The 63,084-nt window shown below is 33.6% G+C and overlaps 2 protein-coding genes and 1 long non-coding RNA gene across 5 annotated transcripts in view; 2 read left to right on the plus strand and 1 right to left on the minus strand.

The window, feature by feature from the left end:
• LOC130622471 (uncharacterized) overlaps nt 1–1,202 on the plus strand; it is a 3,823-nt gene extending 2,621 nt beyond the window's left edge. Inside the window, exons 1-2 of the long non-coding RNA XR_008981085.1 lie at nt 1–342; nt 985–1,202. The exon at nt 1–342 is cut by the window's left edge and continues 2,621 nt beyond it. This is a non-coding gene — a long non-coding RNA (uncharacterized LOC130622471). The remainder of the gene's footprint in view (nt 343–984) is intronic.
• A 37,200-nt stretch (nt 1,203–38,402) lies between these two features.
• LOC130622300 (PH domain-containing protein DDB_G0287875-like) lies at nt 38,403–40,439 on the minus strand. Its single transcript, XM_057437751.1, has 2 exons — nt 39,926–40,439; nt 38,403–39,814 (listed from the first exon to the last, which is right to left on the minus strand). The coding sequence occupies exons 1-2, from the start codon at nt 40,395–40,397 to the stop codon at nt 39,363–39,365; spliced, it is 924 nt and encodes a 307-aa protein (XP_057293734.1). The 5' UTR covers nt 40,398–40,439; the 3' UTR covers nt 38,403–39,362.
• Nucleotides 40,440–41,036: 597 nt separating this feature from the next.
• On the plus strand, nt 41,037–60,223 carry LOC130621795 (ATP-dependent RNA helicase DHX8-like). 3 transcript variants are annotated; one of them, XM_057437146.1, is made up of 28 exons: nt 41,037–41,226; nt 41,318–41,405; nt 45,468–45,612; nt 45,710–45,795; nt 45,886–45,952; nt 47,167–47,306; nt 48,005–48,049; nt 48,264–48,307; nt 48,448–48,501; nt 48,713–48,850; nt 49,751–49,853; nt 49,955–50,053; nt 51,219–51,329; nt 51,409–51,509; nt 52,053–52,158; nt 52,289–52,373; nt 52,508–52,605; nt 52,757–52,904; nt 53,394–53,587; nt 54,124–54,739; nt 54,841–54,998; nt 55,111–55,251; nt 55,831–56,124; nt 56,819–57,028; nt 57,371–57,567; nt 58,223–58,390; nt 59,359–59,538; nt 60,085–60,223. In XM_057437146.1, the coding sequence occupies exons 3-28, from the start codon at nt 45,519–45,521 to the stop codon at nt 60,134–60,136; spliced, it is 3,729 nt and encodes a 1,242-aa protein (XP_057293129.1). In that variant the 5' UTR covers nt 41,037–41,226; nt 41,318–41,405; nt 45,468–45,518; the 3' UTR covers nt 60,137–60,223. The 3 variants fall into 3 exon arrangements, with proteins under 3 accessions (XP_057293129.1, XP_057293128.1, XP_057293127.1); XM_057437145.1 differs by lacking the exons at nt 41,037–41,226; nt 41,318–41,405 and adding an exon at nt 42,693–42,746 and having other exon boundaries at nt 55,831–55,889; nt 55,971–56,124; XM_057437144.1 differs by lacking the exons at nt 41,037–41,226; nt 41,318–41,405 and adding an exon at nt 42,693–42,746 and having other exon boundaries at nt 47,167–47,273.
• The last annotated feature ends 2,861 nt before the right edge of the window (nt 60,224–63,084 follow it).

A 63,084-nucleotide genomic window follows, 5' to 3' on the forward strand; every position in this document is an offset into this window, starting at 1 on the left:
CAATTTAGTAGTATTGAAAATATAAATAACAATGATGTGAGGAACATGTAAAGATATGTAATAATTAAATAGAGAAATTACTCATTTTTTAAATCATATGGAGTTTGGGTTATATACAGTTAACATAAAGTGTGACCTTATTATGTAAAGAGCTATGATTTCAAACCTGTTCAAGAACTAAATATGCTTTATAATGTTTTATAGTTTTAGACTGACACAAAAATTATCAGTAGTAGGGAAGCTTTCAACAACAACATGCTGAAGGTTAGACAAAAAAGTCACAAATAGGTTGATTGTCATTGAAATTAAGTATGGGAACTGGACAAAATACAATTACTGTAGGTAAGCAAATTTTTATACAACAAACTTGGAATGTACTGTACATAAAATCATACACATTCTTTATATAAGATATCTTAATTAATATATCTTTCCTGCACTCTGCAATTCTTTTAATGAAAGATGATAATTGATTTTTTTATCATAATAATGTCATTATAACTGCCAAAAATACCTGATTTATGTTTTTTATCCTGTTTTGTTAACAATTTAGGCAACTGTCAACCTTAAAGTTTCTTGTGTTTCTAATAAAAAATGTGTCTTTATAATCCTGATCATTTGTCCAAAAAGTGACACACTTTTTTGATAGCCATTTTTGTTTCCAACTCCCTCTGGTAATCGATACATGATTTTATCTGAAAAATTAGTGATTCTTTGTTGCCTCTTTCATTGATAATCCATACATTATATTATTAAATAAATTGCGGTGATTGTGTATTTACCACTTTCGTTTCCACCCCCTCTCATAATCCATACATCAATTTATCAAAGAGATTACAGTGATTCTTTTTTGCTACTTTAGTTTTTAACTCCTTCTATGATTCTGTGATTCTCTATTTACAGTTCTGGTTTATACTTTTTATTATTAATATTTATCAAAGATATGACAGTGATTCTCCATGTAGGATGTAATTTTTTTTCTAGAAAATTGTGATACACTGGATTAGCATTGGTTCAGACTTTGGCGGCTTGTTTACGACAGCACAAAATTAACGATAGTACAGAGAAGCACACATAATTCATATATGGAGTGCTGCATTGTTACAGTAATGTGTTCAAGTTGGATGAAAATGACACTGTTGATTAGTGCTCTGTAATTAACCCTAATATTAATTGGAATAATATATATTCTTCTTTTTTTACTAATTTTCTTACTTTCCTAAACAACGGTAAACTTGAACTCGCTTTGGCCTAATGTTCAAATAAACGGGGTCTTGATGTATTAGAGTTAAGGATCTGATCTATAAGCAACCAGAGTCAAGCATTAGTAGAATATTGCTTAATTTTTAGCGCAAGTGTTAATAACCTATTCGACCCGGATTCCGCCTTATGCATGACTTTTGATAGGTTTATACAAAATAAATAAAATTTAGCACACTTTTTTTACGTCATATAAGAAAAAGAGGGCGACAAATTTTACTCTGTCAGGATTTTTACTGTGATGTCACCGGAAGCTGGAAATTTGTCCAAAATACAACTATCTGTCTAAAAATCAATTACTAAGTTTTAAGGCGAATTTTTACATTATATTTGAAGTTTCCGACAGCCAAATTAACATTTTTTTGTTTTTTACGCAAAATAGCCTGAAAATCTGTTTTAATAATAACCAATAGCAGCAACAAATTTAAGAAACTAATAAACATCCTTCGATTATGAAAAAGGCTCGCATTTAAAATAAACGCCTCTCTCAAACGTACGCTAATTAACAAAACGCATTACTACTGCCTGTCTGCGAGGTCTGGCCGGGTTCGTCAGGGATTTCTAAATCGCGCTCGAAATCTTTAAGCTACAATTAAAAAAAGTGCAATATATTTTTATCGACTTTGCTGCGACTAATAAATTCCTGTACCTCACTTGCAAGATTGCCAGGTTTTTCAATATTCAATCCTAAGCTATTACAAACTTGTTCCTAGATCCTTTTGCTAACGTAGCGTTATATCGAAATGACAAAGGGTACAGGGATCAAAGATAAAGATATCTTACAGTTTTAAATTGAATACACTGGTGACATCTTTTTGTTTTAAGTATTTAACAAAACGTAACACCTGTTATGCATTTCGCCTTAACCATTCGCACTTTCGTTCCGACAAATGAATGTAGCGTAGAGAAGAAGACGTATAACTGTGCCCTTTAATTGTTTCACTTTTATGCGATTTAATTGGGATTTATATTTGAGAGTAAAAATAACGAATTGGATCACTGATTTGGAAAACGATTTTTTGTACACAAGATTTAAAGTTAAATAGAAGAATTTTGGTTAGGATACAGCTTGATAAAGGTATTGGTAATTATGCATTTTAAAACGAAAACTGTCTTTCCTCCATATACTATACTAGTATTGAAGTCACTCTCTGATAATAAACACTCTGGACCATCATAAGAAAAAAGGCGCCAGGGACTAAAAGCTGGATTACGTATAGATAAAACATTGGATAACCGACGATGATTCTCTTTTTACCACTTTTGTTCCCATTTCTCCGGGATAATCCATACACCATTTATAAGGAAATTACGGTGATTTTTATTTTACCTCTTGTTTCCAACACTCTCTAATAATCCATATCGTAATGTTTCGAATAAACGCCCAGGGTGTTTATTAAATTTTGTGAGTGAGAGCTTAGTATTTTTTTTAATTACGGATGAAAGGAAAGACGCCAGGAATTACGACAAATATTCGATAAGCCTTTACAAAAGAGATGTTCTTATTGGACATATGTATGTTACCATTTTAAAAATAAAAGTTGGACTAGTTAGTAGTATTAACTAGTTTCTGAGGTTTTTAAAAATGAACTTGCTAAGAGGAAAAAACGTTTCCTACGGCAAAGTTAAAGTTGAGAAAAAAGTGTACATAGATAATTTCCTATTACGAATAAAGAGGCAAGAGAGTTTTCCTTTTGGTTTGAATAAATGCTCCCGCTGGATGTGCGCTATCCAGCGGGTTGTCTATTAAAGGCAGCTTTTAAATTAAAAAGATAAAAAGATGGGGGCGTTTAGACAAGAGGGGCGTTTCATGAAAACAGCGATTATTTAAACCATTAACACATTTTTTGAAAGATTACAGTGATCCTCCATTTATCAGTTTCATCTGCAACCGCCTTATATGCACTATTCTATCTAAGATAGTACAAAGATTCTCAATTTAACACTTTTATTCCAGCTTTCTCGACTGACCCCAAGATTGAACCAGAATACCGTAATGATCCAAACAAGCGCCCTGGGTGCTTATTAAATTTTTAGATATTTTGGGCGCTTAATCGAGGGAGGGCTTAAAAACGCTGGGCGCTTTCATCAGGTGGGCGCTTATTCGAGGGGGCGCTTAGTAAGTGCTGGGTGCTTATTGAACTTTGAGGAAATTACCTGGGCGCTTATTCGAGGGGCGCTTAATAAATACTGGGCGCTTATTCGGATCTTTACGGTGTTTAATTTTTATTATGTACAACTGGTTATTTTTTGCTACTTTTTTAATTTCACAATAGGTTTGAAAGTAATGGAAGGTACAACGGGCGTAAAGAATCAGACAACGGAGAGGAATACGGATATAGAGAAAAAGGTTGGTTATAATTTTAAATGGTTAGTCATTTTGAGGCTTAATACTAATATAAATGCATAAAATGTCCAACCAGTTTGTTTTTATTTACATATATGTAAATTACATGACCTTTCTGCTAGTGCTATATAGTTTTTGCCGGCGGCGTTGTCTTATGTTTAAGCATGTTTTGCCGTGTAAATACAACATGTTTTCTCAGAAAGTTTTCAATTATAATAATTATGTTTAAAAGGCGGGTAATCTCTTTCGTAGAGTGGGATGAGCAAAGATGGAACAAAGCAAAAGAACCCATCAACGGCAACGGAACTTTTAAAAAATATTTTAGCGTCAAAGAGCAAATTTAGAGAGAGCAAAGACAAATTTACCGAGCAAGAGATGACTTTGCAATTAGTTAATGTGACAAAATCAAGCGCCAAAAAAGAAGAATTGGAAAGTAAGAAGATAGTGAATGAGACCAAGCAATTGAAAAGAATGTTTAATAAAGTTGAAATACTGGACGGTAGATACATAAAATTCGAAGACAAAGACAAACAATATAAACCCGTTGTGTGTAAAGAACTTTCTCTACCTATTATTAACTACCTCGATCAGGGACCAGCTTTTGTATCTTGTAAACCTTTACCAAAGGAATTAAGAGATAATACGCAAATTCAATTGGATTCGAACTGTAAAGACGTGACTAAAAAGGAAAATGGTTATTGTGAAATATGCGCAGTACATTTCGAAGATCTCGAGATTCATCGATCAACTGAGCAACACACAGCATATATATCTGATGGAGCTAATTACGCTAGCTTGGATCGGGTGATCAGTAATGTCAATAAAAGGAATGAAAACGAAGTAACTGAAAATTGTACCATTAAAGGAATCAGCATGTTTAACGCAGAATTGATTGTAACTGTCATAAGTTGTGGCTATGTCAAAGGTACTATGAAGGGCAATGAAGACTGTTGGAGGCACTTGGCATTTGCCAATGGTGGTAGAACTCAGAAGGATCTTGATGACACAAAATTATTGGAATTGGTACCTGAAGAGATCATGTCCATGATAGAGAAGCAAATAAGGCAGATTCTTGGAGAACATTATGAAAACGGTTACATTAGAGATTACATCATAAAGGTTTTACTCCCGGACGCTATTATATGCTTGTTTTCTACAGTAATGAAATGGACAAAAGCAAAAACCGAGGAGCACTTCAAAGTATATCTTACGTACATAGATGAGAATAACAATATGACTTTTAAAGAAGACGAGACTTTCCAACAGCACATCAAACGTGGAATGGTAAATCATCAAAATTTTATTAAAGAATTGCACTCAAAAATTCAAAACAAAAGGTCACAAATAGACTTTGAAGTCACAAATGGAGCAACAGAAGCGACGAAAGTTTCTGATGCTGAAATAGAAAGTGAGAAAGAAGTTTTTCTTCAATCCACAGAAGCCAATGCGACAAATACAAAGGAACAACCTAAAAAAAGAAAATCTGGTAGCATCGTTAAAGAATGTCCAGTTTGCAATATTAGTCAAAAATATATTACGCGTCATTTACGTAGAGCGCATAAATGGAGCTGGGAAAGTGCAGCTGCAGCTTCGAGTCAATTCGGGTTGAAAAATAGCCAGAAGAAAGGTGTGTTTGTTTGTTATATCATTGAAACCTATTCGGTCCCGGGAGGGTGGGGGCAGATTCCGCCTCAGACTTTTTTCCTTTAATAACTTCCTTATGCCATGTTGTATGGCAATGAAACTTACTGAGATTCAATAATTATCTATTAGGCACGCAAATGCCAAATGTTTTGATCCCACACCTCTAGGAGGCTTAGATATTGGCTATTACTCGAAACTACTCCTAAAAATCTCTATCAAATCTAATAACTTTTTTTAGGATTATCCTTAGAGCATGAAAAACTTACATCACCACTTCGTTTCCTTAAGTACAATAATTATTCCGATTTCCAAATTTTGTCGTATTTTACCCAAAAACCAGGTTTTTTTCAATTTTCGGGTAAAATCCGACAAAATTTGGAAATCGGAATAACTTGTTAGACGAATTATTCAAAAACCGAGATATATGTTAAATAAATTTTATTTGACTTTCAGATAGTGGTATTATAAATAAATTTCCAGCTTTCGGTAATGTCACAGAAAAACTGCTGACATTTCTGTTTTCTTCGTAATATAAATGTGCCAATTTTTATTTCATTGGGACAAGCCTCTAAAATGTTAGTTTCAAAGCAGGGATAAAACGCAGTCAGACTATTCTTAGGACAAGTTGCGGCTTTCTTGGCAAATTAATTGTGCACAAAAATAAATTCCTCGTTTCTACAAGCATATGTGAATAACCGTATATATTTTCGTCTTTTCTTTCATTAAAGAGTTGGACAAGAAGAGTAGCAACTACCATTACAGTCGAATGTGTCCATTCCCGAACTGCTTTCTCGTAAGATCAAACTTACCTGATCATCTAGCAAGGTTTCACAAAATAGAGAAAGGACCCAAATTTTACGAAATGCTTAAAATAGCGCCAAAATTCGAAGAATCGTATCTGCCAGAGGACTTTTCGCAGTCTCCCAAAAAATCGTTCCAAGACATCCTCGTCAAGAAAGCAGAGGCCGCAAGTAGTAATGATAACGCCGATATATCGCAAAACAGGAAACGCAGGTTTGATTACTCATCGAGACCAAATTCATTAGAGAGCAATGTGGTACCCAAAGAGACCAAAAAAACAGTCTTTGTACACGGCGACGATCAAGAGAAGTTGGGAAATGAGGAATCCAGTTGCGTAATTGAATCAATGCATCAATCTTCTAATGTTAATGAATTTTGTCAGTTGCGGCTACGGCCAAAAGTAAGATATGAGATGCCCGCAAAAGAACAAGTGCCGGAGTCAGATGATTCTACTGAGGATGAAAATAACATTAGCGGCGAATATTTAGGAGAAAGAAGTGGTGATGATGATTGTTGCGACCAAGCTCTTGGTAAGAACGTGGAAAAGCTTGTAGAACGGTTTAGGGAGTATATGGTTGGTCCTGATCGCAAAAGAGATGAAGCTTCAATGTACGTAATCGCTGGAGATATTCGACGTATTTTTCGGGCTATAAATGTTAAAGATGACGTGAGTATAGTTTTCAAAAATGGTGGTAACGACTTTAGAGAAATATATTTGAACCAATACTGCAAGCAAAAAAAAACGAAGCCAACAAGCGTGAAGAAATACCTCTACTCTTTAATTGATTTATGCGAATTCTTAATCGCAGAACATGTTGCCCTACCAAACGTTTCCAGCCACGACATTACAACAATGATTGGTAAACTCAAACAATGGAGAAAGAACTTTAGAAAGGAGGAGAAGCTAGCGCGATTTGAAAGAATGTCTGAAGATCAGGAAATGTTGGTCACTAAAGATCAAGTACTGAAATACACAAACAGTAATCAGGCTCGAAAAGCCACGGAAATTATTCAAAAGTTAGCACAGTATGGTGCTTACCCCATAAGTCAAACTGATTATTGTATGGTGAGAGATCATATTTACTTTACAATACACTTTACATTGGCACAGCGATCAGGTGTTACTGCCAACATGACCATGAATGAATTCCTGAATGCAAAGAACAAAGACGGAGTGTGGATTATCGATGTATGGAACCATAAAACAGTCGAGACTTATGGACCAGCTAAAGTCATATTATCTGAAGATAATTTTAATAGTCTGAAAACATACATCGATTTTGCCAGGATTCAAACTAATCCAAGGTGCACCGAAGTGTTCCTAAGCTGGTCTGGAAGAAAAGTGAAATCGGGCGATATAAGTAAAAGACTCCATTTGTTATGGGAGCGAGTAGGAAACTTTGAAAACAAGATAATACGGAAAAATCTCTCGTCGAACATTGTCAGAAAGTCTGCAAGCACAGGCCTGAGAGAGTCAAAAAGCGCACATATCGACGATGCTGCAAACTTAATGTCCCATAGTATAAAAACCGCTGACCAGCATTATTATTTACGGAACATAGAAAAGTCTTCGTTGATTGGAACAAGTTCGATAACGAATTTGTTTCATGGAACAGATAACATCAATAAAACGCCAACGAAGAAAAAGACTTGGACCGAAAAAGAGTGCGAAGTATTAAAACATACTTTTGATGAAAAAAATGAGATCAGTCTAAGTGAGGTGAAAAAAAAGAGCGACTCCCTGTCGTCACTGAATGCTTCTCCCAGACAAATGTATGACAAGCTTCGTCGTATGAGTAAACCTGCATTTTCTCCCATAAAGCGACGAAGTTTATTTTCCAATGAAGATATAAAAACATTAAAGCATTATGGAGGTAAATTAATTGAAGGAGGTGCGTTAACAGAGGAGAGAGTAAGGGATTGTCTGAGAGAATGTAATTTGATGGAAAACTTTAGTTTTACTCAAATTCGAACACGAATCATGTATGAACGCAAGAAAAGGCTGGTAAAATAAGGTGAGTAATTTTTCCACATTTTGTTTTGAAACGTATGGTTATATCAGTGGTAACTAATTTTTACTATCTTATTTCTCTTTAGCTGATGTATATATTTGGATTTACGACTACCTGCTTGCACGGTTTGAACATACATATCATAAACTAACATGTTATTAGATTTTTTTAGTTTTATTATTTTTGTTAAATTATCGTGATAAGGACTTTATTAGCCGTTGCAACTATTTCACCAATTTACAAAACGTTCGTTGTCGTAGTCACGTAGTCACCTCATTCACGCGTAAAAACACCAAAGTTGTTGTTTTTATACCGTCTCGTATTCAGTTATCATGTGACTTTAAATTCTTTTAATACGCTTTTTATATAAGAAACTTTTGGTCTTACGTCAATGTTTTTAACTTTACAAAGAGTGCCTCTGAAAATTTTTAAAATCATTGCTCTTGACACGCATTAAAATTGTTTTTTAGAAGAAGTTTTGACAAGTTGTATAGTATATGTCAGGATATAAACGTTTCTTATTTGGAACGTGTATTTCTGCATATTTTTTTCATTTTTTGAAGTTTTTTTCTAACTTACTTTTGTTGTCAGATTTTCCATTGACTGTTTTATGTTGTTTATAATTTTTGTTAAACCTTTTTTTTGTTACAAGTATTGTGACTTTCAAGAAAACGTACTTCAACGCTTATACATTATATATTGTCTCCAATGCGCATAATCTGTTGCCAGCCGACAATTTTTTTTCCTCAGATATCAATCAGTATAGCTATAGTTGTATATCATACAATAATTAATTTGAAACCTTGTACGTCGTAATATAAAGTTCAATATTTCAGAGACAAATGATTTCTGAAACTCCTGATTTTTTCATTTTTTAATATATCCAAAATCACAATTATGGGGGTTTGGGCCCTTTAACAGAACTACTTGAATTTCTTGGATATCTATACTACCGATATAAAAATAATTACTTTGATGTTTAAAAATGGGATAGCTGCACAACCGCTAATTATTTTAATTATCTCGGTACTTGCTTTTGTTCATCGCTTCAACATATAGGATAGCTGCGCAACCGTTGATTATTTTAATTATCTCGGTACTTTTATCGATTTAATTGCGTTTTTTTCATCGTTACGACAAATAGGATAGGTGCACAACCGCTAATTATTTTAAATATTTTAGATCAATTTAATTGCGTTTTAATATCTTTTTTATATATAGGATAGCCGCACAACCGGTAATTATTTTAATTATCTCTGTACTTGTATGGATTTAATTGCGTTTTACTATCTTTTCGATATGTAGGATAGCCGCACAACCGGTAATTATTTTAATTATCTCTGTACATGTATGGATTTAATTGCATTTTAATATCTTTTCGATATGTAGGATAGCCGCACAACCGGTAATTATTTTAATTATCTCTGTACATGTATGGATTTAATTGCATTTTAATATCTTTTCGATATGTAGGATAGCCGCACAACCGGTAATTATTTTAATTATCTCTGTACATGATATGCAACCGGTAATTATTTTAATTATCTCTGTACATGTATGGATTTGATTCTGCTTTTCGTAATATGTAGGATAGCTGCACCGTTATTACTGAAAATAGGAAAATCGTCTCTTTCAATACCTTAAAACAGAAGCTTGCCAATTCCTCCTTTATTTGTTTCTATATTTTTATCAATGCAGTATGAATTTTTTTCTTATGTTGAGATATATATGTTAGCTCTACAACTGTTACCGACTTTCCATACATATCTTGCTCGTGTGGGCGATTTTGGACAATTAACAACAACATATCGGCGGCATGTTTCAGCTTCTCCTACAATGTCTGTATAATTTACGTTCACTTAAATTCAAATATTCAAGTTGTGCACGAAAATTGCCAGGCTTTTGTTAGGTCATTTATAACTTCAGGTAAAAATAACATGGCCGGAAATAATCGGAAAGACTATGTAGTCATAGGGGGCATAATAACTTTCCTACTAAAAAAAGGAATATGTATCTCTTTCTATCTTTCGGCTTCTGATGGAAAATTTTTATCGACATTTTGATGCAACTACAATGCAGCTTTTCTAAATTACAAAAATATCGAATTATTTATCGTTTTTTTACCATTGAACCATGAGCGTTGATGTCTGGAAGGGCATTTTCGGCCAATCTAGAGATGCAAAATTTAAAATTTTTTTACTCGGCGCCCGTTATGGGGGTGCCTCGGGTAGTCATTATAGGTCCCCTCCTCAATACTAAAATTGTGGTTACAGTAATGCATCTAGTCTTCTTTAAATTTCTTCTTTAAAGTGTCGAGTTTTCGTGATTTTTGTTTTAAAGATACTATTAATTTTTGCAAGTATTTAGTTGTCTTACATAGTACTTTACGTGTACGTAATTTAATTGCGTTTATTCGAGGCGATAGTAAAAGTATATAAAAAATCCATAACTGCTATTGTTTGCTCTTTTTATTAAAAGGTAATTTCATTGGTGATATTATAATATAGAAATTTCGTTAATACAACTAAACACAATCTCTCATATTTGATACATCGGTAAAATAAGGTATCCTAAAAAACTGCAATAGAGACGAAGTGTAAAAATTTGAATAAAGACCCCTCTTTTTTGAACGTCTCCCCCCCCCCCCCCCCCCCCCTAAAATGAAACCTCGATTGAAAAATCTGAACGAGGGACTTTAGCTACTAGACTTAAGATATATTTTATGATCGTGTCAAGAGTAATGTCAGGGAGTTATAAATGGATAAAAGTAGTAGGAACGTGTGCGTAATAATCCATGCTAAGCGTTCACTAAGGAATTGATCGATTAACGAATGGAATTAAATGTTGGTGCGCGAAAATGAATGATGGGTTCCATAAAGTTTTATAAAAACTAGTTGATAAGGCCCATGAAAAAATCTCATTTAGGAAAAAGATCGGCCCTTTGACATTTAATGACCTTTAGCAATGACCCGTCGATGTAAAAACCATATTTTTAGGTGTTACCTGTATTGTGTGGAGTTTTGAACTCTGATCAAATTAATTTATAGGATCGCGCGGTTTTGATTAGCACTTAAAGAGATGTAAGAATTATTGCTTACATCAGCAATGTTTCTATTTTACAAAAATTTTTTTGAAAAATATGCTCAACCGGTGCCTCTATTGTGTAGAGCCTTAAATGTTGATCAAGAAAATAGATACGATATTATGTTTTTGACGAACGGTTGAACTGATATCGTGATCAGAAAAGTTTTTGATGACGTCGTTAGCTATCTGTTCCGAAATAGTTAGGTTGACCGAGCTTTAGAAATTTTTTTCGAGTGGCTACACACACAGGAGATGGCGTCAGTTATTTCCACTCGTTTCTTCAAGTAGGCTTAAATTTAAAACTGTGATGTATAACGTTTCCACTAATCTTAATACACTACAACCTTGACGCCAGTCTTGTTATAAACGTCAATGATACGTCTTTCGAATTTTGATGCCGTCAGCAATGAATCATGGATGCACAAAAAAGCTTTTTTACAATTTCATTGTATGGTGAAAAGCTACTGTACAAAGTAATGTATTGGATTGCGCAGTTTTTATCAGCAAAGAAAGATATAGGATTATAAAAAATAAAAAACTTTCCCACCAATGCACAAAAATTTTTTGACTGATCAAGAAAATATATACAAATTTGTGTTTCGACGAACGGGAAGAGACATTCCATGTGGTGATTAAATAGATGAAGTCATTAGGCAGGCCTGTTCTGAATCAGGTGGGTTGACTCAGATTTAGAAAATTAGTCCTTAGTTAGTTTTAGGTAGTCCCTTTACCCAGTCGGTTACTTCTAAAACTTAACAGTGCAATACAATGCCTTAACTAACCTTAATACTTTTCTCTGATGTCGATATCGTTTTAACGCAAAAATCGGTAGATTGCAAAAGAATTTTAGAGGTGGTGTGGTATAGACTTTGTTAAAGAGAAGTACGAAAAAGAAAACCCACACGGAAGTATCCTATTTAAGTTTGATAAACTTACTTATGATAAAATACCACAAGATGTTAGCATCGGTTTATTTGACTCTTCTTGAAGGCCTATTTCTATTTGACTGTGTATATTGAAAATAATGAATAAAAAAAATGTTTATCATGTGTTTTAAAATTTCTTTAGACATACACAAATCTTACCACTTCTTTACTAAAACAATCAATAGTGTATGAAGCCTTCATTGCAAAATCTAAACGAGGGGATTTCCGCTATAAGGATTACAGATAAATTGGAAATCAAATTAACAAAACTTCAGAAGTTACCCACACACATCCGTTCTCTACATACGATACTTGGAATCCTTCACCGGAGAGTAGGGACAACCAATCGAAAAACAATCGAAAAACAAACACTACCGCTTAACAGACCACAGGCTATATTCGTCAAAATAATCACGCAGCATGCAAATTGAAATAGATACAACGCCCAGACCTGGCCCTGCGGCACCCTGAGCTGTCGGTCCCCTATTTTATAATAACTCCCGCTTGTCCGCGCACGTTTTTTACATAAAAAGAACTTTACGCACTACTGTGCCCTCTCGATTGACATGGTCCGTTAAACAGGACAATGTACCTTCGTCACTTAACGTCTTTGACGTGGTATGTATCCGCCCCTGACTTTCAGATTTGTTTTCACAGGATTTCGGATTCTCAAATTCTCTCTTATTAACCTATTCATTGTTACCCGGACAAAAATATTCGAAACTTCATAAGTTTTCTGTATTTTGGATTTTCTGTCTTTTGGACTTCCCTTACCATAAGCAAAATGAAAATTTGGGTGAAGCTTTGAAACCAACACTCTGATTGGGAAAGAAACTAATTGAATTATGCTAATACTTTAATTATTTTGTCTATGGAGAGTAAGCCAGATTGAAATTTCAAATAACAAGTGCTACTTACCAATTTCTTATGTCAATTTGAATTTCCAATATACATTTGTACTAAAACCTTTAAGTCATAATATTTTTTTTATTTCAAAGAACCGTTCCATCATACTAGTGGTGTCTTCCATACATACTTTTTGTATTTCAACCGTAGGGCCAGAACAAGGAATTATCTTGCGCGATATCTTTCTTCGTCATTGATTTTGCATAAAAAATCACGCCATTTAAAAACAATAAGGTCAAAAAGGCATTTTATTTAAATTTATCATCCAGCAGGTTAAAAAGGAATAAAGATTAACGTGCGCAAAAATATAATTCCCTGAAAAGTTTTTAACCAAATGAAAATTTCGATGGTTTTTCACTATTGCAACCTTAAACATAAGGGATATTTCTTCTCCGTACATTTTCACTAAGAAATGTCCTCTTTCAAGGACTCTCAATGGAAGACATAATTACCACTACTCTAACCTCGTCCCAAGGCCATTTTGTATCTTTTCTGACCCAGGGATGCCCTGGGGACGAGGTTGCCACTACTCATAATCACCCTAATCACCCTGATTTTTATACGGGATGTTTTATAAAAGGATTCAGGCGATAATATCTGATAACATCGGGATTGGAAACTCGTTTTTATTTTAACATGAGAAAGCACTGTGGCAACTGTATTTTCCCTTATATAATTTAGTTTGTTTAATTTATTTAAAATCGGATATATACTTTACAGTAGTTTTTAATTATATATATTGCTTTACATATAGCACAACTTATTTTTTCTCTTAGATATATTGGCCAACTTATATTTTGCGTAATATGTTGGCCAACATATTAAAAACCATTTTTGTTTCGGCTTACGGCCGAATGTTTTAATAATATTGTTGTCAAATTTGACAGTAATTCTCAAATTTGACAAGATTATTATCAATATTTGACAAAAGTTATTACATCAATTTACAACAGTTTTTGTCTCTTGTATTGATTAAAAAATAAAAGTTTCGTGCATTAGGTCCCTATTTCACATTTTGAAAGCTCGAGCATGAACTTTTCGTATTCCGGTTGCCGATATGAAACGGTTGTGCAGCTATCCTATAAGGAATCGGGAATATTATAATAATAATAATAATAATAATAATAATAATAATAATAATAATAATAATAATAATAATAATAATAATAATAATAATAATAATAATAATAATAATAATAATAATAATAATAATAATAATAATAATAATAATAATAATAATAATAATAATAATAATAATAATAATAATAATAATAATAATAATAATAATAATAATAATAATAATAATAATAATAATAATAATAATAATAATAATAATAATAATAATAGTATGACTTTTGGCTAAGACAGAGTCCCCTATTGTCTAGACATTTAAAAATACTGTAATCTATATTCTGAAATCACAAAAATCTCGTTTAGACATATAACTAATGTATTTAGACAATGAAGGGAGAAATGGCTCCCACATTGTGTATTGCGTAAAGAAAACGTATCTACTGCAGCGAAATTTTTACAACAAACTGAAGCTTATAATTGGGTTGGAATTTATAGTCTCTAAACCTATTAACCTTTTTTTAATATTTGAACTTCGACAATTCGATATGGCCTCTTTTTATGCGTTATTTCCTCTTAATTATTTACCTAGCCACGCCATCTATAATATAGGCAAATTTCCAATGAAATAGTCAAGCAACAACGACAGTCACTGCATTACCTAAAGTTTTAAATAATTATTTTATACTACATACAAACTCAGATATCCATATTTAAAATATAATTGTGACACAATTGATGTTGAAATCTTTTGTATTGCAATATTGGTTAAGAATTTGCTTTGGCTAAATCAGAAAAGATGGAGTGCAAGAAATGTAAACAAACAAAGATGCTTTTCTTGTTACTTTTGTGATTCCTAATGCAAGAAAAATATTTACTTTTACGGAGGGCGTTTGTGAAATCATACGGAAACTAAAGTATTAAAGCATTAAACTAAAGCATCTCTTTCGCAAATTGTTAATGCTGCACTCTTCTGCAGGATACATGCACATGTTCACCATGGTAATTCTTTGAAACTTTCGCAAAGCTGAAACCTGCTTTATGGTAAGCAAACCATGCCAATCGATGGTGAATCCTATCAATCTTTGCTTTCCCATTAACATCATCTTTAACTTCATCAGTGTTTTCACCTGTTCTCTTTAACTTTAGATCCAATGCTCTCCCTTCGTAATGTAATATGCGATTGATCAATTGCATACGTGCATAGCCAATCAAAACAAACAAAATGTATTTCTGGTGGAACTTTTTTTGAACAACGTTAACCAAAGTTTGCAGTTTCTTAAAACATGCCTAAAGTAATAAAAAGACTCTGTTAATTATTCCTTTTTATTATTATTTTCATTATTTTTAAATATGATAGATCGGCACTATATACTATAAGTTTACTCAACCTAAATGCGCCAAAAACTCAATAAATAAAGGCAGAATTCTTCTCACCGACTCTTTCTTTTTCTCAAACTTACCTCGCTTGTGAGAACAGTATTATTATTGTGCAAGTGCAAATATTTAGTTGGCATAACCTTTGTCAAACCCGATTCGTTCGCTGTTTTTATGAAAGGTCCACTTGCAAGAATACTTTGTTCGTTGACATTGGGTATCCTTGTAAAACTTAAACGGTTTAATCCACGTGATGTAATCAAGTGTATTAAAGCTAGCAAGTTGACGATCACAAAAACAACTTTCACCAACATCATGTCTGAATTTTAAATGGAAACAATTTACACCAATCTTGCAAGAACTTAAATAAAGTTACGATTTAATCATAGTACTCTAGTATTTATAAGAAAAAAATGTCTTCTCTTGCCACACCTTAGGTAGCGTAGAAACCAAAGAATGTAAAGATATCTAAGTCGCATTGATTGCATTAATTCGTCTGAGACAAATCACACTATCCGTTTTATAGAAGAGTCCGCTTGAGAAAGATTCAACTGTAATTAGAATTTCTATGATTTGAACTTTAAAACCAATTTGTGTAACCTTGCAGTAACAATGATCTTTGGTTTTCAACGCTAACATTTTAAACTACCTTTTTTTAAAATAAGTATTTTTATCCTAGATGTAGATGATTAAAGGAGATATTTTCTTTGTTATAGCTGTTTCTAATCAAAGCAAAGACGGTTTAAAAATAAATATTCATTGGTGGCTTTCAGCAAATAGATCTACTTATTAATGCATGAAAATCAATAGTTAACGGTTACATAATACACACCCTGACAACTAAACAAACAAAGTTATTTCTGGTTAAAAAAAGCCTGATAGTATGCGTGTTTTGTATAAACGACCCAAATTACACCTGACCCTCGGTATTGTATACACGTTTGATAGAACTAGAAAAATACTAAAAAAATCAGTTTGTGTGCGGTCGGAATGAAGTGAGTTCCTCGTAACAAATTAAAAAGATGATTCATTTAAACAGGTCTTTGGACTGAGATTTATCGAAATAACACGTAAGGAACATTATTTGCCTTATTCAGGTGCCCAAAAAATGGCGGAGTTTACTAATTAACAAAGACGAACGAATGGGACGGTAGGAGATAGTGTGATTAAGTTTTGTTTTGATAATCTTCTTTGGTAACCTAATGCTTCCAAAGTCAAATTACCATATCGACTTAAGGTCCGAAAAATTCTGTAATACGCAGTTGAGCTTGCCAAATAAAACCATGTTGCGTTGCGGATAAATATTATTCTGAGATGATTTACGTTGTTGACAGGCCTTGCGTTCACGCGAGTTCGTAGCTTGTCGTATTGAAAATCGGAATGATCCCGTTGCTCCTTAAAAAGTGGGATGATTTCGCTCCATTCTGTCTGTCCGCAACGAGTAATCGTGTAAAACTGGCAATTCCTTACACTTTCAAAAAATGTTGCTAACGCATTTCCCTCATTACTCTGATCAATTAGTCCACTTGAGAACATTTCCTTCTTCATCCGTTCACCCTCGTTGTTATCGTAAACACTATATATCCAATTATGGACCATTTTTTATGAAACTGGTTAATACCATTATCGCCAGATCACTTTACCTCACGAATATATAATATCCATCTCGTGTTATAATAATAATGAAATCAATACACAAACTTGTGTTTGGCGGAAATAACTAAAGAAAAAAAGAACAATAAATTGCTAATCCAAGCTGATTGATCCAATAACTATAATCAATATGTCACAACCTTATAACCTTTTTCGTCAGAAACACAGGTCATGAATGCGTTTGTAAAACTAACCGCAAAAACAGTTTGGTGTTGTCTATACCCGGTAAATGATGCTCGTCAAAATCTATATTCTAAAATTGATAACTGCAAACCATTTGATCCTTTTCCTTCCCAACCGCATTACTTACGCGTGGATTCTACATGCACATATTGAATTTTCATGCATAATGAAATTTTCTAGACGATACTTAAGCTAGAAAGGCTTTCTCAACGAATCCCTACCATAAGGCAAGGCCTTCTTATAATCTATAATTCCTCCTGAATACAAAACCCCAAAGTCTTACACTTTAAATTATCCTTTGCTATAAGTGCAGTAGCATTACCAAGAAGAACATTTTTCTCAGTTCCTAACCTGAAAACCCCAGCAGGGTCCACGGAGATTTAATTCTAATTAAATAGAGAATAGCTGATATCACGCTTTTGTTGTAAATTGATAAAGTATTGGTTATGCGATGTTGCTAAAATGTTTGTTTCAGGGGAGTGCACCGAATTTGGGAAGTTGGTGTGTCAAACTTAGCAACGATTATTTAGGACAGTGCTTTACAATGACAGAAAATGTTAAATTACTTTCATATCCACAAATTTAAATGGCCTTAATTCGAATGTCTGCTATTTTGAACATGTTTTTTTTTAACCTTTACGTATTTAAATAGGCGGTTGTGTACTGCATCCTAGTTATTATTGATTAAGAGTGGTCTAGTGTAGAATACAAAACAAGACTGGTGTTAGTAACGTGAAGAACATAGTAATAAATAACCCCACACCTTTTTTGATGGCGTCCTTCGTAACCATCAAAACGACAAGCAATTGGTAAAAGCACCCGTGTTGATTTTAAATGAATGAGCTTAACGTTGTCTAAGAATTTGTGCATTTTTGATTGCTTTTCCAAGATTTTGGACTTAAAATTGCTCCACATCATCAACTAGCTCTAAATAAGATGGTGTGTGCCAGAGTTGTACCAAGGAATCCATAACATTATGTTATAAGATCGGATACATACAAAAAAGCTAGTCTTATATCTAGATAAATATTTCATGAATATTTTTGGAAAAATTTTCTGCCTTATATATTGTAATACGTTAAAAACGTTCTTTCATGTAAATAAATTTGTACATTTGTTTTACTATAAAGAAAAATATTTTAATTTTTGATAGATTACCTATTAACAAGGTAGAGTTAATATCAAGTTGCTTCCGCAAAGATTTTGAAATCTATCACAACCTAAGTAGAGTCACATCTGATTAGGGAAAGTAATTATAGGAGTGTAACAGAATAACGAAAATTTCACAAGATTCTCGTCACTCCCCGCATTTACCATTTCAGCTTACTGACAGACAGACGGCGGTAATTATAATTTAGACTAGCTTGAAGATCCGGTGTTACACGCTGAGTGGAGCGCTCAGTATAGGTTCACTTTACTGTACACAGTTCAGAAATCACAGTGTATAGCTTATTGTAATCCCATCCTACCATAAGCAGTCGCCCGACATTCTGTACTTTACGGAATAAGTTTTTGTGACAGTCCCAAAATTGAATTCTTCGGTTTAAATCAAATCAAAGGGTTTGTTGCAAATTCAGCAAAGTGGTTGCGTACAATTGTACAGCATTTTAGGCATGTTGGTACCTTATCATGGGATAAACAATCGCTCAGCATTATTTTGCGTAATATGTTCTCGTGAGATTTCCTAATATAAACTGTAAGTTCGTTTGAATTAAAAACACAGCTCTTTCGCCTGTTATCCAACAATTTCTCGGGAAACAATTTATTTTTGTGGAATAAGTTGTCGTAAAAGTTCCAAAATTGCATTGTAACTTCGGTTGAAATAAAAACACGAACTGCACACATCCGCTACGCTGGACAGCTACAACAATGACCCGGCTTTTTCATTTGGCGGAAAAAGTTGTTGTGAAGGATCCAAGATTAAATGTAAGCAAAATTTAAACATCTATAAATGCATTACTAAGACTGTTAATGTATTTTGCATAAAATACCTGCTCAAATCATGTTAAATATTACGTTGGGCATCCAAATGTAACTTAAAATGATAGAAAAGTTCCCTACCTGTATTGGATATACATAATTAATTCGATATAAGCACTTACATCGTGTTAAACTCAAATTTTTTAATAAAATAATCCTTCGAAAATTTGCATAGAAGTTTATTTGACATAAAGTCAGTCGAAGCAACAACAATAACTTAAAATCTTTGTAATATTAATTACTTTCTTAAAGCTATTAACATAGCATTTTTTAAGAAATACAGCTCCTCGTTTTGTGTTTGTTCACTCGTCAAAGAAACTTTTCTTTTTTCAGAAAATTAAAAAGTAGCAAAGTCATCATAAAAAAAGGTAAAAAACTTAACTTAGTATTTTTATTAAAACGACTTTTATTCTCCTTTCCTTTTTAATTCCTTGAGGTTGAATATTTATCAATGTCAGGTCAGCAATGTTAAATTTTGTAGAGGTTTTCCTGTTTGCCTAAAGCGGGGTGTTGAGTGGAGTAGTTAGTAGGGAGTAAAAAATCAATTTTTCAATATTGGAACTTAAACTACCTCCACCATTCATGAAATATACATGATCGCAAAAATCACCAAAAGCTGCGAAACACCGTGCTACTTTGCCTAGTGTTTCAAGCATCAAACAGTTCACAAAGTTTCTCAGAAAAAAATTGTCAAATAGATCGATTTTTAATTAGTCTATATGTAACTACAGTTGCTAACGGAATCACTAGTTAAAACATAACGCAATATTAAATAGTAGCATCTTGTTACAAAAGTTAAAAAATTAATTGTCGGCCTGAATAAAACATTTGTCGTTACAAAATGTATTAAAGGAGAGACGAACAAAAAATTATTTTGTGGCAGCCAGAAAATAAATTTTTAGCGATAGAAAAAGTTTATAGATTTTTAAATTCTAAAATGTACGAAGATAACTACTATAATAACAAAAAAATATCTATATTTTATGACTAAGTATCAGTATATCTTCCTGGCAACATTTTTACAAGATCTTCATGGCTGCACAGGATGAAAATAAGTAGGTTTTGGATGTACTTACCAGAATAAGATCTTTGACTCGAAAAAACTAATAATATTTTATGTACTATAGTAGTAACATCAGGTTTTAACCTTCGTTTAATCTTCTTAAACTAAAAGAATATCCTTCATGACCAACAACAATATTTTAAAAAAAACCTGCCAAAATATCACTGTTATTGAATTGCACAGAATACCTCACATTGAATCACTAAACCTTAGACTCCTGTCCAAGTTCTATTGCGAAGGTACTGTATAGCTGATACCTATCTATCTAGCTACCTAGCTGCCTAGCTACTATGTACCTAGCTACATTCAATATAAAAACTATTTGAAAATTTTGTCACAGCCAACAATAATTTGCTAATTCTAATTTTTAGTTGGATGTAGCTATAACTAGCTAGAACTAAAAATCAAAAAATGTAGATGACACAAAAAAACAATAAAGTTGTCGGGCATTTAATTTGATTATATCAAAGTGAATATAAACTTTAACAGAACTGCATAAATATAGCTACCTAGCTGGAAAGTCCTTCTGGTCACAATATTCATGTGTAGTGCATATTGGTTTGTTTAACATTTATTCATGGCTACAAAATGTGATGTTTGTAACATTGTATATTTATAAAATAAACATTATTCACATGAAGATGTTTCAAAAAAAACCTTTCAGAAGCGCCACAGCGACACCAGAACCGTACGGTGCAACCGTACGGTGGTGCAACTGTACGGGTTCGTATTCAAAGTGCGCATTTAATTATCTTAAATCAATTAATCAAACATAATATTTCGTGTGCTTGTGCCATCACTAAGAAATTGCAAAACATTTTCGAACCTTTACGTTACAATTTGTACGTCAACCGAAGTCAAACCCGATAGTACGAATGGAATATATTTAGACATTGATGTTTAAAAAAATCTGCTTTATAATTTAGCTCTTATAAAGAATTATACTCTCACGTTTATTCAACCCTCCCTCTCGATTAAGCGCCCATATAAGAAAATGGAAAAATTTAAGGCATCAGGGCGCTAGTGAAAATCTGTACGCCATACTATGTCAATGATACTCCGCATTTTTTTGGCGTCTTCCTAACTCTTGAAACGTTCTCTTTATAATAGTTCTGGTTATGTTGTTTCGTTGCACAATGTTTTATCTTTATCAAAATTTGCCAGTTTTTGTGTTCAACAAATAGACTTTTAGATCCTTTTGTCATTCATAGATTAAAATCGTCATTGTTTTAATAAATGTAATAATGTGTCTTATTATAAGTGGGATCTATATTTTTCGACACAATTCACACATGTTTCAAGTCTAAACGCTTCAAAAAAAAGACTTTTTAGGCTTGTTTTAAAGTTAAACAAGGCGACGCGAAGAAGTGCATTTACGGCATTCTAGAGGACTAATTGTTAGCCCGTGAGAAAATTCACTATTTCGCCCGTCTTGAAAATTCCAAGGGAATTTGCAGCAAAGTGGATAAAATTTATTGCATTTGCTTTTTTGTGTTTTCGACTATTTTCTTGGGAAATATTCACTATGTAATTGAATGCTTAAATTTTGTAACTTTTTCTGTAACTTCTATTGTGGCGTGTTATGTAAAAAAGTATTTTTTGAAAAACTTTTATACGTTGCTGGTGGTGTTGAATTTTTCATAGGGGAGGGGTTTTTTATAAATTTTAAAGTACTGACATGCATGTTTGAATGTTGAAGATGTTTTACTGGTTATATAATTATAATTACTGCTCGTTACTAGGTGGTTACTAAGATGTTTCTAAGGGGATGGTTCCTAGGAGTAAAATACAGAATTTGGATGAAGTATCTCGATGCAGCTAGGAGAATGAATGCAGAGGGTACAGTTTCACTTCTCATCCCGTCATTTTTTATCACATGAAATCAGTTTTCTGCTAAAGGCCGTAGCATCATCATTTTTAAGAAATTTAAATTTATTGTAAACGTTTGAAAAATGACCTTTTTTAGGCAATTGTGACGTCATTTGTAGCCCCTATGGCCTCATCAAATTAATTCTATACATGGTATATGTTTGTGCAAAGTCTTGCTACATGCAGGACAATTTTTATCACCTAAGCACACGTAGTTCTAGATTTATAAAAAATGGATGAAAAAATCTCAGTGTTTAAACCGTTAAGTTAGCCACATGGCATGCATTAGTCAATTGTATGGTCAATGATGGTATGACGTTGGACCTTGTGACCACACATTTCTTTGATTTCTGTGACCATTATGTGTCGTGTATTTTTTTTGGAAAAGTGCGCTTCGTCTTTAATTATAACATCTATTAAAACCTGGTGATTGTCAACAAGCTTTTAATTTTAATGCTTTGCTTTAATAACATCATTTTACCGCACTAAAATATAGAAAGTGTACACAGACATAAGACTTTTATTTCTTATTCCTTAACAACACGACTTACATAATCCCAAGCATATTGTCCCTGGATGGTGTTCTTATTTAAAAACCCTGCACCAGTCTTGTGATCTGTGTCTCAAGCATCAAACGGGTCAGGAAAGCAGATTAATTAGAAAACTCTTTGTTTTCTATGAATTGTTCCATTTTTAATTAGTCTTTAGGCTTCGGAAAATATCTTATATAATATAACGTTATTTTTGTTTGTACATCTTAATGGAAAGTTGACATAAAGCACGTGCTGAATTACATGATTATAATATTAAGCCTCCGTAAAAACTCCCTAGGAAACTTTTTTACTTAAATGTTTGCTATACCTTACGAACAGAGAACCCACAGTTGTAGAATTTTCAGGTATTTTTGGTATTAATAAGAGCAAATTTACACAGTTGGTTACTAATCAGGGTTTTTTTTTCTACAGTGTTATTTTGTCAATTTTGCCAATTAAAAATGCTTTATGCCATTTTTTCTCATGGCGGAATAAATAAAGTTATTAACTTGGGCTCTAAATTTCCTGTTTTTAAAAAGAATTACTTTGCCCTACCATACCAGCTTTAAATGGGCTACAAACGGCGCAAATAAAATCTCCGTCATTGATGTTACTTTTCATCCTCGCGCATTCCTAATAACATCACTAGCCTGCGTACCAAATACAAGTAAGTTTTATCCAATTTATTGCCAAAATATGAACAATTGGTTAATGAATAATTACTTTTTTATGATTTGCTATTTTTTAATGGTATTTCACAAAAATAGTTAATTATCTTTCGGGATGCAAGATTTAATACAAAGAAGTGAAATCGAAAATTTTTTTGGTGCAGAGACAAAGACTACAAAAGGTATTGTGTTTGTTAAAAAGGCTGTGTTAAATAACCTTAAGAGAGTAATTAAAACCTCTAAAAAGATTTTAAAGTCATTTTTGTTGCCTCAACTAGCCTAATACGCAGTAATTAATATAATTTAGTATGATTCTGTGCAAAGCTTAGAAGAAAATACTAGCTAGCTAGACAAAGAAAAAATTGATTTAAAAGCAAGGCAAGGGCTTATATAGAAAATATTATGGATGTCAAATATTTTTAAAGTATTTTTCTGTCGAATTCAGTTATTATTGTGTGTCCAATATAATATTTAAAATGGTTTAAGATAAATGATTATTCGCAGATGAATGTTGAGGAATTTAAATAACATTTATAGAATAAGTTCCAGGATTTCAGCGTCTTTGGACAATTCCTCAAAACGTTTTTAAAGACAGTCTCACCATATTTGTATGTCATGAAATTCTAAGTATATGCTCAATATCATTATTTTATATCAAATTTGTGTTGTTAAAAGTTGTTACTCCGTTTTAGCCTGTTTCCGAGATAAGAAATCAAGATGGTATCATTCAAACATTTTTTTGTCCTAATTTTTCTCCAATGTGCCAACAATAAAATTCTAGTCAAGCTGAATTTCAATCGTCCATGTAGAAATATGTACGGTATAATTATCCCTGATAATACTCCACATTTTTTGCATCATCATAACTTCTATTTATAACGTACGGTTATATTCGTCATTTAATTGCTTTAAAATAGGTTTTCACATTTCTGTTATGTTGCTTTATTGCGCAATGTTTTATCTTTACTACATTTTGGCCGTTTATTATGTTTTAAAAACAGTTTTTTAGATTTTTTTTTTCATTCATAGATTGACGTACGGCTAGTACTTGATGTAGTATGAAGATACATATTATTCAGTGACAACGGTGAGTGTATTCGCAAATGTGTAAACCCATGGTAAATCAAATAAATTCAGTTGTTGAAGAATCATTATCAGAAAAAAAAACTAATATACATGACTTCTTTCAGTAACACTTTTTTGGCACTTTTTTATTAGTATGCATGATGTAATGTTTATATTTCAGCAGTGATTTGAGAAAAATCGCTCCAACTCGAACTAATACCTCAATTCTGCCGAAGTTTTACTTAAATGGAACTTGGCTTAACTCGAACATGTGTTAAGTCAAACCATATCCTCTGGTCAATGTGGAGGTTAGAGTTAACAGAAATAACCTGTATTCTCAAACAAGTAACGAAAGACTTATGGTGTAGGTTCTATAGGAAATCGAAATACAAAGAAGCGAGTTCGAGGTAGATACAAAAAATGGGAACTTTTTCAAAATACATTTTTGCGATACCAATTTTTTAAATTCTTGCGAAGCTCATTTTTACATATTTGAGCTTAATTTGCAAAAATAAGGTCCCCAAAAATTCGCAAATATTTTGTACCCAATAATTTTTGCTGGCCTTTTCTTAGTGATAGCTACAGCGCCTGCATTATATATTTTCAGATAAAATTTGTGACATGAGTAGCATGCCAGGGCCTCTTAATAGATCTGGCTCAATTCCCATATCATTAAGTGTCGCTTTTGAGTGCAGGTGTGGTATAGATGCATGTCAACTCTAACTTCATACAGACACTTTCTCTTAAAAATTTTTTATACGGCACCGTCAAAAGCGGCACAATCGTTGGTAAACAGATAACCTATCAACAATCAAAAGCTTTTTCGATCATCATATTTAACACTTGTTGCTTAAAATCAAAAATCCTTTTTTGTTGAGCTTGCTGTAGAACATCTCTCTTACAGGTAACTTGATCTTCTCGTTTTTTAATCTAATCAAATAGCTAAACATTCGCTCTAAACATTCCCTCTAAAAATTCGCCCTGGACGCTCGCTTTGACTCTTCACCTATAACATTCGCTTTAAACATTCGCTCTGATCGTTCGCTCGTAATTCATAAAAGTCCCTCAAACGTTTAGAGTTAGATAGAAAAAAGAAGGTAAAAAAAGAAGTAGTAAACTGGACAACCATATGCACACTTTGATAAAACGGCGCCAGTAGAAATAAAATACAGATGTTTGGTTTAGGCGAGAAAAGCGCGTAATCGACCTTTGTCGTTAACCCGCGATCCGCGATTTTCTTTACGTATTAAACATCTCACGTGGTGTGAGTTTATAATCTAAATACCACAACAAGGGGATTATGTAACGTGGATGGTTTAAATTAAATTTCAATGTTTATCATCATATATCGTTAGATTGTAAGTCACTTACATATTACAAACATAACCTTTATTATATTAAAAATTATTTTGTGAACAACTAAGAATGTAAACTAATCATTCAGAAATAGTCTAATTTTTCACACCATTATCCTCCTTAAAAAGTAGTATTCCATTTAAATGTCATTCGGATCAAACCAAATACTTCTTTTCATCATTTCAGCATTAACTCTAGCAGTCGCTCTAGGACCGTGATTCTTACTATGTGAAATGTTCGAGTACTTATTGTATGCTGGATGCATTGCTTCTAAAAAATGACTCTTCGGCAAGATTTCCACTAATATTGTATTCTAAAACAGAAAATTATTCGTTACAAAGTATATGCATATCATGTCTACCTTAATATGGGAATACTGTCAATATACTAATGCAGTTCTCGCATTGTCGTTATTGATAAAAAAAATTAACAAAAGCCATTACGATGTTTCGTCTCCACAGTAACAGTAAAAATAAAAAATTTCTCTATCACTGACAGTTATAAATAACTTGAGAGAGCAAAATAAAAAATTGATCTAGTATAATTGATCTGTCAAAAGAACATAGCTACCTATGTAAAACCACCACAAAATAATGCACAGAAACCCAAATACAATCAAGATGTAGCGATCAATCGCCATATCAGTGGCGTTAAAAGTTTGCAACCATATATCTTGTTAAAGACTTGCATGAATGCTTGATTGGAAAATTAATATATAACATATTAATATATATTATATAATTATATATACAACAAATCAATTTTTTATACCTGTTAACAGAATGACGTGTGAGATACACGTCATCCTGTTAACTACGAACTTAAATTGAGTAAAAAGTACTTACTTTGGGAAGGTCCAAATTAGATGCAAAAAAAATGTGTTAAAATATTTTCTTAATGATGTTCACGTGAATAGGTAAAGAAGATGTATAATACAGAAAGTCCAAATTCGAAATTCCAAAAAAATTAAAAACAATGCATTTCAATATTTGACAGTAATATAAAACATTGTTAATCTGCGCGTATTCCAATTTGAATTTTCGTGTTTTATAATCTGATAATGTTACTTAGTTACTTAGTTAACGGAGGCTTTACTTGTAAATAGTCGTTAACCCGTAGAAAAATCCACGGGTTCGCGCAGCTAAGTCACCATTTTACGTGACAGACAGACAGACGTATACGGGTATTTTAATATAGATTTTAGCTTTTTAAACTTTGTCTATTTTTTCATCATCTATACTATGGTTGTTAGTCTCCTAAGCACCAAAAAAACTTATTTAGTTTTTGCAAATAAAATATATTTCTTTCATACTGAAAATATATAAAATGCCATATAAAAAGCATAAATATTATATTCTATTCATATGTAAAGAGTTTACTCAGCCTGGACTTACTTTTGCTTTTATTTTGAATTGACATGTATCTGTTTGTCATAATAGTATGCCTCAACGGACATTTTGACAAAGGAAAAAGATCCAAGCAACGAGAAAAATGCATACGCTTCCCTTTAAACTTTGCATCGAACAACTTCCTGAATAATAATCGCCACATTTGTTGCTCGTATATCTTGATTGGATTTATTTCGCTTAAAGGTAGTCTTTAAAAATATTAATTGGCTAAAGGCCAAGACAAATGTTTAAACTTTGTATATGATATCTAAACAAAAATATGGCGAATGGATTATGGTGCTCAATGTTGATATAAAACGAGCGAAATACCAAAACGGTTTATAGAAAACGTCAACATTGTATTGAAAGGAACGGGCAAGCAGTCTTAGAATTTTTGCAAGAGATTGTTTTAATCATTTAAAAAGTTAAGGCAGAGAGGTCAGAGCATATTTAATTATTGAAATACAAGGTAAACGTTGACAAGTAGAAACAAAGATAAGTCGTTTCGAAGAATTTTCCTAGCTAAGCGCATTGATATCCTTTACAAAGCATAAAGTGCAGTACATGTACACAATGTAACACAGCTTATTACAAAAACTAGAACAAAATTAGGTTTATTGCAAACATGATACTTCCTGCAAAAAGTCAAAAAGATACACAAAATTTACCAAGTGACCACACCAGCTTGAAATGCCTTCATACTTCTTCTAAGATCTTGTAGAAGTATCAGAAATATGTCATAAAACTAAGTAAAAGCATATAAAAAAAATTAAAAGAAGCTTTTTGGTGTAAAAGCCAAAGCCTCATTTCACATACACAGCGAGCAGCCATTTTGAAAAAATAGCACATGGTCAGTTCGTGAGATCTTTACACGACATTAGAACAAAGTTTCAGCGGGAAATTCGAATTGGGAAAGTTTATTATTGCAACTGTTTGAGTAGGTGTGTTTGTTTGAAACAGTTCAAAGCTTCCTATGACAACGTTCATTTAATATAAGAGTTACTCAGCTAAGTGACTACCTCTCTCTCTGTCACAACAGCAGTTTAGAGAATCCAAAAATTGAACAAAGCCAGTATTTGGTGACTTATTCGCAAGCAACCGAAGACTCTTTTCTGACTTGTGAAAGCTTGACAAAAAAACATAACATTGTCGTAAACTTTTCAAACCAACATAACAATCATTATGCGTACAGATTAGTTTGTAAACAAGACCCTAATGTTCCTCACAGTGAAGATCATTCCGCGGTAGTGTCGCTGCGCACGAAAAATTGCGCGATTGCGTATAGTGGAGCTAAAGAAACGTAAATTGAAACGCGGTTTGGCAGGTAAGTCACAAGATGCTTTAAGGGATTTCTAAACCTAAACGTCTGTCAAATCTTGATGTGTTCAACTTTGTAATAAAGCATAGACTAGAAACTTATGGCGAACTCTTTGTAATTGGTCAAACATGTGATAGGCAGGAACAGTCAGACTTGTCGCACTGTTTGGTTGCGCTCAGGGAAAAGTCAATAACGAAATGATAAAGAAGACGTGGGTCCTCCAGAAAGCATGTAGCAAAGCCAAGACTTTGCATAAGAGATGTAAACATTGTATTCAAAGGCAAGGGTGGGTTGCCTCGGAATTTTTGTGAGGGCTTGTAGATGGAAAAAACACTGTGTATCATTTAAAAATAAAGCAATAAGAAGAAAGGAAAGATACGCGTCGTACGGCAAATTAAATTTAAGGATTCTTTTCTTGTGTCTGCAAATATTAATTTCCCAAGGCAACCTAATTTTTGTCCAGATGATGTAAAAAACAAAATAACTCAAGGACAATTGTTGCGGTTTTTCGCTCAAACTCCCTAAATTTGTGTACCGTCGTAAATGCGTATCTACCGTCGTAAACCACAATTATTTACGCCACGAAATATGTAGTAAGCTGAAAACCACAATCATTTACGCCACGAAATATGTAGTAAGCTGAAAACCACAATCATGTACGCCACGAAATATGTAGTGAACTGAAAGCCACAATCATTTACGCCACGAAATATGTAGTAAGCTGAAAACCACAATTATTTACGCCACGAAATATGTAGTAAGCTGAAAACCACAATTATTTACGCCACGAAATATGTAGTAAGGTGAAAACCGCAATCATTTATGTCGCAGCAAATTTTATCCTTAATGTTATCTATATGAAAATACAAAAATAAAAAAAAAATAAAAGAATTTTAACTTTATTGGTCAGCAAAGCAATTTTTGTGCGACAAATAATTTCGGTTTGCATTTAAAATGTACAATTTTTTTGTATACGCACTGCTGATGCTAGCATTAAACCTGCAATACAAAATTTAAATCGCGATTTTTTCAGCGATAGTAAATCAAAGTTTATTCATTTATACATCACCAAAAAGCATTTTTATTAAATATTAAATAGTATTAGTCGATAGAACGCCGTGGAAAAATCCACTTAGGCACAGAAGGATAATGGAAAAATAGGTTGCTTTCACACCCTGCCTTCAAAAAAGTGACTTTATTTACAAAACTACTTCGTTTGCAACTCTCATTCGATGTTCTTAAGATTCATGATAGATGTAAAACGATTTTTTAATTATTTTTCACAAAGTTTTTGATTTATTTTACTTTTTTCCAAAAAAGTCATTTTTTAACTCAAACTTTTGTCTTTAAAGAATACGCAACGACAAACGTTATTTATTGCTGTATTGTGTCCCTCTAAAAAATTCTAAATAAAGTAGGTTGTCTAGAAACATAAATCTAATTCCCTCCGCAGATTCAAAGTATTTTTACTCATTCATTGCTTCTAAATGATAAATCTTAAGAGTCAGGGAGGAGAGGCTTTTTTTTCCTATTGTTAAGTGTTTCAAAGTCACCGACAAAAAGCCCTGGGGTACTAAGAACTTCCGCCAAACTCGCATTATCACAATGTGGTCACGTTTCAAAGTGTTTTTTTCTAGTTGTCGATTCTTTGTTAAGAGTGGTTGAACTTCAATTCATATAAAAAAGCATGCTGGGTAATGCAGAATAAAACAATATACATATAAATATTTTAATAAGCAAGCTTACAAAATTCAGACAGTAACAGAGGAAAAGTTACTACATCCATAGCACCAAAGAAAGACTCTAGTTCGTAATGGAGAGGCCTACTATATATGTGTTTTAGAAGACGAATGACAATGCTTTTTATCTACCCGATAAATTTATTTTCCTTCGTTGTTTCCAGCCATTAAAATAAGAAAAATATACATTTTCTTTATAAAACACAGCTGGACATTTTTAAAATGCCGCTACTCTGATAATACAACGAGATTAGAATAAACGGTATCAAATATGAAATTTGGTTTCTTCCATCTGCATTTTCAATCCTTCTACGGATCATTTTCTACCTCTAACTTGCATAGTACAGCATTGACTTCCACAAGCAGGTGAGCATCTCAAAGCGCACGAAGCTGGACATGGTTGAACACAATTGCCATCAGCGCATGGCTGTTGTTGTTGGTACTGACTAACTTGTTGTGAATACTGCTGCATTAGTTGCTGTTGATAACAGGAGGTAGGACAAGGTGGTGGCATGTTCCATTGCCAGCTCTGCTGCTGTTGGCTGACTCCAACAGGGACACAACATCCCATTGGACAGCCCGTTGGTGGGCAAACAACTGGGCATGGTGGAGGACAGGTTGTTGGTTGATTCACTAAAATCGCAATAAAAATGATTCATATACAGTTCAATGGAGGTGCTTTCCCAAAAATATTCCTTCATTTATTGTAAAAGGGTTGTTTACTTGCAATGCTATAGATTATATTGATATTGTTTTCGCTTAACTGTTTTTTTCTGGTTTTCGTAGAGAAACGCTTACCTTGTGTAAGATACAATGGTGGTCCTGCAATAAATCGTTTTGATGTTTTAACAAGTAGAGGATTGATGCGTGAATCCATTCGGATGTCATTCGCATAATCACCATTAACAGTACTACCATCGATTGAACACCATCCAACATTCAAAGAGATAGCAGCGTAGAGAAACTCAAGCTGCGTGTCAGCTAACCTTAAACTGTATGGAAACTGCAGTGTATACTTCCCATCTAAATATCTGGATGGATTCCTAAAGAGTTGCGATGCAAGTATTCTGCCAGGAACGTCTTGTCTTGATGCATCTACTAAAGTTGCCAGTAAGCAAGAACCAGCTGGTAAATATGCTGGAAAATTCGCTGGATACACGATTGCACCTTGTATTACTTTACCACGGATGTTTGCTGCGTGACAAAAAATGGTACATAAAAGAAGTGAGAGAAGAAGAGTTTTCATCTTTTGTGTTGTTATATAAAGCTATAACGTTAACGAATGTCGTCTACTTTGTAAAATGTACATCACACACCCACGCTTCACTGTGCAATGTAATCGGTTTATTAGTTAGCGTTAGTATCTTCAGCACAACACGGAAATGCAAAACAAAAGCGTTCACAATTTGTACAGAAGGTTCTTAATGCAATCTTTAAGGAAGTTTATTATACCCTGCATACTAAATAACTCGAAAGATAAAGGGACGAAGGAAAAAGTTCAAGTTACAGAACGTTTTGGTTACATGTATCAAGGCCTTTAATAGCGCATACCATGTCAAGAACGTTGATTTTGTCAAGAACGTCCCATTAACATCGCAATTGCATATCGTCTTACCTAAAAATGTTTTCAAGTACAATGGACCCTTGAACAAATACTTTAATTGGAGAAACTTTTGCGAGAAAAAAAATTCTCTTTCGGATAAACTTTCGCGAATGAAGAAATTCGGAAAATTTCGCAAGATTAACTTTCGCGAATAAAGAAACCCGCAAATTTTCGCGAGATAAACTTTCGCGAACAAGGATTTTTCAGTTAGAAAAAACTCTTAGCATAATTGTCTTAGCATAATTGTTACTTTTTCTAGCCATAATATAAACCTTTAAAAATTCGTCATCAAAATCGTCATATAGATCGAATGCAATGGTATGATGTTCTTCAGGCTCCCATAAACAGATATTAGTATTGAATATTTGATTAAAAATGTTATAAATTCTTTCTCGAAATAAGATTTCTAAGTATTTTGTTCATTTTTGGTGAAAAATGATAAAATAGCGTACCGGATAAACTTTCAATTAAAAAAAACGGAAACTTTTGCGAGAAAAAGTTTCGCGATTGAAAAAACCCACAAATTTTCGCGAGATAAATTTTCGCAAAAATGGCAAAAAATTGCGGATTCGCGAAAGTTTCTCCAATTAAAGTATATTGGCTCCTTGTCGTGTCTTTAAAAATTAAAATGTGAAAAGAATGCTGGTAGATTCGGGAAAACAATTCGTTGCAAAAGCCTTGATGTAGATCATCTGCGAAAAAAAAATCTGCGCGATTATATCTCTACATGATCAAATTCAGTAAAATGTAGTAACTTAAGAAAGTTATTTCGCAAAAAATTTGGTTTTTGCCAATTAAAAGGCGAAACAAATAGGCATACTTCTTTAATAGGATAACAGTTAAATTTTGTCCTTCATAGAATTTATTTTCATTGTAGAACAGGCCTTACAGAAATAACCTTAGTATCATGTTGTCACTTGATTTAAAGCAAAAAAATCACAACGACTCCTCTTCCCCAAACAACTGCTTTGTATTCTGTCAGAAACGAAATAAGGTTAATTTTGTTTAAACGAAGCGAATTAAGAAATTAACAAAAACACTCGCCGGCTGTGTTTAACAACTTAGCAAATTTTCCACGTTTAAACTATGTTACATTACGTATTTCGCAAGTCTATTATCATGGAAATGGTTTACCCAGGATAGCCGCTTTAGTTCCTATTGGTACAGCTATCAACGATGGTCCAGCGAAGGGTTACAAAAGACGTGCAAGCACAGTAATCGCTCAACTAGATAATCGCGTAAGATACTAATCCTTTTCTCATGCTCAACGCTAAGCAAAAATGAAATCTTTACACCTTTATAGTCTCTGGTATAACTCAGTCGAGGTTTGAAGCCAAGACCTCTTGCACTGAAAACAAACGCTCAACCACAAAGCTAGCAGTCGGCTGAGAATAGACTTCACCTGTGTTTAAATGTTTTCCAATTTTAGGCTTTTACATGTTTATACACCTTATGCTTTGTGTAAAAAAGAGAGAAGCCTAGGAACGGAAAAGACAGATACACTAGTTTAAAAATTTGTTTTTAAAGTGCCTAAGAGCGTTACAAGGACATGTGAAAAAAGGAGATAAGAACTAGTTCTAGCTAACCAAGGAGGTTGAACTAACTGTACAAAGTGGTGAAAGTTGTCCTCAAGCTTGATTAATTATAGAAGCGATCACTCCCACTGATATATTTCAAGAATGTTGGTGAAATATCAAAATACCTCTTTAGTCTTATAACTCCTGCGTCTAATTTCACAGCAGGACGATTTAGAAGCGATGTTAATTATTATAAAAAGGGCAGTAGCGGTGGGTCAGAAGAACTTGTTGACTTTGCAAACCTGACCTCTACAACCACTATTATTAGCTGCCTTTTCCAACAATTTTGAAGTTATATCACAATGTTAGAGAAGTGTTAATAATCTAATCAAAAGGTGAATCAAATTTTTTAAGCACACAGACAGAAGTAAAATAGAAGAAATATTCCAAACCAGCCAAAAAAATGTTAGTTATGAATATCCATGTTCCCTTAAAAAAGGCTGCAAAGACAACGAGTTACTACGAGACAATGCATCATGCAGGAAATTTTGGCTGTTACTCGAAACTCCCCCTAAAAATCTCTATAAAATCCTTATAATTGGGAAATTATAACTTTCATTAGGATTATTCTTAGAAGGTAAAAGTTACAACACAACTTTATTTCAATAAAGGGAATTCTGTAAATTTTGGACACGTGATTAATACGATTTTCTTGGATATTATTTGAACATCGGGGAAAAGTGAATTTGGGGGCAATTTTTTCATGAGAGCTAAAACTTTAAATAGCATTTGTCTATTTCTAAGCAACTAGATAGTTACTAGATACTTTATTTTACTTTCAACACTGTTATTTTGTTTTTAAGTTCAGTGCAATTCCTGAACCAATTTTTTAAAAAAGGTTTTTGAAAACTAAACACGAATTGATTCATTGTTGGTCGGTGAAACTTGATGACAAATATGGACTTTTCTTCCGGCTGATTTTTAAATTCCGCCTATGTACTACGTTACTGCGAATTTTTGTTATTGAAAATTGGTATTGTGTTTTCACTATAGGTCTCTGTTTATGTTTATCAAAGAAAGTTGAAGAATTTGTCTTTTTTGATTTTTTATTCAAACCATCAAATCTCTTTCCATAATTTGTTAATATTTCTAAATAATGAAGTTGATTCGGGAGACTTCATAATATTTTGTTGTTCTCACTTTTTTTTGTTATTTTGTTCTAGCATCTCATATTCAGATCTAAACTATGTTTTTCTTTTGTAAATTTTTTTTGGTATAAACACTAAGTTAAAAAATAGCGTTATTCTTATTTTTAAAACATTTGAAGTTATTATTATTCCGAATATTTATGCAGGATATAGCCAATTCAGTGTTGGAAACACTGTTATTAGCGTGGGTCCTGTGTTCTGAACATATGCATTAGGTATATACCGGCATTGCCTACCCAGTTTCTCTCACATGGCATGGGTTGACCCGTAGCTGTGGCAAAGACACTTGCTAAACATGGACCGAACCACGAACCTTGTGATTGCAAAACGAACTTTATAACCACAAGGCCACATGATGCATATGCTTATAAAAAAAAGTGTAAGGGTAAAGGTAAGCAAACTAAATTGTTTTTTGTTAAGTTACGATTCTAAAAGAACTCCCTTAGCGTATAGAAAAGTATAGAATATCCATCAAGAAATTATGCTTTCTGTCAGGCTATAGAAGTTAAATAGGTAAACAAATTTTTATCTCTGTATTACCTTAGCTGTCAGTATTAATACCTTAAGTGCCTTAAGGACATAAATTATTGTGGCATAAATTATTGCTGACATAAATTATTGCCTACATAAATCATGCCGGTTTTTGCTCAAAAATCGCCGTAATTTGTGTCGCAAAATGTGATGTAATTATTGAAAACACGCCAAAACACAAAAATTAATGTCGATTAATGCATTTATTTAAATTCAATGGGATAAGAAACTCACATCTTTTGAAATGATAAAAAAAACACCAAAAATGCTCTGGTAGTCATAAAAATGTTTTTGAGAAAAAAGCTTCAAAAAGTTTGTTTCGTTCTTAACATTAAGTAGGCTGTAAATTGATAAACGATGAACGAGCCAAAGTTTTGGGTAAAAAATGGAGATCGGCTGGCTTGTATCTCAGCCTCGTTTTAAGAACACTTTAAGATAAATATTAAAGAGCCGAGAAGAGGCGAGAATGTGTTAACGTTACATTTTAAAAATGACTAGAAAAGAACAACCTTTAGATTTTCAAAATTCTACAGTTTTGATAAGCTTCCCACTATTTAGCACCCTTTAGAGGTTTGCGTAGTGTAGATCAGTTTTTTTAAAATGGCTAATAATAAAATAACTTTTCATTTTGTTTTCTCTCCAATATTTACAAGGATAAAAAAGCAACTTTGTATTGATGAAAATATCTCTAAATTTATCAAATTAAATACAAAAAACTAATTTCATTCATTTCATGCAATAGAACATGAGAAAAAAGTCAGGCACAACCCCGATCACAGAACCTGTTGTCTCTTTTTGCATATATCGGACAGCGAGAAGCGCCGATGAGAGACAAAAAGCCCTGAGAGTGAGGTTGAGTTAGGCAAAACCAATCGTAAAACATTTTTCTAGTAGAAGGTCTGACCAAGAGTTAACTAAAAAGCAATCTATTCATTGCTACTGACAAAAAGTCTGTAACGTTTAAAATAAAAACTTACTGAAATAAATAACAAAGTCAATAAGCCTAAAGTTTTTTAAAATTGTTCACAGCCATCTCATTTTTACTTCATTTTCAATACCCCTATTCAGGTGGCTAATAACCCTATTTGGGGGCTCTCAGAAGCCGGGATGGAGGGCTAAAAAAGACCCCTCTCCCCCCTTCCAAAAACGATGAAGTAAACATGGTATTTATTGAAACTTAGTACACATGTTGACTAAGTCATTGGAATATTATTGAGATAAAAAAAAGTTTGAATGACGTCATTTCGTCAGCTATGACATCATTACAAAACATAGAAGGATTAAATATATGACAAATTTGAAAAATTAATTCAAGACATATAGTAAAAGATTATAAAGTAAGGGTTAAAAACGAATCAATCTTTAAAAAGAAATTGGTTAGGAAAAAAGACAAATTTCAAACAATTCTAATGAAATAAAAATTTTCTATTTACAACAAGACAATAAAAATACTTGCACAGACGCTGTTATTTATTCTTCTATAGATATTGTACGAATTCGCGCTTATTTAAGTAATCTAAAGCCATTTTGGCGCTCCATAAACAAAGAGGATGGTGTTTGTAGTGTGTGGACAGTGAAAAAAGAGACACTTATTACCTCTTGAGACATTCGTATATGTAAGATAGAATCCCTTGCTTGGATACTTTCTCAACCACAGTGTTTAGTCCTTCTGCAGCCTGTGTCTACTTCTGGTTATTATAAGGATATTGGATATTAAATGCAGAAGATTGTGGAATACAACACTCAATAGGACAGCTGGGCTGACACATCGATATGCAAGACTGTTGACAAGTCGTGGGGTATTGGTATTGTGTTTGCTGACATGGACAGGACGGCGAGCATGACTGAGGATATTGTTGTTCGGTTGAATAACTAGTTGCACCTATTTGCGGGCAACAGTCTGATGGGCAATCTTTTACCATGTATATTTCACGACACTTTGGACATTTTTTTTTGGCACTTGTTGTGCTTGGTGAAGTTGAAGGTGAAGGTGATGGTGTAGTTGTTGTCGTCGTTGTTGTCGTTGTCGTCGTTGTCGTTGTTGTCGTCGTCGTTGTCGTTGTCGGTTCTTCAGTTGTTTTTCGACTTGATTTCTTTTCATGTGGTTTGCTCGGACTTTGAAACTCCTTCAGATCATTACTTTCTGCTACATCATCATCGTTACTTGATTTTCGATCAACTGAAGTATAGATTCATTAAAAAACAAACAAACAAAAAATTTACTTTATCTTACGCAGCGGGAGATTATATCTTTTATTATGTTCAAGATATGATTTACAATTTTTACCTTCATTTAGATGCAAGGTTGGACCCCTCATTATCTGACCTGTTTGTGTCAGTTCGGCTAATTGGTTTGGTGGTAAAAAACCACCCGTAGCTTCGTAATCACCATCTTGTTTCGTATTTTCTTTTTTTTTATCATTATCGCTACACCATCCAACATTAATGAAACCATCAACAAAATATTTCGCGTCAAGGTCAACATTTTCGCCAGGAAATGGGAGTGAGTATTTCGTGTTTATCTTTGACGTGGGATTCTCAACTTTTTGTGTCGCTAAAGATGTGGTACCATCTTGCATTGAATACAGAGACACAACTAAACAAGATCCCTCTTTTAAAGTATTCGGGAAATTACTCGGATAGATGATTTCTCCTTCTACTTTTTTACTGTGTATACTATACAATGTGATGCAATTCAAGATAGCAATATAAAAGAAGACCAGAAGCGTATCCATGTTGGATTAAAGTTTAATAATGCGAGAAAAAACGTTTCACGGTTTGATATTTTTATGCGCATTTTCACATCGTTCTGTACAACAAGGAAGTGACTACTGTGATTCGTATTTTTCTTTCGCAGCAAACGTTTGCTTTTTCAACAATGCTTATATAACATTCTGAATTTGCGATGGGCGTATGATACTGACTTTCCACTAACAATATTGGAACAAATATTTGCGAATTCAGGGTTGTTTCTAAAATGTGGTAAATTATATTCTCGTGAAATGTAATCCAAAAATGGGGGATCTATGGAAGTTATATTTTCTTGACTGCGAAGTTAATTACGATCGAGCATTTACAACTTCGTTATGATGGCAAAAATAAAAGAGGGGTCACAAGGTTTACAGCCCTTAAAATATGTTGAGACAGGCGGCTAATTTCGGCGTTCGTCGGCACAAGTAAATATATAAAGACTATTTGAATATTTAAATTCGCGCATTTAGAATTTGCAAAATTCACTCGCTTTTTCCAGACCGAGGTGAGGAGTTCAAGTCTTAAACTCTCAAAAGCCACTAACTGTTGCTGACAGCATTATGACCATTTCCCTAAATTTGCTTTATTTTACGGGCGTTCAAAATATGTTATTGTCCACCAGATTTACGTGTAAACAAAGTAGAGATTTTGCTTGCTGCCGGCTATGAGGTAATTAACATTCGACGCTGCTGTCAATACCAACAAGAAACATGAATTCTTTAAAGTGCTTATTCGTTATATTTAAATAATGACAAAAAAACTGCCTTATTCCCAGAAATTCTGGCAATGTATATAGTCTGTACGCGCTTTATTTTAGCCACGATGAATTGTTACTGTTAGCTAATCTACCATAAATTGACGCAAATATGAATTTTCCAAAAACGAATTATCCCGAATCTCATAAATTATAATAATTATGACGTCATCCAAATTTTTATAATGGTTCTATGCCCTTCAAATAAGGATATTCAGTTAGAATATCAAATTATCATGACAAAACTGAAGTTTTTAGAGCAATTCGGGAAAGGCCCATTGACGACATTTTTCCCAAGTGATGAATATTTTGTCTGGCGAATAATTTTGTTTGATAAAGTGTTACAGTTTAAAACAAATTTTACGCAGTCGAAGCGTAGTGAAGAATCATAAGACCACCCTCATCTCCAGGGATTTTTGATTTTTTGATATAACAGGAGACGGAGAAATCTCTGGGGACAAGGGTGTCTTAACACATTTCAAAGAAGCGATATTCTAGGAAGAGAAAGAGGGAACAAAAGAGAATGGATATTCAAGTATTTTTTGGTAATGTGTTGTGTTGGATTTGTTGATCTCGCCCCCCCCCTGTGGACTTTTTTTCTTTTGGACTAAGTTTGAATTGGCAAAGTGATGAGATATAAAGCAACTCTAATCGATTAAAAACAAAGAAAACAAAAAAGATATAAAGAAACTGTATTTTGTAATTCTTTGCTTGAATGAACATCTTTTACAATATCAACTTAATCAGGTATTCGTTTATTTTCCATATATGCCGTATATATCTTGCTTGGTAAGTAGTGGGTAGCGTGGAGTACAACATTCCTTAGTACAATACGGCTCACAGTATAACATACATGAACGCCGACAGTTGGATTGCTTTGGAGCTTGATGAGGAACCGCCACTTGTACTAATTGTGTTTGAGTTGCTTCGGTAGGTGCATCAATTAATGCATATTGAATTTCTTCTGTTGTTGGAGGTGGTGTTGTTGTTGTAGAGGTAGTAGATGGAGTTGTGGAAGTTGTGGAAGTGGTAGTGCTTGTTGTGGTAGTGGTAGAGGTTGTGGTCGTGGTGGTTGTAGTTGGAGACTCGGTTGTTCCTGGCGTTCGTGGTCGTTTTGTCTGCTTTACCTTGTCTTTAGTACCAGCGTTAATTTGGTTTTCATCGTCTGCGAATAATTGACCTGTGTTGCTGTTTGTTGTTCGGCTAACTGGAAAATAAATATGGCGCATTAGGTAAAGCCAATGTACATAAACAGAGCATTCTAAGAATGAAGAATAAAAGACAATAAACAAATATGAAACAAAAAAACAAAAATTACCTTTGTCCAGCTGTAATGTTGGTCCCTGTAGCACAGTTTCTTGTCGTGTTAGCTCATACAATTTGTTTCCCATTAGAAATCCCCCCGTTGCTTCATAATCGCCTTCCTTTTTCTTTTCCATTTTACTCTTACTATTGCACCATCCAACATTTACCAACCCTTCTACGAAATATTTTTCTTCTAAATTTATTTTCTTGTCTGGAAATCGAATAGAATATTTCTGATTTAGTTTAATGGATGGATTTTGCATTTTTTGGTATGCAATATGTTTTGATCCATCTTTGGCAGAGTTTAGAAATATCATCAAACAGGAGCCATCTTTTAACGTTGATGGAAATGACGATGGATAAATGATCATGCCTTCGACACTTTTACCTTTCAAATTGTGCATTTTTCCATAACATTCTTGAAAAACGAAGAAAATAACGAATAAACACTTTAAAGAATTCATGTTTTTGTTGATATAATTCATCAAATCGTACTTTGTGATTAGAAGAATAATTCTGTATGATAAGGAAGTAGCTGCAAACTGTAATTGCAAATATATTCTCATTAGCAAGCTCTCTTGTGTGTATCAGGCTTGTTTATACAGAGAGATGAAGTTTATAAGGCTCACAAGCGCTAAATTTAAAGAATGAAACGAGAGTAAAGGGCTCAAATTGTAACAATAACATGATTTATTAATATTAGTCTTTTTTCCGCACAATTTTAAAGCCTTTTTTTATAAGGATATTTTAATGGGCAGCACCCAACCTTGCTCCCAGGGCATTTTGCCTTGTTGATGAAGTTGATGCGGCGAAAAGGCCACTCCGTAATAACGGCTCAGGGGCCACAAGACCCTGGGGACGAGGTTGGGCAACACCTGGACAGGAATAAAAAATTGCCATTTTTCACGTCTATTTCGTTAAATTAAATTAAATTTTTGCGAAAATTTTCTTTGACTGGTTAGTAAAATTAATTCTCCTGAAAAAAAAATTAAACCAAAAAAAGAAAAAAATCCCCCCCCCAGCAGCCTCTAGCAGCCTGTAATTTTCGCGGTACCTGACAAAAAACTCCGCCATGCAAAGCGTAAACAATTTTTAAAATGGCAGCAATGCTTTAATCGTTATGCTGTCGTTCTGTTTGTTGTCGAAATGCATTTGGCAAAAATTAAGTTCAGAAAGGTTTAGTTTTTGGTCAATTATGTCATTGATTGAGTGGAGTATGAGTCACAAGGTAGCTATAGTCAGACAAGAGGTAACTGTTAATTAGCCAATGGAGGATTGAGAAAGTGCAAGAGGTAAAAGAAAAAAAGGCTCCAGGTAGAGACATCAAATCATGCTGTTACAGGCTAATTATTAGTTCTATCTGACTGACTTATGACAAGTTTTGAATGCTTACAACATTCTGTAGTGACGTCGCCATCATCCTGACAGACAGGCAAGACTTTGGGAGGTGCCAATTCACCATTTAAAACTGCTAAAAAGCTTGGGGCCCTTAGGTAGGTTCGGTTTGGTGTATAGATGAATTCCAGCGTGACGTCATTTATTTACTTTTTTGCGGTAAGCTCCTTGTCTCTTGCATTTGCTTGGCAGGAAAAAATATGCTAGGATTTGGTGAAGAAAGGTCTTTTACTGTGGATTTCTTCTAACAGGAGTGGCGCCGTAGATTAGTGGTTATAGCTTTCGTACTCTGTGCGGGAGACCGGGGTTCGATTCCTCTTGACGGCGATTCAACATGGGCGAGTGAATGTTACCATAGCCCCGGGTTAACCCAAGCCATGTGAGGGAAATTGGGAAGATGGCACACTGTGTGGGCCGTTGGATGTTGCCGGGAGTTGTCTAGTAGAGCGCGGGCTCTAATTGGGTCTGCGTAGCTCAAAATGAGCATTAAATACTCTAGGACTCTCCATCTACGCCATCGCCCCTCCTGGAAATAATAGACAGGGTATATCCCTCGATATTTGTGAGGCTAGCCATGTAAAAAATTAAATTTATTATGTTTTTTTTCCAGCTGCCATATTTAACAATTTTCTTGATCTCTTATTCTCGTCTAATAAGCAGGCCATAGCAAACTGTTCGTGTGAAACGGTAGGTAAACAAACCGCCTTATCTTTAAATGAGCACTGAGATGGAGTTCGATAAAATCGCCATGATAGTAGGCTCTGTTCACACTGTTCTTTTTGGCTTGTTTTTCTTTGTAAAACATTTTGGAGACCAGGGAAAACAAAACAGAAAGAAGAAATGACAGCATTGCCTCGTGGTTATTACTTATGATAATTAATGCTTATCACACTCTTTCTTTTTTTATTATCATGACCGGGATTATTGCATATTATAAGCCCCAAAACCAAATGGGGGAGAATGCTCATTGTGATAGTTAAAGATACTTGAAGCACTACGAAGATGATTAAAGTTAGAGCATAAAAAGGGAAATTCTTAAAATTTAGGTATATATTGTCTAGATCTGAAACTGTCTCTATAAGGAAAAGACTAACTGTTTGAACAAAGGAAAATGGCAGCTAGCCAGGCGAAGCTGTCTTCAGAAAGAACAAGAAGAAGTGTTGTAAAAAAGTCTGATTTCAATAAGTTAAAACGTTTAAATAATGAAGAATAACACAGAAATCTCGATTGATTTATCTGATTTATCATGTTCGGAACTTTGTTAATACATTTATAAAAGCATTACAATGGTAACACAGCTACGGGTACTCTCCCTCATTCATTATTTTTTCTGTAATGGTTTGAATCCAGCTACCATGTGATCGATTTTGACGTGCGTTTATTATCGCCTGATTTGTGCAATGATGCAATGGAGGTTCTGTTGGCAAAGAAAAAATGGTGTGAGTTTGTTATTTCTATGAACATTTGAGCATGTTCTGATTGCCAGTTTTCAATAAAATTTTCAGGGTAATGTTTTCTCATGTATATCTTTCAATTTTTACAATAAAATAGGCACCTCAAAAAAATTTGCCTATGGGGTGATTACAGGCTTTTAAATATATACTTAAAATTGAAATTTTAGCTATTCTCCTTAATTTCTCCTTAGTTCTTAATTTTTCTGATGGTAACTTTTTTGGAAATGTGTTCATGGATTGTTCATCACCAGTGAACTGAGACATATTTCTCTGTTACCTGAAAATCCTATATTTTCTACCTTTCAGGGCATGCATTTGTAATATTTGTGTACATTACATGTCAAATCAGTATTTTTTAAATTTTATGTTAATGCAGTGATTTTTCATAGTCTTAACAACTATGTAGTGCTAGTTTTCCTTGCAATTTGTTTTCTGTTTATCTTAGAATTAAGGGGAAGTTTTGTAATATGTTTTACCCATATGCTCATCAACTTTATTTCCACTCACTAAGCCGTCTCTCTAAATTTGTATTGAAAAAAACAACCTTCTTGATAAATACCAATATCTAATATTTAAAGAATTCTCTTATACTGTTTATAAATTATTTTGTGATTGGTAACAAATTGCCTATTTCAATCTTTAAATATGTATCTCATAACTTGATTTTAGATGCCTTAAATATAAATGTAAATTCAAGACAGTTGGTTACCTGTTGAATAATATTCAATGTGGCTAAAATTTGTGCGAGGACTCTTTCAGTCTCTTTGATGTGTGTTAAAACACTGGATGCCCATGCAGCTGGTGCAAAACACATTGAGCATTTACCTATAAAAAGGATTATATCCTTACCCTCTCCCTCACCAAAAAATACTGTGCCACATGAGCAGACAGATTCTGTTGCTTCAACAACAACAACATTAAAATTGGTTTTCTCCTTAATTCTCCTTATTTTTTATTCTCATTCGCAGCAAAAAATACTTAAAAAATGTCAATTTGTCTTCTAAATTCTCCTTAATATCCTTACTTTTGTTCTCATTTTATTAGTGGTCACCTTGTTATTCTAAACTCTAGTTTAGTTTACTAGCTGTAGTATCCTTCAGGAACTTCCAATGTCAGAAAAACATTGTTAATTTCAACATGAAGGAGGGTGCGGATAAGCTGCATATGCCGTAAAAAGTGCAGGCGTTTTTAGGGAGTTCAGCATTTTAAAAAATTCAATTATTCACACGAATAAGCCCACATAGACCCGAAAAATGAAGAAAAACAGATACTAATAATTCAAAAAACTATAAAAATTGAAATAAACTTGTTATGTGGTCGCGAAGTATTTAAAAGAACTGTTTTTGATGGTTTTTGCTTTATACTTTATTTACTTTATAAATAACTTACATAAAAACTCATATGAACTTACATATGAACTCCTTTCTCTTCAAGGGCCTTCTTCCAACCATCTTCCACATGGTATATTACAAGGAATTGCATTTCAGGAATGCTCCGGGCAAGTTACGGAAAGTGCGACTGGTTTGTTTCAGAGGACAACCGCTAATTTAAATAAAAAAGTCGCCGGAACTCTCCCTTATATATATGGGCGTTTGCGGCTTTATCGGCACCCTCTTAGACATTACAGTACAGTCGAAATGTAAGATTCCAGGTATGTGCTAAACAAAACCTTTTCCTGCAAGTCAATAGCCCTTTTATTTTTTGTTTATCATAATTACTTTTAGGATATTTGCAAAAGCTCTGCAATAAAACAATACTGAAATTATTTTCTCATAACTACAAGTTTTATTGTTAAAGCTTATTAAAAAAATCCCCTTAGGTATTAGTAATAAAATTTAATGACGTGTTAATGCCGTGAAAGATTAAAAAAAAATCGTGAACGAATCTATTGTTCCTAAAAGAGTTTTGTGTGCAATTTTTTTTCTTGATGTTTAGAAAGTTATACCAAAATACGTGTTGTTTTAAAAGTGAAGCTTGTTTTGTGTGGAGACTTATAAAATTTAAAATTTGGGTGTAGTTTTAATGTTTTGGTTAAACAATAATTTTCCCTGATCTTTTCAATTTCTTACGATGAATTATTTTCTCTTGAAAACAATGGTTTATTATGAGAGTAATTATTTTTGTGAGTTGCGCATACACGGAAGCTTACATCTAGACTGTACTGTACTGTCTATCAAAGCAAAAATTATGTGGGCTAAAAGTGCCTTTCCTATTGACAGGAATGTTATTAACGGTTAATTAACAGCAGGGCGCCAAGCCTTGTATCCCAAAAGTCATGCACATATCTTTGACGGAAAACGTAATGGCAGATGTACTGTGATAGTATCAAAATGACTTAATTTATATACATATACAATTTGGTTGATAAATATAGTTATTATAAGTCACACAATTCTGTATATAACATTAAAAGTTATTATCTTCTCTGGTTAAAAACAGACTTTTCCAATTCGGACTAGTCTGTACTGTACAAAGGTATATATCGAAACCTCCGAGATTGCATATCATGTACAAGGCGATCTATCAATGCGTGATAGCTAAATTAGGTCTAAAAGGCCGGCAGAAGATCAACATATTAGATTACACTTAGTTATCCAATCAAATTAAGTTTCTATATTACATACGCTTCTTAAAAATTTTTTTTTTGAAGAACTTTTTTGCTGAATAACCTTGAAAAATTTTTATGTTACTGTCTATGTTGTTTAGGCCCAAACTAATAATATATTGCTGTATCTATCTAATATTGGGAAATTAAAAATGGAGGAACTTCAGAAATTGGAATCACTATCTTTGGTATCTAAAGTTTGTACCGAACTTGAAAATCATTTAGGGATGAATGACAAAACATTGGGTAATGTATTTTACTTCAAGTTGTATACATATTTTACTTAACTTCAAACTTTATATGAATGTAATCAATTATGAACAATTTTTAAATCTTATTGTAGCTGAATTTGTCATAATGTTGGCTGGAAAAAGTAAGACTGTTGAGAAATTTCAGAAACTATTGGATAAAAATGGTGCAGAATTTCCAGTAAGTTTATCCAATAAATTAAAATTGTTTATTGTTTTCCAAAAATTTTTCCTTGTTTTTGCACGAAATGTAAGCATTACCTCTTTTTAGGACTCCCTCACCACTAATATTTACAGATTAATAAAGACAATGGCTTCAGCCACCACTGAAGTAAAAGGTACAACACTTGCATTTTGCTATATATAAATATGTCAGATAATAGCTGTTTTACACTAAGATTACTTTATACACCAGACAAAACAATAAACAAAAAATCAGTGTAAAGTGTAGTGTCTTTTTTAAGGATTAAAATGTGAATAACTTTGAATTGTTGAATCCTTATTAAAAGTATTAAAATTTATGTTTGTGGTCTCTTCTTACAGATGTTAGTGGCACGTGGCCTTGTAGTTATAAAGTTCCCTTCGTAATCACAAGGTCCGTGGTTTGGTCCACAGCGTGGGCATGTTTAGCAAGTGTCTTTACCACAGCTACGGGTCAACCCATGCCATGTGAGGGAAATTGGGTAGGTAATGCTGGTGTATACTTATGTATACATTCCGAACACAGGACCCACATTGATAACAGTGTTTCCAACACTGATGTGGCTATATCCTGTATAAATATTCCGAATAATAATAACGATCACATAAATTTATTCAATATTTTGGAATTTACCATTGATTTTACTGCCTTTGCTTTATTAAAATTCTTTCTGAGTAAAGTAGTAAACAACATTGACCGTAATACAGCATCAAGAAAGATGGAATGACAAGGCTTCTATTGATTGAATTAATGCACCCTCCTTCCCTCCTGACAGCATTTTTTGATTCATTTATCGCATGGATTTTTGGTTTGTTGTTACATAGTTTAAAAATCACTTGCCTTGTCTTCGTGACATTTTAATTTTAACACTTGGGTTTACAAGGCGGGAAAACAATAAGGCAATCAAGTCAAAAACCACTTACTAAGACAAATAGAATGTTTTGATAATTTAACAAACAGTAAAACGGGGAGAAGGTACATTGATTATTTTCCAAATATCCATTTATTCGCTGCATCCCACATTTCTGTTTAAAGCTATAGAAAATAACACTTTCAAATATGGATGCACTTTAGGATTTTTTCAAATTGCCAAGTGTTTTTTTCTTTTGAATTTTTGTCTGTAAACGTTAACACCCCTCTTTTTTTAAATCTAAAGACACTATTTTAAAGCCTTAAAGGAAACCATGTCCTTCCCTCCATTACCTCACAAAACAGCATTTAAAGTAAACATGCTGCTAATCATCTTGTAACAAAAATAGCCAATGTTACTAATTTATATATACATATTTTAGTACTTTTGTTATATAGAATCTTGAATTTAATCAGTTTCTAATTTGTTTAACTTTATAGTAAAGAAAAAGAAAAAACACATAATATCTGATGACGCTAAAGAAAAAAGAAGAAAAAAATACCCAGGATTGAGTATTCCTGATGAACCACAGATGAAAATTGAAGAAGTATATACCACTACTTTTTGCAAGTTAGCTCAGGTTTAAATGTCTCATGTAGTCTTTCCTAGAGGATTTTTTAATAGTGATCATTTGCAGAACAACTGCTCTTTAAAAATCACAAATATCTCCTTAAAAGTCCTCAAATTTTCTCAAGTTTTGTTTTGAAAAATAAATTTGGAAACCTGTGGATCAGAATTACGTGTATGGTGAAATATTTAGCTTCCATTTGAAAATTTAACAGTAAACCAATGTTTTAAAGTATAGTGTAAAACGGCTTGTTGCATTCTTTTACTACTATGTACTACATGTTGTATACACAAATGCAGTAATGCTTATTCTTATTAGCCAACTAGTTTATTGGCCAATGGAAGTATTCACTTGATTAGGCAGGCAAACATTTAAGGAAAAAAGTTTTAATGACAGCAATAATGTCATGCAAAAAATATTTTTTGGGCATGTAAAGTTTCCAAGCTATTTACAATGCAATTATATCACTAATTTAATTTTAAAGGCCACTTTTTATGGTGAAATAATGTTTAAAATATCTGAATAACAAATAAGACTTATTTTGTCAAGTTTAATCACTCTTTTTGAGAATCCTTTAGAAACAGAAATTTTAACCTGGTTTTGTGATTTCAGTATCAGGCAAAAATACCTATTATAATAGATAAAGTTTAATATTCTAACTTTTTGAATGTGCTCAAATTATTCTGCAACTTTAAACAATTCTTTTTTAGTTAGCTGATGAAGATGAGAAAGTCGCAGCATCAGCACTTAGTGAGGTGTGTTTTCTAACTAAATTATGGCGAACATATTTTAGAATGAGAATGGAAATACCATGCATAATTATGTGTTGCATTACTTTCGAATTACTTTATTTATATTTTTGTTTTCAAACACCAATCATGTCTTTAATGTAACAATCATAACATCATTATGTAATGAGACTCGTTTAATATATCCCTCTTTTTCTTTCTTTAATCACTTATTCTTTAGCTTGAAGCTTTGCTACCAAAAGCTATCATGAGTAAGGAGGAAGAGTAAGTAAATGTTTGTTGTGTGCAAAAACTAATAAACTTTAATTTACAATTAATTTAATCAAATAGAAGTGTTCCGAAAAAATAAAACAGAATATTACACGTCATGCATGTAAAATACTTTTTGACTTTATTGCTCGCAGGTCAGAATTTGGCGATGTTAAAAGTGAAATATCTAGCTTACGAAAAGAAGGAAGGTAGGTTGATAATAAAATAGGGGTGATTTTTTACAGCCTTTATTCTGTATCCCAAGATAATCTATAAATCAAAAGCATACATTGCAAGTCATATGTGCGCCACGAATTACTTTGTTTTTTTAACTAACTGGTCTAAAAAGATGAGTTACTAATGTTTTAACGATGGTTAAAACCTAAAATCAAATGTGATGTATGTTTTATTATCTTGTAGACGAAGGTCAAGGTCATCTTCAGAAGAGAGATATCGAAAGAGAGACAGACACAATGACAGAGATCGTAACAGAGATCGTGACAGAGATAGAAACAGCAGGAGAAGGGATAACCGGGATAAGGATTCACGACGTGGCAGGTATGCAGGCTTTGCTATGAATCATGAAAAAATTCATATATATTTGTGTAGAAATTACCTTAATACTGATTGCTCATGTGTGCATCTTGATTTTTTTAATTTTTAGTAATCAAGATTTGTCTTTATAAATTAAGTCTCCATGGATATAACTTTTTTTTAATATGAAATTTATTTATTATTCATACTTTAAGCAACCACTTGTTTAAAAAGTAACACTTGCCATAAAATAAAAAGAAAAAACAATTATTGTTAGCATTACAACTTATAACATTCTTCACAGTTTTTCTTGTAAAATACAATATACCTTCCATACTATGAGGATGTTGCCACAATTTTGATAAACTGAGCATTAGAAAGTCCAATTAACCAAACATTTTTTAACCAAATTTACTCATGCAAGTGTTACATCATCAAAAATCTTTTGGTACTGCTATCAACAAGGGTTTTGTGAAGACGTCCTAGTGCATTTAAAACTTCCATTTAAGCTATGAAAGTTGTGCGAACACAGTAATTGCTTAACTAGACAACAGCCACGATGTCAATCCCATTCCTATGCTGAACGCTAAACAGAAAGGATAGTTTCACACTTTTATAGTCTCTGGTATGAATCCGCCAGGGTTTGAACCCAAGACCTCCCCCACTGGAAGGGAACGCTCTACCACAAGGCTACCAGTCTTAGCCATTAACCATAATTATTATCATCTAAAGTGCTTCAGCTCCAATTATATGTATACATATTTAGTAAAAGTTTTTCCTATCCATTAATATTTAATGCTTTTTGTTTTATAAATATAATGAAACCTTGTGCCTTATTACAATCCATATATGGTGCTTTAAAATGTTTAAAAAAAAACAGTTAAAAATGACTTCAGAAGATTATTCATGCTATTTTACTTTTAGACATAGATCCAGATCTAGATCTCATAGTCCCAATCGATATGAACGCAACCATAGAAAACGAGATACAGTTGATCGACCGCCTGAAGCAGCTGAAATAGGCAAGGTAAGTATTTGTGACAAATTAACTTCTATTACTGCCTAAATCCTTCAACATCACAAACGTGCTTTATTTTTATTTTTGATTCGTATTAATATATCTGTTAGATTTATGATGGTAAAGTCACAAACATAATGAACTTTGGATGCTTTGTTCAATTGTTTGGTATTCGTGAAAGACAGGAAGGTCTAGTTCATATTTCACAAGTAAGTCTCCTTATAATGTCCAACTATTTAACTTTTATACAAATCGTAAAGTGATAGCGAATATTTCAATATTAATTGGTATATCTTCGCAAAACTGGAATATAAATAGTATTTTATTTCCTTATTATGAAGAGCATTAAAATGTATTGGTTCATCATAAAACTATCTGTTGTTATTTTATTACAAGGGTTAGAAGTGGAAAGTTTTTAACAAAATCTCCAACAACAACAATAACAAGGTCAATTGTCAATTGTCAATGATCATGAAGCAAAAATATACTTTTGCATGATAAATTTATTTCATTTCAATTACTTCTCTCGAAATTATGTTCTATAAAATGCAGAACATTGATTTAAAGGTTTTTGAATGGCAATTGTTGTAAAAACAATTTAGACAATAAAACCAGCTTTTCTTCTCACCAACAGGAAGCTGAAAGTGTATATTTTTGTGTATAAAGCTAGTTGTTCCAACCCTCAAAAAAATCTATGTACAGAAACTTTTTAAATTTATTGTGCTTCTTATCGCAAAACTGTTTCTTGCCAATTTTATTAAAGAAAGGCTCAAGCAAACAAACATGGAACGAAATATTCAACGACAACAACAAAGCTGATTGCTCGTGAATTTATTAGTAAAATAGTTTATAATGAAGCGTTTACACTTGTCTTGTTATATTTATGTTAGCATACAGTAAAATTCCTGGGGTAATGAAATCAGACTTGAATTTTTGGGGATAGATTGTGGGAGATGTTTTACAGATGCTCTTGTAAAAAACTGTAGACAATAAAATCTCCTTTGCCTGTCACAAACACATGGACAGAACTGGTGTATTAATATTCAAGACTAGGTACTTAGCCCATAGAAAAATCCAATTGTGGATGCTCAGTCAGAGTGAATATTACATGTTGACAACAACAAAAACAATGAAAATTAATTACCTGGGACTAAATAAAAAAAATGTGAAGGTCAATTGCAATTTTGAATATAATACTAAGAACAAAAATATTTAAAAATAAAATTTATAGATAATAAAGCAATGGAATTTAGAGCATTATAGTATATATAGATAAATGCAAAACTACCTCGTAAATTAAACGGATCATGGAGAGAAATATTTAAACATCTCGTCTGTCTAAGCATTTGCATACATACATTTGGTTTTATTCAGTTACGACGTGAAGGCAGAGTGAATGACGTAAATGATGTTGTTGCAAAAGGACAGAACGTTAAAGTTAAAGTCCTCTCAATGGTTGGCAAGAAAATAAGTCTATCAATGAAGGTAATGTTTGATTGGTTCTTGGTTCCAAAAAAAAAGGATTATTGTGTGCATCTACTTATAAACTAACTTTTGTGTTTAGGCTGTGGATCAAAGTACTGGTGAAGATTTGAATCCTGGTGAAGGTGTGCGTCTCCCAAGATCTGATAATGATGTCATGGGTGAACTCAGAAATCCTGACAGGTAACACCTAGCTGATAGTTTGTATACCTATCAGTTTTTTTTGATATGTGAAGGAAAATATAGGAATTCAAATGGTCAATTAATCGTGAAATGGTCAAAATGTCGAAAAAAATATTATCCAATTTTATGTTTTTGAATGTCCAATCTGGTAAACTGTTTTTGTTTTTAAGAATATTGTATGAATATGCCCATATGAATTTTCTATGTTTTTAGGGATAATTCAAGTTGTTTAGAATATATGTACTGCCCTAAAATAGCTGGGAAAATTATTAAAAATGAGAGGAATTTTAGTTAAAAATGTGAGATTTGTCAGGATTATATGGTGTTAAAATTCGACGCACTGCTGTTTCCGAATTCATATACAGGATGAGTATGTCAGTAAAAAATACTGTTATAAATATACGTTCTGGTAACCAAATAATTTGATTGAATTTTTTTTGGAAAAAAGCAGGTTTTTTTTATATTTAAAGTTTATTGGACCAAAAAAACACAGATCACACATATCTATTTTGTTGTTTACAACAATTTTTTTCTTATTTGCAGACCTTCAACAGCCACTGCTATTCCAACTTATGAAGAAGGAATGGAGGATAACACGAAAAAGAAGTTTAAACGAATATCCTCTCCTGAAAAATGGGAGATAAAACAAGTAAATAAAATTCTTAATATTTTGACCTTCTTTAAACAAATTGTTTTGTTGTTTATTTGTGACGGTTACTATTTGTTACAAATTAACAATCATTTGCTTAACTGTTCCACCCCTTATTGTCATGTTGTAGTTGATATCAGCCGGAGTATTGGATAAAGCTGATTATCCAGATTTTGATGAGGAAACTGGTATATTACCTAAAGAAGATGACTCAGGTATTGATTCCCTTGTTATAAATAATAAGGGTATATGTTCACTTGTCCAGCTCGACTTTGTTCTTGAGATGTTCAGTTGTCATATCTATAAGAAATAATAGTTGTTATGTGTGAATACTTATTTTGTGATCTAGATGACGAAGTTGAAATCGAACTTAGAGAAGAAGAGCCGCCATTTTTACAGGGACAAACAAAACTTACAATTAATGTTAGTCCAGTAAAAATAGTGAAGGTATGACTTTTTTTGTGACTTAATTTTCTGTTTTTGTTGTTTTTGTTATTTTTGTTGTTTTTGTTGTTTTGGCTATTGTTGTTGTTTATTTTGCTACCGTTCTTGTTGTTCTTGTTGTACCTTTATTTTGCCATCACTATTGCTACTTCAGAATCCTGATGGTACGTTGCCTCGTGCAGCTATGATGCAGTCTGCTCTCTCAAAAGAAAGAAGGGAGATTAAACAGCAGCTAAGGGAAGCACAAGCTGATACTATACCAAAGGATATCAACAAAATGTGGATTGATCCTGTCCCTGAAGGTACTAAAAATAAGATGTATTTTTACCTAAATGACTTAATTGTTCTAACATTGTATTTAATGCGCATTAATGCCCTATGTTTAAAAAGGGTATTTACATGAGAAAAATTTAAAATTGAAATGACAGGTAGTTTCCATTTTGGCCACACTTCGCACAAATCAGTAAAAAGGTCAGTAAACAAATCTTCGATAGAACCTTAAGGATTAACATTTTTATATAACTCTAAAAATTATTGATTTTACTTTGTCGGAAAAATAGTGATTTATAGGTTTCGGATATTTTGTGGACATTGAATTTCGAAAAAATGTCTAAAAATCGGGCATATTTATGCTTGCAAAGAGTTTTGTCTTTATTTCATAGAAATGCAAATTTTGCATCAAATGGTGAGACCTTTACCATTATTGATTATGCACTTTAGACGGTTTCTGCAAGTCCGTCAGTTCTGCAAAAATGACATAAACGTGTTTTTTTTTTGTTTTTTTTTTGAAGTAATGGAAGGAGACCAAAAGCCCTACTTTGCACAAGATATGAAAGGAGCAGCTATGCAAAGTCAAGACATGCCGGAATGGAAGAAGGCGACATTCGGAGGTAAAGGTGGTTCGTATGGAAAGAAAACAAACCTGAGTATTTTGGAACAACGACATGGTTTACCTATATTTAAACTCAGAAACGAACTTGTAAAAGTAAGTTGTTACTCGTCTTATGAGACAAAATTGCAGTAAACAAATGATATTTCACCTTTTTTTAACCTTTTCTTCAAGCTGTAATGATTCCTTTATTCGGCTTTCCGGTCACCAGTTTTTAAAGAAGAACACGCTTGTACCTTTTGCGCAGTTTATTTTTTACCTATTACGGATTTATTTTGTCATTAATAAATTGCGCGAGTAATAATTTTCGCGAATTTCAGCAAGTATTAGCTTTTAAGATGTGGTCATTAACAAATATTTAGCATGCTTAAAAAATTGTTAATTTCTGCAAAATTTGTGAAAATAATTTAATGCTTATGAAAGTTAACTAGTAATTCATGGATTCTTTATTTTTTATCAAAGCATTTTTTATGGTATATAAATTGTCCGAATTTATTTTCTTTGATATGCAATAGTTCTTTTAAAAAAGTCTCTTTACTTCAAATGACTTATAAGTGGCGGGTTAAGTTAAACTGGTTTTCCTAAACGTTACTCGCATTTGGTTATATATTTTGTTTTGCTTATTCTTTCAGGCTGTTCACGACAATCAAGTCCTTATTGTAATCGGGGAAACAGGTTCGGGTAAAACCACGCAAATTACGCAGTATCTAGCCGAGGAAGGTTTCACTACTGTTGGTAAAATCGGATGCACCCAACCACGTCGTGTCGCCGCGATGTCGGTAGCAAAACGTGTGTCGGAAGAGTTTGGTTGTCGGCTGGGTCAAGAAGTCGGCTATACGATTCGTTTCGAGGACTGCACTACTCCGGAAACAAAGATCAAATACATGACAGACGGTATGCTGTTAAGGGAATGCTTGATCGACCCTTCTATGTCGCAGTATTCTCTTATCATGTTAGATGAAGCCCATGAAAGGACGATACACACCGATGTTTTGTTTGGACTCATGAAAAAAGCTGTAAAGCAGCGCGAGGACTTAAAATTAATCGTCACCTCAGCGACTTTAGACGCTGTGAAGTTTTCAACGTATTTCTTTGAAGCTCCTATATTTACTATACCTGGTCGCACTTTCCCAGTTGAAATTTTATATACAAAGGAAGCTGAGGCGGATTATCTGGACGCAGCTTTAATAACAGTCATGCAGATTCATTTGACGGAACCCCCTGGTGACATTCTCGTCTTTTTGACAGGTGGGACAATTTTTCACTGCGTCGTAATGTTGAAATAATTGTTTGTTGTAAACTTAAGACTGCTAATTTCTTTTTCTAACTTTTAAAAATTTGAATTTTAGGTCAGGAAGAGATTGACACGTCTTGTGAGATTTTATACGAACGAATGAAATCGTTAGGACCAGATGTCCCTGATTTAATTATTCTTCCAGTTTACAGTGCTTTGCCCAGTGATATGCAGACGAGGATATTCGATCCCGCCCCACCTGGAAGCAGAAAGGTACAAGTTCTTTCATGTTGAAAAATATCGTTTTTATTTCCGATTGAAAAAAGATTATCCTTCCTTGTTTTTGTTTATGCAACAAAGATCATTTTTGTGATTTTATGTCTAGGTTGTTATAGCAACGAATATCGCTGAAACCTCGTTGACGATCGATGGAATTTTTTATGTTGTTGACCCCGGATTTGTTAAACAAAATGTGTATAATTCGAAAACAGGAATCGATCAACTCGTTGTAACGCCGATCTCACAGGTACGCAGCACTTTTGTGTTGGAATATTGCATGCAATTTTGTAACCATACCAAGGATTGGATATTACTCTAAAATAAATCATAATTGAAAGGGGAATTTCAGCCTGAACTTCGGATGCTTGGAACTTGAACCTCGAGGGCAAAGATTAACTCCTGAAATATAGACTGAACTGAAAGCACCAAGTTGCTGATGCCATCTGCAGCATTAATGACCAACACAACCTCAATATACATTGCTTTGAATATATTCGAAATACATTCTAAAGTCTTTTTTGAATGTGCTTAAAAATTTACGTGTTGCAAAAAAATGTGACAGTCTTGTACAAGCGGTACTAACATAAACAAAATTGGTCAAAATTATTAAATATTGCTGACATAACATTTTCAATGAGCATACTGAGATGCTGAATATATACGCTGGTTATAAAAAAGTGTACTTTAAAAACTTGTTTAAAATTGACACCACAAACACGCTAATCAGGTTTTTAGCTAGGTAAAAAAAGGTAGTTTTATTTAGGAAGGTTGATTGACCTCCCTCGCGCATTTTAATGACTACAACACTTTTCGCAATTTCGTTTAGGCACAAGCGAAACAAAGATCTGGACGTGCAGGTCGGACAGGACCTGGAAAATGCTACAGGTACGACCAATACCTTTTTTTTATGATGAGTTGTGTTGCGCGTACTAAGAATGAACTCGTGACCAACAATTATATCTATAGGTTATACACTGAAAGAGCGTATCGTGACGAAATGTTGTCGACGAATGTTCCAGAGATACAGAGAACAAATCTAGCAGCCACTATACTAACATTAAAAGCCATGGGTATCAATGATTTGATATCATTTGATTTCATGGACCCGCCCCCGATGGAGGTAAGTCTGTATAGAGGTTTCGAGTGTCAATTGTAATCACGAGGTCGCAGTTTGAAGTTCGCTAAACCTAGTTCAATTCATTAACTTACTTTATACCGCCTTGCGTGGTATTTAAAACAATGGTATACGCACTTAACGGGTTGTTTTAACTACGTTACAATTAAAAAATGAATCAGGAGGAGGCCGTTAAACCTTTTTTTACATTGCTACAGGTGGTAGCAACCGTAACTGTTAAATAAAAAGGAATGTGTTTTCCAGTCTTAGAAGGATTCACCTCATTATATTCGCTGTGTAATATTTTTGCGATTAATCTCCATCCATGATTATTGTTTCACGTTTGTGCTACTTATTGAATTCACGTGAGTAAAAAAAAGTTTGATACGAAAAGCCAAAAATAGCGATTTTCACCCCCTACTGATGTAAACATTGTCATAAGAAACTAATTAGAAAAATTAATGGTTTGAAAATTGGAAAGGTTGATGTCAACAGTAGTGTCGTCTTCCCGCCATGTCCCCTGTCAACCAGCGTCAACTTTAGCATAACAACCCCTCCCCGCTTAACGATAGATGTTATTTGTGGACCATCCTCAGTAGGTCCTGGATGCTTAATAAGTCATTTGTAGTGTGACAAAGCTAGATGTGGGTGTCGTACTTCAACACTTCTAACCACGTGATCACAAGCTATTTTTTTGCAGACGATGACAACTGCTTTGGAATCACTTCATTCACTTAGCGCGTTAGATGACGAAGGTTTACTGACGAGACTTGGAAGAAGAATGGCGGAGTTTCCTCTCCCTCCTCCGTTGTCGAAAATGTTAATTCAATCAGTGCATTTAGCTTGTAGTGATGAAGTTTTAACAGTAGTGTCTATGCTGTCTGTACAAAATGTATTTTATAGACCTAAGGTAATAAATGTTTTTTTGACTTCCTTGTACGAAAATGGAGCAGTTTTATTTTTTTTCAACATAGAAGATCGTTTTAGGACCATAATTGATTTGGTATTAGCAAAAACTACAAATATAGAGATACCTAATATATACATTTATAGTTATATGGAAAGAAAAATTAGATTGTTTTCCATGATTTCATCCAGTTTATGGGTTGATGATTATTCTAGCATCAATCTGTTGTAGCTAGGTTTTACATAAACCATCTTATTCGTTGGTGTTGCATTTGTTAAATTGATTTATTTCTCAAAAATTGACTCGGCTTCCCATTTTTCCTTATCACTTTGTTTCCATTTGTAGGAGAAACAGGCATTGGCCGATCAGAAAAAAGCCAAATTTCATCAAGTGGAAGGAGACCATATTACGCTACTGGCTGTGTATAATGCTTGGAAAAATAGCAAGTTCTCCAACGCATGGTGTTTTGAGAACTTCATTCAAGCAAGGTCACTTAAACGTTCGCAAGATATTCGCAAACAATTGCTTGGGATCATGGACAGGTGAGGAAAGATGAGATTTTATGGTAAAATTTTGATTTGCATATAATGTTGGATATGATGTTGACTTTGAATGTACGTTGGGACAATATTTTAACACACGGTTTTTTGTGCACAGCGTTACGTGTTCATATACACACGCGGCGTGTGTGTTAAAAACAAAAAGGGGGAAAATGAAAGAGTCGGTTGTGTACTTGCAAAACAAAAGTAAATTTTCTTGTCTATAGGAAAAACGTAAAGTAAATTTTTCTTAATGCGGCTTTTATTTCCTAAAAAACAAAAATTATAATGAAGAATTAGCAAAAATTGTTAGAAAAAAGCTTATTTACATGCGTGTTAGGTTTATGATTGGTGAACAGTTTCGAAAATTAGAACCCTCTAAAGTTTGAACCCTAAGCTAAGAATTTGTTAAAATTGTTTGAAAGAAAGGCTCGAACACCCGCGGGGACCTGTACCACCGGTTCAAAACTTTATTATCTATATAAAAAAAAGATTATTTATAACTTTTTACTTAGCAAAAAAAATTTGTGGGGAGAGACGTGTGTACCTGTAACGGAAGTCCCAAGACCCTCAATGCCGTGTTTAAAATACCCACATTAAGATAATTTATCGTTTTTATTAAAGGACCAAGTTAAAACTCAATTTTCTTTTCTCACAGGCATAAACTAGACGTAGTGTCGTGCGGTAAAAACACGATCCGAGCTCAGAAAGCTATTGTGAGTGGTTACTTCCGAAATGCTGCTAAAAAGGATCCACAAGAAGGGTACAAAACTCAAGTGGATAACCAAGCTGTTTATATTCATCCATCAAGTTCTCTTTTTAATAGGTAAGTATGTCTGCTCTGGTTTCCAATAGAATGAATGTCGCAGCGGGTTGGAAACGCCACAATGTAATTCCCCTACTTAACGTATTTTTTCTAATAAGTTTCTAATTTTCTGTTATGAAAAGGACAGGCGCTTGTTAAAATTTAGAAATCAAGGGAAGTTAGTTATAATTATCCAAATTAAAAAAATTAATCAAATTGAAATACATTCCTTCCTCTTATCGTCGGGTCTATTAGAAATTGATCTTATTAGATCTCGCTGCAACTTCTACATGTAGCACGGAGTGCTTAATCGAGGGAGGGGGCGCTTATTCAGTAAGGAGTCTCTTGATTAATAATTCCTTTTTCTAAATAAGTTGGGCACTAATCAGTGGATGTTGGGAGGTTGGGAGAATATAGGAAAAACGGTAATTCAAGTCAAGATTTGTAGTTGACTGACACCATGTGATACGACTGATAAGAAATAACTCCCGTCTAAACATTTAAAGCAAAAAATGTCAAAACGCATAAATTTTTTTAAGCCAATTACGATTAACTTATTTTACGGCAACTGCAACATTTGCAAAGTAAATGCAATGAAAATTAAATACAATTTATTCTTAGTGATTTACAATTTTTCAATTGAGAAGTCTTTCCTTGTGACATAGCCACAAAATCTGGAAAATCTTTTAAAAAGTAGTTAAAAATCTAAGACGTTGATGAAAGTGTTAAGTGGAAAGACATCTGGAGAGTCAGACAGGGTTACCACACAACGTCGAAAACAGTAAAGTGTTATAAAAAAATTAGGAAAAAGTCAAGAAATAGTTTAGGATTACAAGTTAATGTTTAGTACTTCTTGCGATCTAGTAGATAGTTATTGTCACACAACGACGTCAAGGACAGAAAAAAAAAATTGTTGACATAGTGATCATGCAATGTAAAACCTGGTCTTTTACCTGTTATTTTCTCAACCTTGTTATTTACTTGTTTAGACAACCTGAATGGGTGGTGTATCACGAGCTTGTACTTACAACAAAAGAATATATGCGAGAAGTAACAGCACTGGATCCAAAATGGTTGGTAGAATTTGCCCCGGCCTTTTATAAGTACGCTGATAAAAATAAACTGAGCAAGCGAAAGCGGGAACAAAGAATCGAGCCGTTGTTTAACAGGTGGGTGTCTGGTTTTTGATTTGCAAAATCCGCTTGAGCTAAACGAGATCCCCGCTCAGGCAGGACGTCTTTTTTCCCATATAAAGAAAGATACTTTTTGCATATTTAAATGGAAAGAAAAAACAGCATCTCGACAAACATTTTTCCATGCAAAGACAGGACAAAATTATTCTGGCGAACGTGCCATCCCTTCTCTCATGTAAACACCCTCCAAGTTTTCATATTATTCGTTGTATTGGATTTTATATAACTTGTGATTCCATTATTGATAATGATATATTGGTAACTGAACAGCATCCATGTCGACACAAAATATAGTAATAGATACAATTTTGTTACTAGCGTAAGGAAAAAAGAAAAAAATGACGCTCACCCCGCGGCTTTGCAGTGAATAATATCAGTAAAAAAAAGATATCAAGAAAAAAGCAGTGAAATAAGTCGTATCGTGCTGATGTTGGCAAAAAAAAAAAATTATTTAAATAAAGAAAAAAATATGTGTTGTAATCTCACAGTTTCAATTTTGTGAATACTTTTATTAATTTATAGATATGAGGAACCGAATTCCTGGCGCATATCACGAGCTTACCGCAGAAGATAGTTGACGATCTTTAATGAAAAGAACAGTAACACAATCTTCTATTGTTGTAACTATGGAATTTTATAAAAAAATGATATGAAACTAAAATAGTGTGGTTTTTATCCTCAGGGTACCTTTATCACTTTTTTTCTGGTGCTTTACTAAACTTAGCTTGTGTCTCGATTATTTCCTCATTGTCTCGTTCATTCCCTTCCCTCTCAATCCTTGTGCACAAACTAGGTTAGTTTGTCAGCAGCTTTCCCTCTTTTTCCCCGAAAAAGAGGAACCCATTTTAACCGTAGTAGGTAATTTCACTTCCCCTACCTTCCCTCTAGAAGGTTCTACCCTTCAGCACTGTAGTTTCGGCCAACCACCCTCTATAGAGTCGGCTATTACAAAATTTTGAGGCGATGAATTCATGTCCTTGGCGTAAAGTTTTTCTAGTCCCCCCTCTAGAAGTCGACTATATTTTGAATTATGTACTTATATGTCTCCGAAAAAGCTGCGTAATTGTACATTCATACGCCTTTTTTATTTTATTTTACTTGAAAGTAAAGGTGGTGTTACCGTGTGAAAAATTCACAAATATTTTTCTTTTTTAAATAATAAAACTGCAAATATTTTCCGCCCTCGTCCTCCCCACCCTCCAAATTAATTCGGGTGCCTGGGGATAGGCGTTTGTTAGAGTGGAGAGGCGCATATAAGGCGCTATTCTTGTCCGGAAGTTGGGTAAGTCGTCCACGTATTACTTCCTGAATATGAGGGAGATGTAGTATTCAACATGCGTTAGACCTATGTACGTTCCCAAGCCTTGTGGAGATAATGATGTGCTATTCTCCATAAAGCACATTGTAGTGAGGCTCATCAATGTCTGTTGTCGAGTGTAGCAAGCCCTTTCTTTCCTTGTAGTACAACGTAGTAAAGCGTAATTTTTCGTAGCGATGTGTAGCAGTACGTTATTTTCTGTAGCAGGCCGTAGTAGAACGTATTTCTTTGTAGTAGAGTGTAGTAGCCTGTAGTAGAGTGTAGTAGAGCGTATTTCTCTGTAGTAGAATGTATTTCTCTGTAGTAAAGCGTATTTCTCTGTAGTAGGGTGTAGTAGCCTGTAGTAGAGCGTAGTAGCTTGTAGTAGAGTGTAGTAGAGCGTATTTCTCTGTAGTAGAATGTATTTCTCTGTAGTAAAGCGTATTTCTCTGTAGTAGAGTGTAGTAGCCTGTAGTAGAGCGTAGTAGCGTGTAGTAGAGTGTAGTAGCTTGTAGTAAAGTGTAGTAGAGCGTATTTCTCTGTAGTAGAATGTATTTCTCTGTGGTAAAGCGTATTTCTCTGTAGTAGAGTGTAGTAGCCTGTAGTAGAGCGTAGTAGCGTGTAGTAGAGTGTAGTAGCTTGTAGTAGAGTGTAGTAGAGCGTATGTCTCTGTAGTAGAGCGTATTTCTCTGTAGTAAAGCGAATTTCTCTTTAGTAGAGTGTAGTAGCGTGTAGTAGAGCGTAGTAGAGCGTACTTCTCTGTAGCAGAGTGTAGTGGCCTGTAGTAGCTTGTAGTAGAGTGTAGTAGCCTGTAGTAGAGCGTAGTAGAATGTATTTCTCTGTAGTAAAGCGTATTTCTCTGCAGCAGAGTGTAGTAGCCTGTAGTAGAGTGTAGTAGCTTGTAGTAGAGTGTATTAGCTTGTAGTAGAGTGTAGTAGAGCGTATTTCTCTGTAGTAGAATGTACTTCTCTGTAGTAAAGCGTATTTCTCTGTAGTAGAGTGTAGTAGCCTGTAGTAAAGCGTAGTAGCGTGTAGTAGAGTGTAGTAGCTTGTAGTAGAGTGTAGTAGAGCGTATTTCTCTGTAGTAGAATGTATTTCTCTGTAGTAAAGCGTATTTCTCTGTAGTAGAGCGTAGTAGCCTGTAGTAGAGTGTGGTACGGCGTCTTTTTCTAGTGCTGCGCAACATAGGCATCCACATTTAGAATGTGACTAAAAAGCCAATTACAATTCATCACTATACAAGCTCTATTTACAAGAAAGATAATTATTCACAGAGCACTATGGTTAAGAAGCGCAGGGGCTTACAGCAGTTAAGCTTCATACAAATAGTTTCAAAAAATGTTCTAACTTTTCAGTTAAAGTGAACTGGGGAAAACGGCGTTCAAATGACTACCATCGCCATGATGGTCTCGCACTATATACAAACGAAAAATTATCTGGACATCTTCCCACAAAAAGATTCTTATCAGTACATCAATTGTAGTTGGTAGATAAACAAGCCATAATGGCCGATTCGCCAGTGGTCATCATAATATCAAAGACAAAAAAACAAATTTGGCAGACACGCCTAAATATTCGTCCGCCTAATCATTAATAAGCAAATACTGACCGGTTTTGATAACGTACTGTGAAATACAAAGCCTGGCTCTAAAGTACAGACCAAGCTTGTGAGGTCTGTGCCCCTGACAAATGGCTTTGTATTTTACAGGGCAGAATCAAAACCGGTCAGTAGCCATTTTATAGCTGAAATCTATTCTCATCTTTAAAACAACAATCAAATTTTGCACATGATTAGATGGAATACCAATACATGGAATCACAGTCCCGATATATACTTGCACACGCATCTAAGTGATTATGTAATGCCCAATTCGCGCGCAGAAATGGAGGTAAAAATGTAAACAAACTAATCGGAAAAGTTACCTCCATTTCTGAGTGCGCAGGAAAAATACGGCACTATAATTGAGTGTATGGCAAATTTTAATCCACAACTACTTAAACTAGAATGTACAGTTCAAATTTTAAAGGGAGAAAAAAACGTTCGAAATTACTTTAAAAGCGAACCAACCAAAAAGGGTATTTGTTTCAGTTATTTTAAACCGACTTACCCTTACTTAAACCGACTTAACATTCCAAGTCAGCTCTTCGTCTAAATGAAATGTCTTTTCGCATGTTACGCAGAAGCAAATTGTATGTTCAGCAGTGGCTTTTACTTCTACTTTTGC

This window comes from Hydractinia symbiolongicarpus, chromosome 12, assembly GCF_029227915.1.
Source record: "Hydractinia symbiolongicarpus strain clone_291-10 chromosome 12, HSymV2.1, whole genome shotgun sequence".
Taxonomy (NCBI): domain Eukaryota; kingdom Metazoa; phylum Cnidaria; class Hydrozoa; order Anthoathecata; family Hydractiniidae; genus Hydractinia; species Hydractinia symbiolongicarpus.

What these genes read in the sequence shown, in the direction of transcription:
- LOC130622300 (XM_057437751.1), bottom strand. Translation starts at nt 40,397, where the DNA reads ATGAATTATATCAACAAAAACATGAATTCTTTAAAGTGTTTATTCGTT. An exon ending in AACATTACAGCTGGACAAAG is followed by an intron (nt 39,815 to 39,925) that starts GTAATTTTTGTT and finishes TTTATTTTCCAG; the next exon opens with TTAGCCGAACAACAAACAGC.
- LOC130621795 (XM_057437144.1), top strand. Translation starts at nt 42,708, where the DNA reads ATGATGCAATGGAGGTTCTGTTGGCAAAGAAAAAATGGT. An exon ending in AAGGATTCACGACGTGGCAG is followed by an intron (nt 48,851 to 49,750) that starts GTATGCAGGCTT and finishes TTTTACTTTTAG; the next exon opens with ACATAGATCCAGATCTAGAT. An exon ending in CATTCTCGTCTTTTTGACAG is followed by an intron (nt 54,740 to 54,840) that starts GTGGGACAATTT and finishes TTTGAATTTTAG; the next exon opens with GTCAGGAAGAGATTGACACG.